Consider the following 72,089-nt stretch of genomic DNA (forward strand, 5'->3'; position numbering starts at 1 on the left):
AATATATTTTACAATACTAGAGGCAAAAATTTACTGCGGGTCCAAACAAATACGGTGACTAGCAATAGAATGACAGATGATCAATATACATCCTAAAAGTAGACGCAAAACTTTAAGGCCTGAATTTAAGTTGAAAAGTTTCAGGAAAGATTTAGGCAAAATAACAAAACAGATCCAAGTAACTTGGAAATTCTGAAGTTTGTACACGCTAAGTACATGCTTGAACAAGGAAATTTCATGGAAAAAGCAGACTTAGGCGAGAAAATTTGATGTAACTGACTATCTCATGATCATAAAAACCCTCTAATTCCAAAATCACAAGAATTTCCGAGAGAAATTCTTCTTTTATTTGGGAGGGTACCCGAATCTAGAAAATTTTAAAAAGAATGATATTTTCCAGCCTTATTCCACCAGATCGAAATATAATTCGTTGTTTCAAGATTACAAATAAGTAACTTCTCCGAGAGAAAAAAAAATACAATCAAGAAAATTGGAACAAAAGATTCATACATCGTTATCCCTAACAAATCCTCAATTTTCCGGAAGATAAACAACATAAAGCCAGAATCATCAAAATCCGCAAAGATTTTCAGAAAGAAACCACCAGATCTAACGAAATCCTCAAGAAATTTTCGAATCTTCACAAAACCGGGCGAAATATTTACCATCAAAAGCTCTTCATAGTCCTGCAAGAGGCTCTGATGCCTAAGCCTTGCCCTCTGATCCTCGTACGAAGCATATGGAGGCTCCAAACGAACAGCCCCTTTCATCTTCTTCATCGTCAGATCAGCGAGGTATCACAGCTAAACACAGAGAGAATAAAAGAGAAAAGGGATAAACGGGGAAAACGCGGGAGCACACAAGAAGGCGAGAGATACCCAAAAAGAAGGGAGGCCAAAGAAAGAAGCAATGAATAAGAGAGCGAGAAAGATAATGAAGAAAGAAAGAGGGTAGGGAGAAGGTTCTCGCTTTCCCTGTTTTCTCTGTGAAACTCTGACCAAGACAAAGGAACCCAAAAAGCCCACATAACTCGGTGAAAAAAAAATTGTTCTTTAGAAAGACAGTGATGAAGATGGGATTTTTTGGGGGCTTGCAGAAGGGTATTTCGGGGAAACATGGCTTGTGAAGCGAGAGAGAGATTGGTGGTGGTGTTGTTGTTGTTGTAGTAGTAGTAAGGTGGGTTTGGTTGGAGGACATTTGAAGACATCTATATCTATCCATCCATCTAACCTCCCTCCCTATTCTTTCTTGCTTTCCCATTCTTTCTTTTTTGTTTTTCCTTCTACATAAATTTTGGTCCAGCTGGGCCATTCATGAGAGAGAGAGAGAGATGCATATAGAAAGTTGGACTCTTTGGCGTTGATGTGGGACGATGCGTGGAGTTTCCAAGTTTCTTCTTTCATTCTATTTGTTGTTGGTATCTTCTGCGTAGAGAGAGAAAGCAATAGGAATGGGTCAGAGAGAGAAAGAGGAGGGCATTGAAGGTAATGGGATCGTGGGATGATGCTGTTCCTCTGAGAGATGCTGTGACCTGTTTTGCAGCAGTTGATGATGTTTGTTGTTGTTGTTGTTGGTAGCCCCTTGATTTTAGGCTTTGGCTTAGGGATTTCAATTCAGAAAGGTTCACTTTTTTTTATTAATTTAATTTTGGGCCTGTGATGGTGGCGTTGCCAGAGAGAGAGAGAGAGAGAAGAGTCAAATGCAGTGTTATGAGGCATGTGAATTTACCTCCATGCCCTTCCTTGTAGGGTTTCTTTTGAATCCAAGATTGCTTCCTTCAAGATGTTTTTCTTTTTCACCTTCATAGCTCATGGATGGAGAGAGAAGACCCAATGCGACTTTTCGCAAGCGAAGAGGGTAAAAGCGTAAAAAAAAAATGTAGCATGATAGCATCCCTTATTGGCGGCTTCAAGCCAGAGGAACCCATCAGTGGGAATGTAGAGGGAAAAGAAGGATAAAACGATGTCGTTGGGTCAGGCGCTTTGTCATTTTCTTTTTTAAAATTTTTTAGGTCTTGATTGTGATTTAATATTTATTTAACTTGACTAATGCTTTGGCAGTTTGGCTCGCCCTTTCATTAATTCATCTTCTGGAACGCAACTAGGAAAGATGCTGCCCAGCACCTTTTTTCCTGGACTCTGTGTGCGACACTACCATTCCTGAAGGGCCTACCTGGGAGTTAGTGACATGTCACTGCCCAAAAAAAAAAACACAAAAGTTGACTTTTAAAAAATAATAGAGATTTTTTATTTATAAAATTAACCAACATTTTTTTATTATTATTTGATTATATGAATTGTTCTAGCATTGCTAGCAATAAATAGAAATCTAGAGTAGACCAACCAGTTTAACTGATAACTTGGTGAATCGGTTGGTGGCTGATTTAGTTCATGATTAAACCTGGAGTAGTGTCAACTCAAACTAATTCGATAGTGACCCAATCAAAGCGGTCGATTTATTTGAAAAAAATTATTTAATTTTTTTTAATTTTTATTGAGATTTTACTGAGTTTGTTGATTTTTGTTAGGATTATGCTCACATGTACAAAATTATTCTCTTTTGATTGAATTTTTGTTGGGCTATTTGAACAAAACTAATAATTTTTATTTAAATATTCACTTTGTTATATTCAAACATAAATATTTTTTGAGAAAATTAGCTCAATGATCTCAAAAAAATACAACTCACATAAATTATAGATGAGGTTTTTGAATATTTTAAAATATGGCCCATTTAAAAAATTAATTAGATGTGTTTTTTCTTTTTTATTCTCTGAATAAATTTATTATCAAAACAGAATGTATCTAATTTTTTTAACTAACTGAATTTTTCATTTTTATCATCAAAAATTGTATTATGCACGCTCCTTCTCTGATTTATCATCTTTGAATATTTTTTCATCAAATTTTTTGATCTGATTTTCCTAAATCATTATATTTATCTCTCATACAATACTTTTTTTCCTCAGAATTTTTGATTTAATTTGCTTGAATTACCATCTTCATTATAGAGCTTTTCCTCTCTCTCCTTGTCTATTTTTCCCATATATTACAAAGAAGATATTAGACATTGAAGAGGAAACTTCATTATTGATCTGCAATACTACAGTTGTATATCAATGATAAATAAATTAGTAAGTTTTTGCTAATATGACTTATATATAGTGATATATAATAATATATCATTGATATACTATCATAAATTAACATAACCAGACAATCAGACATAAACTTATTTATGTTATATATCAATGATATAGTATTGCAGATCAGTAACACAAAAAATACATAATCATTTGCCTAAAATAGATCAAACATAGTCCAAAACTTTTTTGGACTCTTAGCTTATCATAGAGAATCAAATACCTAAATCAATAAAATAAAAAATTGTAAATCTATAGCTCCATTTTCTTGCTGCTATGCTCTGTTCCATCAAGTATTGTCATGCATCTCACTTCATGTTTGTCTTTCGCTGTCGTGACTATGGCTCATTCACACTACTCTGTTATTTACCATTCGTCTCTCTTGTGTCGAATTCCGTCTTCTCTCTTGCATTTGTCTCTCTTGTTCTAGAGATTTCTTACATTTTGAATCTCTTGGTATTTGAAAAAAGTATATATTGAAAAGGGCATTTTTATAAATTAATTATAATCTAAATATTAAAAAAGCCTTTTTTTTAAATTTAAGAAAATATAGACTATTTCTTTTACTTAATCTTATAATATGAGTTATTTGTGCAAAAGCCCTATATTTTTATGTATATAAATTAAATTATTTTATTTTAATTAAAAATGGTTTGACTTCAGGTTAACTCCTAGTTAAACCACTAACTCTTAATCCATTATCTTGACTGATTTAATTATTAGTCTGATTTTCAATACCTTAATACTAAATTTAATTGGAGTAATAACTCTTTTCATGAATTTGTTTTTTTATATTTGTATGAGTTCGAATCTAAAATTTTATATCTAAGCAGTTGTAGTTTAAAAACTCAAGTTGGGTAACCTATTTTTTTCTTGACAAATTACAAGTCAACAGGAGATTTTAGTTTCAACAATTGAATTATTTACTGTTCAAAATGTTTTCGATATTGTATATTATCTCGGTTAATAAACAGTTAAGTATATAGGACGAAGAAGTAAATTCAAAATAAATTCTTAAAAAAAAAACCCAAAACTAAATTTAAAACATTATATTAAAATTAAAAAATATTATTTTAACCAATAAAAATTGAGTCTAGCATAAATAGTTAGTATTTCATAACATCACTTAAATTCTTGTTGGAAGATGTATTTATATTTAATGATCAACAAGTGATCACACCTTAAACATAATTATTTTCAATAGAAGGACACTTCTATATGCAATGAAAAAATGGAGAATTACTTTAAGGACAAATTCAACGTAATCAATTACTTCCAGGTCTATTGACAATTAAATTTATGAAAATGATAACACATTAAAGTTGGATGATTCAAATGACCCAATAAAATTCGTTCTTGATTTGACTTTCTCATATTTCTTTAACAATATACATGGTTATTCATATTTTAGAGATAGGGCTATCTTGGCTCTTGTGTTGGTTGTAATTGAAGAAATAAACATGTACATATTATCTCATATAACATCTCAAAAATTATCCCCTTGATTAATTAAGCTAATGAAAGGTAAATTTATAAATTTAAATATAAATGAATTTGAAAATAGTTAGAGACGACTATTAGGTTTGAAAGTGAATTAAATCTCCCAGACTCAAATTGTAGAGAAAAATTGAATTTTGCCCACTGTACGTTATGTTGCAACCTAAAAATTTATGCTGCAGCATAATTTTTAAAACCAATTTTCTTTAAAAATGCAAAAACATCCAAAACTAAGAGAAATAAGCCAAAAACAAAGGGAGGGCAACAGAGAGAGTTTTTCTCTATTAGGGTATGAACTTTTGAATATTTTGGAGGTGATTGGAGCTTGATTTTACTTAAGTATGCCTTTTCTTATCCCTTCTTCTTCTCTCTATACGTTTTGGAAGTAAGATTTGAGGTTAGAAGATAATAATTTTCGAACCTAGGCCTATGAGTCCGAACCTATTGATCTAAATGAGATTAATGAGAGTTGTCTAGGTTATCTAAGCCTAGATATAATGGTTTTATGCATTCATGAGAGTGTGCTCTCATTATGGATGAATTTATGCATTTAAATGCCATTAGTGATGAAAGTTAGATTGTTGAAAGCCACTATGGGTAATAGTTGGGTTTAATAAAGTCAATTGGAGTTAATGAAAGTTAATAAACCTAATGTGATAATTAAACTCATGAGTTGATAGTTTTTGGTGATTAAAATGTTGAAATTTGAGAGTTAGAAGTGAGTAAGTTGTGACATTAGTGATGATTTTGGATTATTAGATGATATATTAGTAATTATTTAAGTTGTTACAAGCTAAATGAAATTAATGGGAGTTAAGGAACTCATTGGATGTGAAGTTAATCTTGTAGTTAAGAAATTTGATTATTAAAGTATGAAATAAATGATCGAAGTAGTGATTTTAATGATTATTAGTAATGGGTATTAATGTAATTGTAAACTAACCTCACAAAACACCAGTGAGCTTGAATTTAACTCAGAAAGCAAGTTGTGATAAAGGAATAACCTTTGATCTCTCAAAGGTTTGAGATAACTTAAAAAAAATCTTATTTACATAATTGTATGTTAATTATTTATTAGTTGAACTAATTCATTTGAAGGTTTATTTGGGTGGTCAATAACCCATGATGTAATATTAACAACGTGATGAATTACGTGTATGAGATTATATTGAATTGTTGAGAATGTTACACATGTATATTCATGTGATTATTGGTGAATGAAAGCATATAATTATGAAATCAATGAACATGTGATATTTGGCATGTAGAATATGATGAATATGATTGTGATATGTGGATTATAGTGGAGAAAGAGAATTATGTGAGCATGATATAGTGTGATTACTATTGTTTGAATGGCATAGATCTTATTATTTATGCATAGCATGATCATTATAGGGGGAGTTCGCCTATAGGGAGGAGTAGATTAGCAAATTCACATGATAATAATGGGTTATCGTTGAAATTAGAGGCTTGTCTTGACACCAACCGTTGAAATTGGGAGGTGGCCATTGTCTCATGGTTGATTAAAAAATATCCCACTTATTCTTTAAGAGACTCAAACTTAACTAATCTTCACTGGTTTATAAGAAGACTAGATTAGGGGTACAACACCCTATGGTTATTAGTGTTAGGAGAAATCAAGTAACATAAGTGAGTGCGTTAACTCTGACCTGATAGCTTTTCATGAGTGAAAGGCTTGATTAGCTTGAGTTTTGGACGTAGCCTTAAAATTGCCACTAGTTTCATGTTGAAGGTATCAAGAGGGTATAATGTTAGCATTGATAATGCATTCTGCTTCTGACTACATGGTTGTTATTACTGTGGTCCAACGTGTTTTCATTAGAGGTGCATGGTTGTTATTATTGTAACCTCAAAATATGCATTTTTGAAATAAATGTGACAATATGCATTAGTACCCGATCACATGGTTGTTAGTTTTGTAGCTGAGACTATAATTGTAAAATATATATGTGATGCTTGTGAAGTTATTTAATTCTTATTTACATCTATAATTAATTGATATGCAACTATATATGTTAGATTCATCTTAGTTATTGAATGGTTATACTCACCCCTCTATTTAACATTTTACAAGCAATAGCTTTGGTTGGAATAAGGAAAGGCATATGAGATTTAGGAATCAAATTTTCTATTGTAATGCCTCAATTACTTTTGATTAATGTATAATTGCCATGATATTGCCAACTAGAATGTTCATATTTTGTTAACTTGCACCATTAAATATTGAGTATTAAAACATATTTTGAGCCCTAATGCATTTGATATCTTTTTAGTTGAGATATTTGTGCAAAGCCAAAATACTTATTCAAGTAAGGAGTGAGTATATTTGTGAACGATGGTAATTTAGATGTGGAATTACCTGTTTTTGCTCCCCTTTATTTTTTTTTGTGATGAAGGGGTTGAGCGGTGAAAATATGATATAGGTGTTGTTTGAATATTGTGGTATATTGCACAAGTCTGTTATAATCCATTGAGTGTAGTCTAAGGATTGGTGTGAACTTTTAGTACTTAGATTGTGTTTTGGACATCTTAATTATGTTTTGAAAGCATAAAAGAGTGAGTTTGCTTTTTAGTGTTCAACTTTTGATTGAGAAATGATTTATATAAAACAGTACTATTAGCTAGAACTTGGAGAAAGCTTTCTGTGGACATTTATATCACCTTAATTGGATGTCGAATGGAGATTTTGTGCGCGTCGTAAGTTCAACTAAAAAAATCTGCGATGACAAGTTTTGCAGTTTATGCTGCAGCATAAAATTTTATGCTGCAACATAATTGTGCTAGAATTGGTTTTTGCTATTCTGACCTTAATTTGATGTTATTTTATTTGTATAATGTCTATGCTTTCGTATACATGTTTTGCCTTGATTTTGATTTTTTAATGATTTTATAGAATTTTAAGTTTTAAAAACTTGGGACCTCATTTATATAAATTTTACAAACTTGACAATTCATTTGGATTATTTTCATAATTACCTTAAATTTTAGAGTTAATTGTGAATTAGTAAGGGAGACCTTACATTCTACTTCCTAATAAAGTTGTATATTTGAGTTTCAATAGTGTTGTGAGAGATGATAGAAACATGAGTTCTATTCTCTTCTACCAATTTTCTAATTCAATTTAAATGTTTGGCCTCCAAATCATGAAATATAAGACTTCAAGTGAGTGCCCCAATTAGTTTAATGCAAAATATTAATAGTCTATGGGATGTACATAGCACAATAGCACGTTTCATGGTTTCACAATCTAGAAAAACATGTTCTTGAGGCTCAAAAATATCTGAATCAATTATAAAAATGAAAGTGTGTGTGTGTGGTGGTGTATATATCACATATTGCAATGCGCCTATCTAATTACATGTTGCCATTTACAATGAGAAGAAGACTTGTGTCATGCTGATTTTATACTTGTCCCATCCTATTTTCACCTACAGCTAAGTGCACATTATTGTTTTTCATGTTTGAAGCATGAATTGTTTAAAATATTGATTATTGATAAAGATGATCATTCCATCAGAACTTTTAACTTCATGTATAGAAAAATCTTTAATAATTTAAGCTAAATAATTATGAATTTTAATAATTTGCTTCACATTTGATCCATTTATACATTATATTTTTAGTTTTTACTATTTGTTATAATCTAATGTGAATATTTAATATTATTGACTACAAATACATATTCCCACTACACATTCCTACTTTTCTATAATTTTTTATTTTTCTTGTTATTTTTTATCAATTAATTGATAAAATTAATTTTTGTTAACAGTAAGAATCATATTGCATCATTTTTAATATAAAAAAATATTGAATTAAAAATGAGTTTAAGATTTTATATGTTATTAAACTTATAATTTATGGGTTAAAAATTAACCTTTTAAAATATAATATCATTTATGGGGAGAGACATGCATGGCTGCCGATTTTGACAAAATGGTCAAGTGGAAGTGCGGGACGTATAGGTTGATTTCCGGCAAAGGAATGGAAAACAAGAAAGGCCATTTTAGAGAAGAGGTAGGGGTAATCTGGTAAATGTGTCAACCCTAACATCACGTGAGTGAGGAAGCGCTGTGGGCTGTGGCACCACCTCACGAGTCACAACCCACCCACCCACCCCCCTTTGTGAATTCCTGAATTCCATGCTTATCCTGTGATTGTGATGTGAGCTTGGGTGCTTATTATTTAAATTGAAACTTGTTAAAAAAATTTATCCTTAATATAAAAAATTTAAAGAAATTTTTTTTTTCCAATCTGTTTATTATCATTTAAATTTTTATTTAAAATATATTATATAATTGTAAATAAATTTAAAATTGAAAAGTTTATTTTTTTTATCATTTTGAAAATAGACTACTATTTCTTAATATGTAGGGTTGATTAAATTTATCTTATATTAAGAGCTGATTTGCTTCAACTATTTTTATGCAAAAATTACTTATGTTTTGGAAAAAAAATATTTGTGAGCTTTTATAATGTTTTGTTTAAATTTTTTTAAAATAATCATAATCTAAAAATATAAATTTTTGATTTTTAATAAGTTACCTAAGTAGGTTCTAAAAATAATCAAATGCAGTGAATAAAAAAAATATTTTAAAAATGCAAGGCATGTGAAAATATCATAATTTTTTAAAATAATAAATAGTTAGGCATTTTTATAAACATAAATCAAGAAAGATATCACAAATTTAAAATAATTAACTAATAACCAGTTTTTTATTTTTGTAACCAAACATCAAATAATATCTGGTTTTTAATAAATTTTTTATTTTTAAAAAATATCTAAATATTTAAAAAAATTACTTACTCCTTTTGTTAAAAAATATAAGGCAGTTTTAATCAAATCTCACCCCTAATAAAGTAGTTACCTATTTTCAATAACTCTATTTTTCTATATTTACCCTTATTAAACACCCTATAATAAATATAAAATTATTATCAAAGGGGCATTTTTTTTTTAAAAAAGGCAATGATTATATCTTGAAAGACTAAAAATACCTTACATTTTTAACATTTAACTCCTCAAAAAATAATTTTTTTTAATGGAGGAAATTTTTTTTAACCCTGGAAATAAGAGAAAATAAACCTTTCTTCTTTTTTGATTTTTTTTTTATTTTTTTTTGTTTGGTTCTTGAACAAGAAGGGGGGTCTATCATCTCACACTGCCCCATTAGATAACTAAATTCCCTTCAAATGCTTTCTTTCTTTTTTTTTTTTTTTTGAGCAAACCCTTCAAATGCTTTCAAGAAGATAAAAAAACATCCTAATGGAGAATTGGACTCTGATATTTGAACATGTTCCAAGAAATTACAATGCATGGATTCTCCCTGTCGGTGACATACAGTTTCCTCCCCCCCCCCCCCCCCCCCCCGGTCTGTTGTATTTGAGAGAGAGAAGTAGAGGGAAAAAGTGAGGATGATCAGAAGAGGCCAAGTGGGGATTTTATTTTTGCAATTTTTCTAACATAAAGTTTAGATGAATTGAGCTGGACAAAGACCAAAATATATTCTAAGTTCAATAATGCTTATAAAAATATTTATAATTGCTTATCATAGAAATAGTGGGATTTGAAATTCTTATCCTTGTAAGATATGTGTCGTTTGGTCGCATGCAGACTAGATCACCCTTTGATGCTTTTGACTTTGTGCAACGTTGATTGTCCTTGTCCAACCCATTAGGTTTTTTTTTCCCCTTATACAAAGCACTCCATATATATATATTTTGGTATTAATGAGTCAGATTAAGCAATGATTAGATTTGATCCTCAATCTTACTTGAGAAAAAATCTGAGTTGCTTAAGCAACTGGTATTTTAAATAAGAATAAGAATAGTAAAAATAATAATTATTGAGGTTTTGAAGGGAGAGGTGGGGTGGTAGAGCTTGTGAACAAGGACGTGTGGGATTAGTTATTACTTAATCGATGATAGTGATGAGCTCTCTCATTTTCTGGCTCATGGTTGAGGGTCTTAAAGGCCGTTCTAGCTGCACAATTGCTCAAAAGTTTTTCTGTCATGCTCATGCTGAAGAGCACCCCAACAGTATTTAAGTTTGTAATTGAACGTGTCAAACGAAGGGTGGAATTTTAGCTGGGAGACGTGTTTATATTAAATAAATACATGTTTGATATATAAAAAGTATTTTTTTTAATAAAGGACAAGGAAAATATATTTAGAAAGAAAAAATAGAATAGATGCATTTTCATTTCTTTTCTAGAAAACATTTTTCTACATACCAAACATGCATTGTCTCTTATAAAAATATACCTATAAGACTAAATTAACCCTTAAATTATTTTTTTTTTTTGGGGTTTCCCAATAATATCCACAATCGGCAACGATGACACTAATCTCTTAAGAAATTTGAACATTATTTAAGGAGTTGTTAGTTTAATTTTTATAATATAATAATCTTTTACAATGTGTTTTGTTCTCTCGCTCTCTATTTATTTTTAATTTTAGAGTCAGTTTGTCTTCCTACTAAATAATTAATTTATTTTTATTTTATATGGCTATTATCAATGTTCTATTATCTATATCAATAAAATTTAATAGTGTTACCTTTTATTATAAATTTATTCTTATTTTTATTATAAATGGAAAGAATAAATCAATAAAAATTATTTTTAAAAACTAAATCGATAGCTGAGACAACTTTAAAAACAAAAAGTTGCATTAACTCTAAATATTTGATATTATCATTTTATGTTCGTATATAGTTTTATAATTTTCAATATAATTATAAAAAAAAAATGAAGTATTTGAAATTTTTAATGAAATGTTTTAGCAATGTTAACAATTAAACTAAAACGTAAGTTTTAAAAATAGAAGAGGGTTCTATATAATTTTAGCAAAATAGCAGGAGACATTACTACATTTTGCTCTTAATTTAAAATATCAACACACGCAAATATGTCTCTTTGGCGCAAATAAAACAAAAAAGCCTGACACACACAAATAAGTAAACATGGGCCTAAAGGGTGTGTGGAAGAGTCTAGAATATCAAGGACAAAGCTGGGCGCATTTGGGCCTCTGTTTTTATTTCATATTTTATTTATATTATTGCATAATTAAAGAAGTAGGTTTAACAGAAAAGATTAATGTCAAACATAGTAAATCAAGATTTGAAATCCTATTAAAAAAGATGTTCATATTTAATATCTAACACTATTTAAATAAAATTGACTTTAATAAAAGAATATCTATGATAACAAAAAAATTATATGTGCATGCACCCCCCTGTCTCTCTCAGGCTAACATCCCTCTTAATTTTTATTTCACATTTCAATAATCCTATGTCTTAATGTCTCAACTGGAATTATAATCCTTTCCATTTACAAATTAGGAAGCAAAGATGACTGACTTTGTGCATACAGAGCATGCTCTAAGCCTCAATTCAATTTTTGTTGATCCATTATATTGGCCCATAATTAATTCTTGGAAAAATATTATTTTTAATCCTTATAATTTTATTGAGTTTACTTTTAGTCCATATAGTTTTTTCCCAATGTTTTCAGTCTCTATAAATATTAAAACCATTGAAAAAAGGGAAACTATAGAAACTTAAAACAAAAAAATAAAAATCAGTCAATGTTTCTGAAATTACATAGATTGAAAACATTAAAAAAAATATAGGGACTAAAGAAAAAACCTAATAAAACTATAATAATTAAAGATTATGTTTTTATTTTTATTTTTATATAGCTATCTGATTAGGTCAAATTCAAGCATTATTAGGCTTAATTAAAGATAGCTCTTTCAAAATGTTTTACGCATTTACATAGATTTGAATTCCAAATCTTGCACTTAAACAATTGCAACGTCTTCCATTGAGACCAACGGCTATTATAGTGAAAGAAATGGCATTGTAATTATCCTCAACTTTGCTCTCCCTTTATTCTCTTTTTTCACATACTTGTAATCAATTTTCTTCTCAAGTGTATGCATTTTTAAAATTTCGGTGTTTCTTCTTGTTAGCTCACTCCGCTATATTATTGTCGCAGATTTATTTCACAAATCCTCACAGGATTGCTTGAAAATTAGCTGAAAGAAAATGTCAAATTGGAAGCATTGAATGAGTTCTCTTATTGCAGCACAGATATATCTCATATAATATATGTATATTGTGCTCGCGCGCACCCCGTAATTAGGTCTATGTCATTTCACTTGAAGGATTTACCAAGGCCCCGATTAATTTGGGTCAAGTTTGGATTTTAGGTACAGTTAGTGATTCAAATAGACTGAACTTATTTACATTGGGTTTAATTTAAGTTGAATTTATTTAAATTAATTTAAAATATTCTATCATATAAAAAAAGTTAAAATAGCCAAATCCAACCATAATTGCTTGGGTTCTGGAGCTAGTCCAAATACTTAGATTATTAAATAGTATTTTATTTTATTTTTTATTTTTATTTAATTTCAATTTTTATATTATTTTATTAATAATAAAAATTTGACTATTTGGGCTAAGTCTATTTTGATTTGAGCTTGGTTCAAAGTTTTTCAAGCTTATTTAGATAGTTCAAATAAGTTTGGAGTAAAAAAAAGTTTTTAAACTCTCAAACTTGGCCCTAAAATTTTTTAGTTTATTCGAGTTAATCCGTTAGGCTTCGTTCAAATTATCTTCAGGAGGCAAACTTTATCACCAAGTATTTGATTGGATTTTTAGGATTCAAACTCGAAACCTATAATAGAGTTGATACAATCTTTGTAGAGAGAATTTTGATAAAAGTCCCTTGACCATACTTATTTAAATTTAATGCTATTAAATTTTTGAAATTTCACTACAGTTTAGGGTACTAATTTAATATTAAATTTTTAATAAAAATAAAAAAATTCATTTAAATTAATATCAGAACTGTCCTACTTTGTTTATTTTTTTACTTATGAAATAATATTCATTGCCCTACTTCACTTGTTCATGTTTTTGGAATGAAATCAAGTAAAGGTCTAGCAATGAACAAGTAAAGTAAGACAATGAACAATAATTTATAAGTAAATGAATAACATACAATATAAAAATTAACAACTTATTTTAAGATTATTTAAACATCTAAAATGAAAATAAGTTAGGTAAGGCAGTTTAACAATATTCCAGAAGTTAATTAACAAATGAAATAGGAAAGTTCTAATATTAATGTAAATGAGAGGCAATTTTGTAATTTATTTTAAAAATTTAACATCAAATCAGTACCCTTAAACTGCAGTATAATTTCAAAAATTTAAGGGTTTTGAATTTAAATAAGTGTGGTCTGCAAGTTTTTATTGAAATTCTCCCTTTAGCTTTAACTAATCTGAATTCAAGCATTGTGAAACCTCGAGGATAGCTCTCCCAAACATATTTTCTTCACTCTCATCACCTCAAAGATCGAACCTAAGAACTGATAGTCAAGAGAACTCAAACTCCTCACCATTTGTGTCAACTTGGGTTGATCATCTTTATGCCATCTAAATCAATTGAGCGGTGCATAGTTAGGAAACTTTTAACGTGCTTGGACTAGTAGCAAGGAAGTTAACCAGAGGTTTGCTCACAAGCTAACAAATGGAAGTGCGTTCACGTAGTCATGGGCTGTCTAACAAGATCACTTATTTTAGGTACACTTTCAAATTTCAAATAGGAGCTACTATTTGGTGCTGATTTGTACCTTTTAATTTATCTCAAAATGATCTCTATATTTTAATTTAAATTAATTGTTAGGTATTTTTAATATTTTATTTATTAAAATAAAAATTTATAAAAATTATAAAAAAATAATATTAAATCTGTACTTTCAATAGTACATTTACAAAATAAAATTTTTGAAAATTATAAAAATTTTTATATTAAATTAGAACACTGACATGATATATGCACTACTCAAAGCATATCTAGTAGTCAATTTGTAAAATTTAAAAATTTTAATATTAAATTAATCAATCTAAACTAAATATGAATATGCTGGATTGATGATGAAAAGATTTATTAAAAATTTTAAATTTAATAAAAATATAAGTAAAAACTTTAAACTAAACAATCCATATCTCATCAAGGATGATGAGTAATGTGGTAATCATCCCCCATCGAAGGCAATCTAAATTAAATATTAAAATTTTTATTCTAATAAAAAAATTGAAACATTTTGATATTTTCTTTACAAAACATAATTTCAATTTAATTCTTGATTCTGCAGTATAATTTCAAAATTTTTTGGGATTGATTTGAAATAAAATCTCATCCCTAATCCTATAATGAAAGTCCCCCAATTAAAATCATCCAAAAAACAAATTATGCACAACTCCAGGGCTACTATGAAGTAACAATGAGTTCTGTCTAATTATATATATTGATTGTTTTGATCTTTCAAATTTTTTTTCTTCTTTTCATTCAACATGATGTTATTCATGATCAGATCCCGACCTACATTAAAGAGATTTCTTGAACTCTAATTTCCTTGCAGTTGCCATTGCCAACCACTATTTTAGCATCACAAATATCCTTTTGTTTACAAATTGACATCAATTTGAATCAATGACTGCTGTTTTCTACCAGGCAAAGCCATTTAATAAAAAAAAACCATTAATTTAATAATTTCATGAGCAACACGTCAAGATGTTGGAAGCTTCTTTCCTTCCAAGAAGGACTTGAACAGAGTGAAAGCTCTTCTCGGCTGAAACAATGGCACTTCATGCCCTGCTCCTCGTACTACTGCAAAAGTTAGGCCATCATAGACCTCTGTCCATCCACCTACCTATATAGACCAAAAGAAACTTGGAGAGATTGGTTCTACTTCTACAATTGAATTTAACTTTTATTGCATGTGTCTCAATAAACTTTGAAACAAGTTTGGGAAAAAATTACCCGTCCACCAGAGTACCATGGATACCAACGAGTATTAATCTTGAGGTTGAGACTATTGAGGGAAAATCTAGTGGCAGTCACTGGTACCACTGAATCTGTGTCCCCACTGCAGTATTGTAGCAAAGGTATTAATTATTGAGATATTATTGAAAAACAGGTTAACTTGCCAGTTGAACCGGTGAACTGTTAAACCAATGTCTTGACCGATTTAATGACCGGTCCAATTTTCAATACCTTAAATGTAACATTGAATTGTCTCAGAAGTTAACTAAGGAAGATTGCTTACAACATATCAGCATTTTGTATGTTACCATATTTTAAATATAGATTTCTTACATAGATTTGATATGAAAAGGACAAATGAGGTTTATTCATAGTGTTTTGCAGGAATCAATGAGTAATATTCATAGCTTCATATATAAATTTTGGTCTCATGGTAGTTGTTACTTTTCTTTAGTGGTTTTAAGTTAAAACTATACCTGAAAACCCAGACTCTCAAACCAGCCGCAATTAACTCTTTGTAAATGGGCAATACAGAAACTGCAGAGTCATTCCAGTATTTTAAGAGCACATCGCTGTTCAATCATCAAAAGGTAAGAAAACATTAAACTACTAATCTCAGAAAACTTCGAAACAAAGAATATCATTATGAATAGAGAACTGTAAAATAGCAGACCTGCATGAAGTCCATTTGTAAGGAATGCCTGTAACATTTGCATGCATTGCTTTTTGCACTTCAGGGAGATTATAGTATTTCTCTGCATAATTTTCAGTGCATGGATCATACCCTGAAATCCTATGTAAAATTGTACTCTTGAGCCTCAAGTGCCGCACAGTACTGCTACTGTTGGTCGGGCATGTAGGGGTATAAATACTGTACTGATCAATGCGTCCAAATTCATGGTTAATAGCATAACGCACAGTATCATCACATATTTTAGATGTTTTCTCTGCCGTGAAATTGCAGTGTGTGAGGATAGTTTTGTATGATTTATCAGATATCATACAATGGCTCCACCAATATGTCACAGTTCCAATCCCATCATAGTAGTTGTCTGTCACAGCATTTCCCACCTGCATTTTTCCAGTTACAAGTAAAAATGTTAAAAGAAAAGAACAAAATGTGATGGAAGCAAGGTAAAAGTATGTCTTTTGGTATTGTGGCTAAGGGTATCACTAAGACTTTTCTTGGACAATCCCCTCTTTGGAAAATTTTAACCCCTTTTTTGGAATGGAAGCAAATTGAGAGAGAAAACTAGGAGAGAAAATTAGAAGAAAAAGACATTTTCCCTTCATAACATAAAGTTCTTCCTTTAGTTCTCCCCTTCTGTAACAGAAAATCAGGGGAAAACAAGGGTAAAAAATGTCTTTTTCTTTTAATTTTCTCACAGTTTTCCTTTTCTCTCATCCCTATTTTTTTTCCCATTCCAAACAAAACCTAAAAGAGCAATTCTTCATATCAAAATGCTGTATTCAACATTTTTACTTCCTCAATACTCTCAAAAAGAATTGAACTTTAATTGATAAGACTGACACCTTTTTTATTAGCTACCAAGAGTATATTAGAGTAAGAAGAATTGACTTACAATGAAACCTTTGAGATTAATGATCTGAGGATTGGCTTTATTATAATGATAGATTTTTTGAGCCAACTGGGGAACATAGTGCCCTAAACAGAAGAAAATGGAATAAAATGTTAACTTCTGCTTTAATGATAACCAGCTAAAATTCTGCAGCACTTGTATGATAATTGATAGGCTGGCAGTATCACTTATCATTCACCTGCATAACTCTCCCCGGAAATGTAGAAGTCTCTGTACTGATACTGTGGGAATCTTGACATCCATCTGACTAGAAAATTTAGAGCATCCTGAGCTGTGTTTCAAAATTCAGAATTCTCATATTAATAACTGAAAGTAAATAAAAGGGTTCATAAATATTGACAAAAATGAATGATGTCAATTCAATAAATTCTAAACATCAAAATCTTACCTGTCCTTTCGTCCCCAGAAGTTTTGAGGTCGGAGCTTGTATTTGTGTAGGAGAAACCTACACCAGCAGGTGATTCAAGAAAGAGAATATTTGCTTCTGAAGACAACCAAAAAGAAACTTATTAACTCTTCAGAAAATTGTCATTCTTATAAGAATGGGCTAATAGGTTAGAAAGAGAAAAAAAATTATCTGAATGATGACCGTTACCTCTGTTCCATGAATACGTGTTAAGATACAATGAAGAACCGGTTTTATTTATCCGGAATGGCCCAATTTCCTCTGATGCCCCATATGCCACTGATGAGCAACCCGGCCCTGAACAAGCAAAAAGTTACAGGTCTGGTTAATTTAAGCATACAAAATGTTAATTCAATTCTTGGATCAGAGGAGTAATAAAATGCTTGCATGTGTTTTGTACGCTGTTATAAACCTATGAGAGTGGTAAGAACGTACAGACGATGAGAAGCACAGTTTAATCCATATGCTAGAGAAGAGATATCATTGTTTTGGTTGCAAAAAGTTATGTATCAATATATGATATGAAATCTCTAACAAGCAAGACTTCCCATTATTTCTTATGTAAAAATTATAAATTCCATCTCCACTGACAAAGCAGACCAACTTGTTTAACTGCTTGTTAGGCATACATAACAATAACAAGCTTATCTTATTAGGTGGGCTCAGCTATATAAATTACATAATATCATTATACTCTATCAAATTCAACAACCAAACCTTTGGATATGTTGTTAACCAAAAGTTATTGAGCATTGTCTTTGGTCTTCCTTTAGAGGGTAGAGGAAATAATCTAGAATCTACCACCACATATTAACTTATTTTATGCTTGCTAGGCATAATGATTTTAAATTATAAATAATCTACAATCACATATTAACATATTCCAGATAAAATACAAAAGAATGTATGTAGATCAGCTTATATCCTATTCATCTCTTTATAATTTCTTTTTTGACGTCTTTCAATATATATTATATAAATTTATTCTTATTATAGACATGCAAGATACAAATCTGTAATGATTCATCATTTCTCACCTATTTAAAAAGGGGCCAAGAATTGCCAGATAACAAGCAGCACTATTTTGTGAGGCATGAGCTGTTCGCTACATGTTATCTGATAAAAACCAACTAGGTGACAAAAGTTAAAAATTATTCACTAACCTAATTTGAGAAGGTCTACACATGACAGACCAAAGCAGAAATGTGAGCTAGCCTTGCTAAACTCTTGATATCTACTACCTTTTATTTGACTTGTCAATTTCACAGACAGGTAGAAGGCAACTTTCACTACCTTGAATTTCATCAAGCATGAATCATTACCGTGACAGAGACAACGACCAACAAGAAAACAAAGTTGTTTGGTTCACACATCACTGGCTCCAATTTATAAAATTCAAACACTACTAGGACTTAACAAATTGAAACCTAAAAACATCTGGGTCACAGAATTTCAAGTTGCCCTTGCCCCACACAAGCACGACGCAGAGAATCAAGCATGTCCACCACCACAAAGTCCACAAACCACCATCACCAATCCTTTCTGGGCTCTGGCTACGCGTGCTTCGAAGAGGGGAAGAGAACACAGTCACACAGTAGGGAAAAGGGTTGGGGGGGGGGAGAGCATCTTTGTGTAGGGACAGGAGGGAAAAGGTAGTTGGCTTTGTTCTTGTTTGTTTTTGGCGGAGATGTGAACAGAGAACAAAAAGAAAAGTGAGGAAGAAGAAGAGAAAAGGGGAAATTGGAGGCACTCGATGTGTTCTTATTGGTTTTTGGAGGGTAATGGAGATTGATCCAAAAGGAGGACCAGACGTCAGGAATAGAAGGGAATAAAAGCTCAAGAAAGATACAGACAGAGAGAGATCACGAGGATTCATGTGGGTAAAATTTCTTTTTTATTTTTTTGCTGATTGAAAAGAACTCATAGTCATGTATACACTGTGCTGTTTGTATATTCAACAGCCAGTTGTCCTCTATTTCCATCAGTTTCATTTTTCAAACGTCTTCTTCCTCAGAATCAGTGACAGCGATAAAGCGTATCTTAGCAGGAAACAACACGTATTTGCTTATGTGCGCAATAGGGGGACCGGGGAAGCCAATAATATATTCTTGGTCAAAAGAGAGGCCAGGCATCTATACATGGAATGGAACATGATATTTGCCATCCAGTCCCATTTTAAAAACATAAATAAATTGAGAGAATTAGTGAAGTATACAACTCTGTTTTCACAACTATTTTCCTGGCTTTTGTTTTTTTTCATTTTTAAAATAGTTCATATTAAAGTTTAAAAAATACAAAAGTAAGCCTCGATACTTTTTTTGCATTCCGCTTTTAATTTTTATAGTTTTATTTCATTATTTTAGTCCCTTTAATTTTATCTATCCATGATATTAATCTCTGTAATATTAAAAATGCACACCAGGAAGATGGCCGAGCACTAGCAGAATAAATTTAATTGAAGTACTTAATTCGGTGAATTCCTTTGATGCCACAACGCTGATACGAAAATAAATTGATGAGGTTTGATTAAAACTGAACGGTGAAGGGAAAAAATCTTCCGTTTGTATTTGGCTCAAATAGAATATAAAAAACGAGGGCAAGCACAACTAGGATAGAGAACATGTTAGCCCAGAAGTCTCAATCATCAGAAGATGAAAAATTAACAAAGTTAAGTACATATAAGTGAAATTAACTCCGTGAGTGTTAAGTCATGATCCTTATGTGTATTTTTAAAATTATAAAGACTAACAATGTAGACAGATCAAATCAAAGGAATTTAGAATAATGGAATAAAACTAAAAAAAAAAAAATCAAAGTACATTGGGCTTCTTGTTGTATTTTCTCTAAAATTAACAAGGCCAAACCTTTTTGACAAAAGAAATCACAATACATTCTGCATTCTATTTTAAAAATCAAGAATAAATTATATATATATATATATATATTATTTTTAAGAAAAAATTATAGAATTTACTCACAATCAAACATAAGATTTCCTTCATTTATAATTATCTCCATGTCATGATATATATATATCTATAAGAGAGGACACTACCAATTAAAATTAATATAAATAATAGAAGCTCTCGTTTCATAAATAGGTAGCTAAAGTTTCAAACTTTAATTATTGTGTATGTAACAATTTAATTGAAAGAACCTAACTCCTTAATCTTTTTTGGGTAAAAATAAAGGGCACATGAGTGAAGAAGCTAAAACCAAGAAGGTGGAGACAATTAGTGGCGATATAGGAGGGGGGAAGGTCAGGTGAGAGGTGTTTAATGGTGGGCTCAAGGACAAAACTACTCATACATACTAGTTTGGCAGATTTATAGCTTAGAGAGAGTCAACAATAGTTGGTCACTTGTAATCCTATTCTTTTCAACCGTCCTATTACCATAGTCTTGTTATTATTATACCACTACTGTACTGCCTAGCTACCCCTCATCAATATATCACTAATCTCTTTGTTTTTTTTACTCTTCAATAATCACTCATCACCACATCAAACTCATCTACTTCACTGCTCAATACTTCCCTTGATGTTATATATAAGTTACATTTTAAAAGAAGTTGATAGCCCTTTTTTTTTTGTAAGTTATTTTACAAAAAAAGAGAACTATTAATTACTTTCTTTCAATTTTACCATTTAGAGCCGTTTGGATTTCATTGAATATAATTAATTTTAATTATATTAATTATTTTATAACACAATTTATTTGAAAATTATTTTTTAAAAATTAATTTTAGCTGTGCAAATTATCATAAAAAATATTACTTTTTAAAATTAAATTATTGATAAAGTTATATTTAATATTATTAAATTTGTTAAACTTTATTTAAGAGATAAAATATATTATTTAACAGTAAAATTAAATTTATAAGCAACTTTTTAAAGATTATTAAAAACGTAATTCTAGTTCAATAATTAATTATCAACTTTGTTGACTGTTTGAGTAATTTTTTTCAAAAATCGATTATTTTGGCTCAAAAGTTGATTTTTATTTGAATCCAAAAAGGCTGTCAGTAATTTTCCTGAGTAGAGTAAAAAGTCCAGAGGGGAATGAGTTCTCTAAAGTTGAGAATTCGTGGATTTCAAAAGGTTTGTTTGTTTTTTCCTTAAAAAAAAAGGAAGATTCCATAAAAATTCAGGAATATTAACTTTAGATTATTTAAATTTATATATGAAAGATATAATTTAAAGATAATAAATTTAATACAAATAATTTTTGTGCAAAAAAATAAAAAATAATTTAATTTTTTAGATAATAACAATGATATAATTACCTTAACTAGGTTAGTCTTTTGTACAGTAAAAAAAAAAAAAAACTCAACCGTGTTCAGCATCCGTTACCTCAATGCATAATAATCAGTTATGGTCAGAAAAAATTTGAAATATCAGTTATGGTCATAATAATAATAAGCTCTGTAATCATTTTCGTTAACTGCATGTATGTATGATGGTTGAGAGCTACAGTGAGAAAGCATCACTGTAAAAGGCAAAACAAAATAATAATAATAATAATAAAAAGCTTTCGTATCACTTTCTGGCATGAGTAATAACCAAATATATACAAATGATCTTTGAAAATGAATAACAATGGGTTCTTACTTACCTCCATTGAGCCAGAGAACAAGAGGCTTTGTGTGAGGGGAAGTGTAAGCCTCGGTGAGCCAGTAGAACAGTGCTCTGCCGTGGTGGTCGTCGACGGTGACGTAGCCGGAGAACTGAGAAAACGGGACTGCCGGCTGTCCAGGGAGGGCCCAGATTCGATCATCCTCTTGCGAAGCCAAAACTGTGGACAGGCACGACAGCAAGAAGAAGAAGAAGAGAAGCAGAAATTTGGTGTTGATGATCAGTGCCATTAATATGAATGGTCAAAGGCTAAAGTAATAATAAAAATATTGAATATTAGATTAAACAACACAGAGACAGAGAGGGTGAAGAGAATAGTTTTTGGATCTGGGTTCTCTCTCTGATGTGATATTGTACTCAGAGAGAGAGAGAGAGAGAGAGAGAGGGGCTAGAGGGTGAGATTATTAGAGGAAAAGAGAGGGTATATATATTGAGGAGGTGAAGATGGTGATGCCACAATTATAAGTTGCTGCCATAATAATACAAAGAAGGGTACGACTTGTATTTCTTCATTATTCTGTACAACTGCCTCCAAGTTGGCTTTTTCCCTGTGGAGAGAGAGAGAGTGCGAGAGAGAGAGATGCATGGTCCTACATGTGTTTATTCAAACTCTAGATCACAATCCCATGAGTAAGTTCGTCAAACTCATACATACATATAATATATATGATTTTTTTTTCCTAAAAAAATGGGGCTTTACAATTATTTAATTAAAATAGAGTGAGGGATGTGCATATATGGCAATTGTTAGGTTCTGAATCCTCTCATCATCCTATTTCTCATTTTCTTCTCCTCATCTTATCTCCATCCATAAATAATAAAAATGAATTATTCATATTTAATTGTTTGTTATCAATAAATTTAATTGTTTTATAAAATAATTATCATATAAAAATAAATAAATTTAAATTGTTAAAATTTGACTTGCACAATTCACAGTTGTGTACTGTTATTAATACAAAATTAAAATTAACTTTAATTGTTGGTCGATCAAAAAATGATAAAAATTTTAAAAATTATAGAAATTAATCAAAATATTACAAAAAAAGACAAAAAATTGTTTAATAGGACCCAAAATTAGAGATAAGGACAAAAATATAGAATTAAATGAGGATATTTGTTAACAATAAGGGTCATCTTACACCACTTTCAAAAATTGAAGAACAATACACCAAATATAAATTTAGGGTCTTAAATGCTCTTAAACGTTAATTTGACATTTAACCCAATCTAAATTAGTCTTTAGTAATATCGAATGCCAGAAAGTCATAAGAAAAGGCTAAGATCTTAGGTGGCATTTGCTTCAAATTGTAGGATTTCTAGAAATAACTTCTCTTATATAGTAATCACCATTTTAATGTAAGCATGCTTCTTTAAGCTGTTACTATAGTATAATCATGTTTAGTTGACAATAATCATGGGAATAATCTCTCCCATAATAATCATCATTACTTAAATATTGAGAATTTAAATTAATGATATTACCCATGTTAATCCTCATTCTCCCCTCTCTATTAGTACTCCATTGTTTTCCTTTAAAAGAAAAATCTATATTTAGTCATTATAATTTCAATTCATTTTATTCTATCATGTGATGTGTCAAAACAAAATCATCACTAACAATAGTGGGGCAAAAGTATTTGTTTTCTCATCGCTATATTATTATGTGTGTGTCATGTATTCATACATATTATATATCTATCTCTCTCTCTATATATATATATATAAACAAAAATTAATTTAATGTACATATGTAAATATGTCAATATTAATAATTTTTACTTTTCATGCACAAGAAGTAGTTTTGAATGGACTCTATAGATAAAAATAATGACAATAATACTTGAATATTGGATTTCTTAAAAAATATTTTATTGTAATTATAGGCATAGGGAGTTGGCGGTGATGAACATAATTTTGTTGGTTTGTTTGACGGATAAAGGTTGTTATAATAAGGCAATGCAGGCATTAAATTTGGAAGCATGCATGTGTGCATGGTGGCTTTATTATTATATCAATTGATTTGATAAACGGCCGGTCTCGCATATGAGAGTTGACTGGCTTGATCTTGATCTTTTAAATAACATAATATAATAATAATAATAATTATTATTATTTATTTATACATAATTTGAAGCATTTTCACTTTGTCAAACTAAATGGTTGGCTCCTACACTCGTGCATTAAGTTTCATGTTGACTTACTTTTCAAAACCAATTTTTGCTTATACACTTTAATCAGTTTTCAAAAAGCTATTGTTATAATTAATTTGCTCCTGCTACAGTTCACATGATTGAAGAGACATGCTACTTTCCATCCTTAATAAAGCAAATTTTATTTTATTTTTCTATTACTCCCTCTATTAAAGTGAATCCTATTTAAAATATAGTTAAATATTAAATGTGAATATTTTTTTTAATAAAATTTTAAACTTTGGTTTAGGAATTGACCCTTTTCTCAATCTATCCCCCCTTAATAGTTTTTTTCTTTTTAATATAAAGAAAAGTTAACTAATTAATTATTTGTTAATTTTACTGGTTGTTTATTCATTATAATTTGAATTCCTGAATTTAATATTGTTATTAATTGTAAAGAAGATTAAAATTAAAAAGTTACATTGTACAAACATGTTAAGAACTGTAGTCAAAATTTGTTAATGTTAGCAAAGATCTTAAATTAATTTTTTTCTCTAAATTACTCTCATTTAATCAAGGTCATTAAATTAACGTACTTTTATGAGCTTATCTCCATTGAAAGAAGTTAGGAGAGAATTAAAAAGAGTTGTGCACAATGAGTACTAAATAATAACTAATGAATATTTTAATAATAGGCCTGTTTGTTTCATCTTATTTTATAAAAAACATTTATTTTTTGAAAAAAATAATATTATGAGTTTTCATGATATATTTGTTTAAACTTTTGAACATAATCAAAAGTTGAAAAAAATGTTATATTTTGCAATGCCAAATCACCCTTGAAAGTATTTTATAATTTGAAACGATCCTAATACTCCCCACAAACTCAAGATACTCTTGAATTGGTAAGATCATGTATTTGCTTAATTTGAAGTCTCAATATATCATACTACTCTCCCTCAAACTTATCTTGAGTTTGTAACAACTTGTATCGCTTGATTTGAAAAATGTATGGCAGTGAAAGGCTTGAAAAAGGCCAAATACAAACTTGGGTGATTCTCTTGTGCATGAATAATAGATTATCACTAAACAAAATCTTGGAGTGATACTTAGAGGATGAATCACTAGATAGAAAACTAGTGAGTACACTACTAGAAAATAAGGAGCTGTTTGAAATTATTTTTATTTTATTATTTTGAGAACTGGTGTTCTATAGAACATATTATGAGAATAAAAAATAATAAAAATAAGTATTTTTTTATTTTTTCTTATTTTTCAGAACAATAATCACAGAATACCTAAAAGTTATTTTCATTTTTCTATTCTCCAGAATAATATTTTATTTTTTTGTTCTCCAAAACACTTTTTGAAAACACGTTACTAAACAAATTTTTTTATTCTCTTATTTTGGAGAATAGAAAATTATTTTTAGAACAGGTTTTTAAACAGGCCCTAAGCTTTTTGCGTTGCTAAATAACATCGGTTTTATAAAAAACCGTAGTAAAAAAAAAGACAGTGGCATAAATGTAATTATCTGCAAGAGTTTTAACATCGATTATATAAAAAAATGATGTAAAAAAGTTTTTTCAATGTCAGTTATACAGAAAACTGACATAGAAAACTTTTAAAAACAAAAATTAAACTTTTCATGTCGGTTTTTCTGAAAACCAATGTGGAAAACTTCACAAAAAAAATTTGAACTTTTCATGTCGGTTCTTTGGATAACCGACGTGAAAATTTTTTTTTAAAATAAAAATAAAAAAATTATAACTTTTTACATTGGTTTTTTATAAAAACCAAACTGACATAAAAGGTTCAAACAATATCGGTTTGTTTCAATAACCGACATTGTTTCTCTTTTTAACTGATTCAACACCCTATTTCGTGTTTCAGCGTCTTTACTCTTCTGTTTTCTTAGAAAACAACTCTCTTACACCTATAAATTGTCAAAAAGATCCAACCTTTCACCATTGTTGCCGTTGACTCATGCCATTCTTTGTCAGTTTGCTGCCATCTGCCATCTACCATTCTCTGTTCACCATTGTTTGTTGTTTTGAGTATTTTAGAGGTTAGTGGGTTTCTTATGGAGGTCCTTTTCTACATTTTCTTTCCTTCCTTCTTTCATTGTTGATGATCTTCTTCTAATATTTTTTCTTTTTAGGTTCTTCCATCTTCCTTCTCCTCCATTATTTGGTTGGATGACTCTTCAGATACTTTTTTCCTTAACCTTTTTAGATCTAAAAGTGAACTCTTCTCTTTTCTTTTTTTCTCACTTAAAGCTTTCACTTTTATTCTCACCTTGCCATTTCAACTTATAGATGTGGGTGATTCTCATCTTCTTTTGTCTTCCTTTTTCATTAGATAGTCCTTGCAAACTCCACTATAAGTCTTTCTTTTTGTCAATTTTTATTGAATATTGGTACTATAGATGGTTGATTTAATTAAATATTTGTATAGTTAGGTATTTTCATAGATGAATTCGTGCCTTCAAATATTTATTTTAATTTTTAAATTTATATTTTATGATAGTTGGGTATTTGTATAAATAAATTTGGGTATTTAAATTATTTGAATGCTTAGTTAACATTGCCATTAATATTGATTAATTATATATATATATATATATATATAAAGGTTTTAAATTCTAGATGTATAGAAAAACAAACAATTTTTTTTTAAAAATACACTTTTAACAATGATTATTTGCAAATAATCATTGTGAAAAGTTTTCACAACGATTTTCTAAATAACTGCTGTTAAAAGTTTATTTTTTTAAAAAAATTATTTTTATTTAGAGACTTTTCACATCGGTTATTGCAAATAACTGATGTAAACCACATCAGTTATTTTACATCAGTTATTTGCAATAACCAATGTGAAAAGGTAATTTTTTGCTTTCCTTTCTTTTACTTTGCTCTCTAATAACTGATGTAAAAAGTTTAAAATAACCGTTATTAAAAGTCATTCCAATAGTAGTGGTAATTCTCATGGAATAAATTACTGAGCTAGAAAACTTGGGAGTGATTCTCAAATAAATGAACAACTAGGTGGGGAAACTTACGAGTAATTTTTTGGGAGGATGAATCATTAGGTAGGAAAATTTGGGAGTCATTTTCAAAAGGATGAATCACTTGGCAGGGAAACTAGAATTGAATCATCAAAATTCTAAAAGCAAAATAAAGAAAAAGGGCTAAAACAAACTATCAAAATGGTTAAGCTGGCTTCGGAGATGGATTGAGGGAAAGTGCCCCCCATATATCATATTGCCTATAGTAAAAATTTTATTTTATTTTCCTTCGTAGGATGGTCTAAAATAGATTTTGGTCCCCCAACCATGAGACTTTGGATCCATCCTTGCTTGGCTCTGGTATCATGAACGAAGTAAGGAGAGGAGAAAATAGAGATAGGAAAAAAGTCATGCCCTATTGATATGATGAGCTTGCAATATATAAATTGTCCTAATAATAACTAATAAATATTCTAATAATATTTAATGAATACAAAATAATCTCTAAATCTAAACGGAATAAATCTTAATAGATAAAAAATCTAAATGAAATAAATCTTGATAAATAATATATCTTAACATCCATTAAACAAAGGATATTTTGAGTCAAAAAACTGATTTTTAGAGAAATTTTTCATAAGCCCATGGCATCATGTCATCAATGCTCAGTTTTCTAAAAACATGTCATTTTGCACTAGTTCAATTGAATAAAATATAATGCATCATTATTTTTTATGACTTTATTTTTAAAATAAAATACCTTTATAATTTCTTGTACTTGATTTTTTTTTATCATCAGCAATGTCAAGATGTTTTTAATTTATTGAATAGAATATAGATAACCTGGTGTACCAAATTTATATAAGAATTTCTCCGATTTTTAAGGGACTTTATATATATTAGGGGACGAGCAAACACTCTAAAAAGATTTTTATAAAACGGATTGAAAAGATCATATAAATCTGGGAATTCCTGGCCTTTATCTTTCTTCAGTTGTGTAAACTGGGAAATTATGAAAGATGCAAGTTGATTACATTTCTAGAGAAGTATTTTATGCATGGCGATAGTGGCTTTTCACTTAAAAACATTTAGAATTTTTTCCGTTTTAATTCAAGGGAATTGTAATTTATTTTAACTCTCTGAAATTGCAAATTTTGAATTTATTAAAATTTTTATTTTTAAATAATATAAAGAGGTTAATATTTTATAAAAATAATAAAATGAAAAAAATATAAAAAAGAATTGCACAAAAATTCATAGATCTCAGCAAAATTTTCCTACTTTTGTTTTGTATCAAGTTATTAACACTGAGACATACTTACAAATTGGCCCTTCCATGAATTATCTTTTATATATATATATATATATATATATCTCTCTCTCTCTCTCCCCCCCCCCCAAAATCATAATTAATACTTCTCATTCCAATTTTTAAAATAATATATAATTATTTCTCAGAAGACAATGCCAAAATGTACGTGACATTAAAGTCAAAAATGCCAAATCGATTTAAATTAGTTCCTGGGATATGATGTCATGCCAACGAGGCATAAGTTAAGCGCGATGATAATCACTAATTAACTTGTCCTTTACTAGTTTAATAAGAATTTAAGCGATTAAACTAAATAAATAATGATACTCGATCAGAGAGAAAAGCACACAGGAAAAGACAAGAGGAGGCGAAACTAAGTGTGAATTGTTCTCTGATATCACTCAACATTCATAGACAGTAAGAAGAGTATATATGCACAAGGGAAGGAACAATACGAGGATTATTCTACAATAATTACAATGAATGAAATAATAAATACGGAGATTTGGTAAAATGTTATCATGGGAAAATTAATTACCCAGATAAAACAAATCATATAAATTATAATTAATTAAATTATAATTAACAATTACTACAAAATAAATTAGTTTAGTGTCTATGTGGAAAAAAATGTTAAAACCATAGTTTTTGGGTCAAAACATGTTTTGCTGAGAATGATTATCAAAAAGCATTTTGAAGCTGTTGAGAATTTAGATGAGATAATTAGATATTTGATCTCAATAATATTGGTTTTATCATGGTTGTTAAATTTCTTGAGTTTAATTATTCCTTATTACTGTTTTGATGGGTTAATTTAAATGTGCAAGTATTTGATAATCTAGAGAAGTATACTAATTAAGAAATTGATATACGTACTTAGGATTCTCTAGCACAATACATTCTTCAGGAGATGTGGTTAAAATCTGAATTTTGAGTTCCAGTATAATTTTAGTTAATAGTTTAGTTTGAATAATGGATTATAAATTGTGATTAGTTTTTTTTGCCAAAAAATTGTGATTAGTTTAATAGTTTAATTAGTTTAATTTGGATGTTTAATAAATGAACAAATAGCTCACAATGTAATTGGATTTGTTTGTGTCTATAGTTTTTGTTGGTTCTGCTATTTCTGAAAAATAGCTCCAGTAATGAATGTTGCTGGTGATATTGTACTAACATAACAGACTGTATTTTATTTTATATAAAAAAGTAATATAGTATGTCAATTACTTCTGGACTAAAATGGAGTAACCTCCCTTTTATTTTGTTAAAATTACATAGACTCCCCCTCTATTTTCAAAATCTATGCTTAAATTCAATTTTTAACACTACTAGAAATATTCTGTTAAAGATTTTAAAATATTTAATTTTTTAATTGTAATTATATTAAAAATTTTAAAATTATTAATTTACCCCTATGATCTAATGATCTAATTGTTTGGTATCTCCCAATTTATTTTTTAAATAATTAAGTATGTCAATATTTAAATAAATAATTTAAAGTTTTTGTGTTAAAATTAACAAAATTTAAATAAACATAAACATAGATTATATTGAATAATTTATTATAATAGATTCTTATTGCATAATCTTTTAACCATGTTTGAATATTATTTTAGCCAAATTTTTTATTTTAAAAATTAATAAATAAAAACATACATAATTAAAAAAATTAAAATATAAATAAAAAATAAGAAAATATATGCATTAATTTTTGTGGGTAATTTGAATGATTTTTAAACAATGTCCCAATATATTTGACTTATTTATCAACTAATGGATGGGTGGATAAAAATAAAATATTAAAAAAAGAGAAGATGTTTGTAGTTTGTAACTCTTCATATTAGGAGATATTCATATAAGTCTAAAAAATATAAACAATATATATTTAATTAAGGTGAAATAGAGGGGATGTTAAAAAATTTTACTCTTACTTATGTAACAGATGTAAATTCACTAATCTATATATCTTTAGTAATTTCTTGTAATTGATGTAGATTAAGAGACACATCAACTGACATAGACATGCACTTATGCCTCTGGTCTTAATTATAGGATAGATGGAAGATTAATTTTGATCCTATTTATCAAGAAAATTTAGTGAGAAATTATTTATTCCTCTCTAGAATGCCAAATTAGCGAAAAAATTGGTAAAAAATGTTGATTTCATAGCTCAATTTAAAATTAGTGAGGAAAAATAGTGAGGGATTATGAATTCCTTTGTAAAATAAGATAATTAGCTAATAATTCTATCCCTAGCTAATTATTGTAAAAAAATTAACTTTTGAAAATGAATTTGAATTAGGTATTTAGTTATTTTCATTTTAAAAATAAAAATTAAATTTAAGAATTAATTAAAATATTCATAATAAAATTATTTAATATTTTTTATTTCAGGTTCATTTTCCTAACAAAAATTAATATTTTATTAAAAATTATAATACAGAGAGTCATTTAAAGATAAATATAAATCTAGATATTTTTATTATTTTAATAATTGAAAATAAAATATAATATACATGTGTATTTTTATAAAATATTGTTTGATATATCTGTGTAGTCAAATGATATATATTTAATTTTTTATATAATAACTGCAAATACATTTTAGTTCAATTGATAAAAAAAAGAATATAAAGATTTGAAGGTAGGTTTAGAGAGCCTATTTTTTTTTTGCAACAATCCCTCATTGATTTTCCATTTAGTGAGGGATATATGTCATTTAACGATGGATTCGTCCCTTGCTAAATTGATTTTTTTGCTAGTTGGGTATTTCATTATTTTCTATGTTCATCTTTACTTTTTTTTCTTATTAAATGCTAGAAAAAATTATTAAAAATAATTTTTTATCCTTATTTTAGGGTAAAGGTGAAAGCTTATTAAATTTTAAGATATAATTAATAAGGTTTAAAGGTTTTTTATTTCAATAAAACATATTAGAAGTGAGTTATAAATAGGGCTGGAGTGAGTATCTACATAAATTTATTAAATAATAACCAATGCAGATTACTATAATTTACCTAAGTTTCATATTTGATGTAAAGACATATGCTCCCTCTGGTCCCTATTATAACAAGACAAGTTTAACTATATCACCAAAATCAAAAAAATGTGGTTAAGTTATAATTTTGTTTAAAAATAAAATGAACTCTCAATTTTACTACTATTTAAATGAAAATTTTTAAATTTTCCTTACATTTTTTCCATAGTTAATGAATTTAAATATGGGTAATATTAAAACAATATAATTAATATTCCATTAAGTGTCTTATATTAAATGCCAAAAAATCATTTTAGGAGATGCTCCATAACGGACATAGGAGGGAGCATCTACTGCCATATTATTATATAAATACACGTCCCTTCAAGGCTTCAACAAACAATATAATGTTAAAAGTCCTCTACAAACCAAGTAGAAAATTAGTGGAACATGTAATTAAGTGGAAAAGTTTGATGATGGAAAAATGGTAATATTGATCACGCTGAAGCCATTGAAAAATTGTCACATTATTTAGAGGGATTGACATTGATTGTCAAGTCAAATTAAAAGAGGCAATTAATTAGTATAAAAAAAAGAGGTAATGAATTAATAAATATTAATGTACACATTGGCGTGACTAAGCAGAATGAGAGATTTAATATAAATCTATATAATCAAGGGCCCCAATGAGAATAGCTAAGGGTGAGCTTCATTGGTTCGGTTCGGTTCAATGTCAAAATGCATAAAACCGACCAATTGAGCAATGCTTAAATTTTGGTTTAAGTCAGATTAAACTAGTTGATCGAATAGGCCAAGATTGAACCAAATTTTAACAACTCAATTTCGTTATTTAATTGAAATTTGGGTTTTCATGAAGGGCTACTTGGTTCTATGTTGCTATTTTTTAATCCACTATATTTTTTTAATAAAAAAACTAATAAAGGCATATACATACTTACATACATATATATATATATATATATATATGAAACTTGGATCGCATGGACCTTGGACCAAACCCACTTCCTCATAGGAGAGGGGACTATCCTTTGGACCTTGGACCAAACCCACTTCCTCATAGGAGAGGGGACTATCCTTTTTTTTCCCCCCTCTTATTTTCTCACCACTTCCCCCATCTTCATCCTTCATTAAAAAAATATTTAATAAAATAATATGAAGGGTGAAGATTGGGAAAGTGGAGAGAAAAGGAGAGAGAAGAAAAGGAGAGTCTCCCCTCCCCTTCCTCACTGTGAACTTAAAAAAATGAATTTGAGGTGGTTTTTAGTATAAGCTGTTGTTCTTATTATGTCATTAATTTGAGCCTCATTTATAATCGTTCATCAAAGACCATTATGTCTGAAGAATCCAAAGCTCGTGTGCAAAATATCTGTGATCACTCAACATGACCCTGCAAGATTCATGGCATATCAGATAATGATCTCATATTTACTCAACGATCTTCCATACCCAATCAGTTCAAGTATTGAAGATCAAGTTGAGTATGCAAGTGGCTTGACTCCTTTTACGAAAGAGCCGGGCCTTGTCTTAATTTGGGCATATTGTTTCAATTTTTGTTTTCTTTCAATGGTTTTGGATTGACGTTTTGTTTTAGGTCTAAACACAACGCAAATGGTTTAAAAGATACTATTCATATCTTATTTTTTATATATATACAACAAGAGAAAAATTAAACAGCAATATTAATATCATGCTACAAAATTAAATTAAAGCTAAACCAGGAGGGAAGTGGAAGCCACATGAAACCCAATAACACATGAAAGCGGTTGCTTTTGCCAGCACGTCAACAGTTGCATTAGCTACAAAACTACTCATGTCTCGCTTATAAGAAATTTCACAAATATAAAAAGTGATCCTGATTACAAGATGTCAAATAAAAAAAGTGAAACAATCTTCCATTTTTGGAAATAATAACGCGACATTGTTTTTCTTTAATTAATAAGAACATAATTGAAAATTTTGGATATTTTTAATAAATAAAAAAACACAATAAATTTTCTTAAAATACATAAAAAAATGTCTCAAATATTTTGTAAATAAAAATAAGTTTTTGGAGAGCGCAGGGGGCGAAGGAAAGCCCGTGAAGAAGTGGGGCGGCGATGATGGTGGGGAGGGGCGTGAGAGAGTGCTCACGAGATTGCAAAGGGCAATCTGAATTATGAAAAACAGGCCTCTCTTCTCAAATTGATAAAGCCAAATTGCAGAGGAATACAATATGAAAATACTTGGTAGACATAAGTTTGAGAATACCATCTCAATTATGCATCTTTTTAGGGTTTCAAACATAAGCTGTTTATATATATATATATATATATTTATTTTTTAAAAGTATACACAAAATAGAATAAAATAAAATAAAGTAATAAGCTATATATATAATTTATAAGTCACAATATATATACACAGGATAATTTGATTGGCGTGATCTATTTGATTTTAAAATTTATAAGTTGAATCGAACCAATCAACATGAACTTTTTAAAAAAACTAATTAAATTAAATCGAATAACCGAATGGATCAAACTAAATAGATCAAACTCGATTTGATTTGATTCGGTTTTATTTTCAGTTTCAATTTAGTTTTGTTCAACCCTAAGAATAATAGATTGGTCATTGACTCATTGGTTTTGTTACTATAATTAATTTTAAAAGAAAAGAAGGAGTTGCATGAAAAGTTTGAAACTTTGAATCAAAGACGAAATTGCTATAGCCTATATAGCTCTCATTTTCTCAGTGTCCCTTCAATTATTATAAATGAATCTCTTTCATTAATAAAGTGATGGCTCTTCCGATCCACTTAATTCCAGAAACACAAAACATTAACGATTACTGTTCTTTGGTGACAACATAATTCTACACGTGCTTATATATATATATATACACATACATATATATACATAGTACAAAGTCAGACAGAATATGATGATATTGTGGTGATGCATGTCGTAGAAGAGGGACTATATATATCTGTACCGCACATGATGTGCCCACTTTCTGCCGTTTCTTTTACTGTTTCCATGTGCCTGCATGCCTCCCTACAAACTACAAATTAATAATCTTAAGTTCAACCAAAAACAGATGAGACTTTTATTGTTTCCTAACTTTTTGTCTCCAAATATAAGCTGCACTGGCCCTCTCTATATTAGTATTTCCACACGTTTTTATTACAAAGCACCTCCAATTGTTTAATTGGAATCAAGGAAAGGTAGTTAATTTATTAACTTTGTCTGAAGATAAAATCAACTTTCAGGACTGTGTCAAAGAATTTCTGAGGTTTAAATGGAACGAATAAAAGGGCTTAACATATAATAAATTATCAATATTTATATTTTTTTTTAACTTTTTGTCCCTTGAATTTGTCATAGCCAGATTCATACTTTCTATTTGACATTTTTTACTACTAGAAATAATAAAACACACTACACACAATATTTTGTATTTTAAAAAATAAAGCTAGGAACAAACAAATATAATTTGCAGCAAAAAAGGTCTTGTGAATGAAGTTGCACGAGATCTTTGAAAGCCGACGTATTTTGTTCTCCATACTTCAATTTAGCAATTTCATATGGTTTCATGCAAGTGATTTGGGACAAGAATGTTAGTTAGGCCAAGAGTTTTTCTGAATAGGAAGACTAGAAGATTTTCTTTAGGGTTTATCATAGAAACAAGAAAAGAGGCAAAAAAGATGGAAGAGTCAAGACGAAATTTGAGAGAAAGTTAAAGATAATGATGTCAAAATTGTAAAAAAAAAATAATAATTAATAGTTACGCAAAAGCCAACCCAATAATTAAATATCATTTTAGGAATATGGAAAGGTTTCCAATGGAGGAAGAGGCTTTATTTTTTTTTTTTAACTTAGCATTTATTATATAACTGAACAAAATATACGTCTTCATCTCCTCACATTACTACAACTACTATTAGAAGTACTCATGACTTTTTTCAAGGACCCCAGGCAAGTGTCTTACTTGCGCCTATGGGCTCTCGCGGCCTAGTTAACTTCTAATTTTATCTATATTTAAATAAAAAATTTTAAATTCATATTACATTTTCTTGTAGTTAATATGTTTAAATAGGAGTAATATTAAAAAAATGTAATTAATGACTCATAGTGTGTCTTATATTAAAGATTAAAAAATATTTTTAGAATGTGCCTTATAATATAATGACTAGATGGAGTGTATGATCTACATTTCTTTTTCATTAGGTGTAGCAGTAATCGTAAGTGTATTTTTGTTGCTGGTCGGGTTAAATTTTGAAAGAATATCAATGAAGGACCCTAGAATAATTTCATATCTTAAAAACCCTGAACAAATCATATACTTGTTATAACAATAATTTTATTTGTTAATTTGTTAATGCTTACTTGTTAGAAATTCATTTAAGAAATTAAATTTATTATAGGATTCATTATTGATATTCTCCCTAAAATTTTTTATATGGTCTTTGACATATGAAAATAGCAAAAAAATTGTTTAGTATTAGTATGACATTTTCATTTTGTCATGCTAATACTAAACAATTTTTAGGAGTAATTTTATTTTGTCATAAAACTAGCAAACTTATTAAAATGTCTAAAACTATCTACAACACTCACAAACTATTATGAAAATAAAAATTAGTCCTAATACTAACAATTATCCGTCACCATTATCAACAAAAGTATCCAAAACTTGTATAAAACTAACAAATTTATTAAATTGTCTCAAACTATCTACAAAACTAACAAACTATCTACAAAATGAATTGCCTAACATTCACAGATATCTTCAGTTTCATATAATGCAACACCTAGTCTTATCTCATTCAAACAATTTACAAAAGGACAATAAACCTCTAACTATTGTCAACAACATTTTTCTTAATAAATTTCAAAAACTCTTTCACCCTATTATCATACCCATCACTTGTTTATCTATAATTTATCTAATTATTATTCATATGTCACTATCTAAAAAAGAATAGAACTAATGAGTTATCGGTGTAATATCCTGATTTTTCTAACTCTGTAACTAGTTTCTAATCAAAAGTGGATTAGTAATTAGTGAGTAATTAAAACTTTGGAGGACAACTTGATTATTTAAGTCTTTGGGATCTTGAATGAATAGATATGGGTGAAGTGATTGCATCTCGAAAGGAAGCATGTGTGTGTGGTGAGGATTTTCCTCACTATGCTATGCTCCATGACTAATGCTACTTGTGCCATGATGCATGACATATAAAATGACTTGATAAGTCATGAATTAGCTCGTGGGTTCAAAGAGGAAAGAAGGAAAACACAAAAGGAAGAGGAAAAAGAGACATGTCTCAACTAAGGCATCAGTTTTTGAAGCACTGAAAGGAATTTCCGACAGGTACCTTATAGGGTAAGTCTCGTATTGCCCTTAACTTCAATTCTACTATAATTTTTTTTAGTATGAGTTATAGATAAATTGAATTGAAGAATTTAAAGGGTTGGTTTCTTATCCAATAGTAATGAAAATGTTCTTAGAAGTTAAATTAAGGCTTTGTGATGTGTTTGAGGTTAAATGATAAAGTTTTAAAGATATAAGCTTAATTTAGCCTTAAATAAATGGTAAAAAGGGGGGTTCCGTAGATGTCAAATGGGATCACTAAAAGTGATAGAAAGTGATAAATAAGTGGTGATGAATATAACTTGGCTAAGTAGAAATCAATGGATGGCTAAGGATGACTTAAAGTAGTAATTAAGTGTTTTGATCAATGGGATTAATTGATAAATAATGATGATTATGTGTAGATTGACATATTAGTGTCTAAGTTGAGAAAGTGTTAGTGGTTGTAAAATCCACGTGTAACAATTCTTATGACAGAAAGGTTGAGATAACTGAATAACTTTCTCTATTTGATTATCTATTATAACTATTTAGAAGTATGAATATTATTGCATGAATATGTTTTAGAATATGCATATTTGATAAATGAATGTTTGATGCATGAAATGGATTTCTAAGGATGTGAGTTTGTGAAAATTCATGGTTATATGATTATATATATATATATATATATTTATATGAAAATCTATGACTTAAGCAAACGCATGATCATATAGGGTGGGAGTTCACCTGTAGGGAGTGATAGTGAGAAGATCATATGACATTATCCTCCTTAACGCCCATGCAAGGTACGGTGTTAAGAGATTTAGGTCCCTTAACATATGTGATGTGGTGTTGAAGCCAACGATATTCCATTATTTGTGATGGGAGAAACCATAATCTAGAAGTGAGATAGAACGTCTTTGGCCAGGTGATTCTACCATTGAAGGTGTGCTTAAGGCTAATAAATGTGTGTATTAGTCTAAGGTGAGCCTATGTTAGGGTATTTTAAAGGTTCGGATAATAGTGATCATACTTATGAAAGTGGTGAATAGTGGTGAAATATGATATTGATGAAGTGATTGAAAGTGAGATTCATGTTATATGCTATGTTTGAATGTATACTATGTTATACTTACTTATAGTTACATATAATAATTAGTAGTAGTGAGTTATTCTATTACTGAAATATTTATCTCACCTCATGGTTATAATTTTTTACAAGTTAGTGTGGTGACCTAGGCATAGGGAAAGATTCATGACTAGCATAATTGTGCTATTGCCATAAAATTCTCAATTTTTTGTGTAATGAACATCACTCTTTTGTGTATTTGTATATGAAAAGTTGTCATAAGATGACATATGCATGTTTAAAGTTGTGATTTGTAGTGATTTTATAAATCTTAACCTATATTTGTGAGTATGTGGTGAAATGAGTAATATAAGTTAAGATTTAGTTGTGAGTATGTTGTCAATATGGAAACGTGTGTGTTGTGAACTTGTGAATTTGGCCAAACAAGTGTTTTTGTATTAAGTCGTGAAAAGTTGTTTAGTATGTAAATGGGCTGTTAAATAGTCAAATCTTGATTTAAGTGTATGTATGATACAAAATGTTGTCAATCAAATATGTTGAGTCCTTTTGGACTTAGTTCTAGGCCCGGAACAATCTAATGAGATAAAGTGTGTGATTTAAGCACTTGGGTGTGTGAAAATTTTGTTAGAAGTGATTTTTTGCACTTGAGCATTCAAATTTTGATCGGACCATTGAATTGTGTCCAAACCTATGTCCTTAGTTAACTTATGAAATAAATTTCGTATGGGCACATGAACCACTCAGATTGGACATCGTATGTGAAAACGATGTATCCTAAAAATTCACCCTGTGGACTATCATATGATAGCAAAAACTGCTATCATGTGTGCCATGGCTCATTAAGCGTCATATCGTAATGTATGTCACAGAGAAAGGGGGCCCGTGGCTCTGTGCCACATACTGCGTGTGTATGATGCATGCTGTGGTGCATGGCCCAATTGTTGGCCTTATCTCCTTGATTTTAAACCAAGACTTGGTTAGGATGAATGCATGTGATTATTTTTTACTATGCATTGCTTTGAAACATTAAGAGTTTTGATGTTTTGCAAAACTAGTCTTAGGTACCAAGCTTTTTAAACAAATTTAATTAATTTCAATTTAGTATTAAAATCTGGTAATTAAATTAACCCCTCCTAATGTTAGGTGAATATTAAGAGAGGTTACAATGACTTGCAAACTATATCAAAAATCTAAATTCCTAATTCACCTAAGATTTGAAGTAATTTATGGAAAAGAATAGAGTTGAAAAAATTTCAACAAAATTTTTCATAGAAATTGGATCTCCTAAGGTCTTGTAAAAAATTTTATAGGAGAAAATTCACAATTTCATACCAAATGAATGATCAAATGCAACAACTAAAGATCATATGAAGCCACTAACAACAATCCCAGCAACAATCAACATTAGTAACAATTAAATTTGAAGTAATTTAGGTGAAAGAATGAAACTGAATTTCTTTTGGCAAGGTCTTTCCTAAAAATTGGACCTCCAAATAGTTTTACAAGAAAAAAAATAATTTTATACCTAAATAATGTCAACAACAACAATAATGTGATTATATGCAACAACCAAAGGAATTAGGCAGATACTAACAACACTCCCCGACAAGCAATTATATAATAACTAATTAAAAGTAATTAACTAAATTATTCTACAATAACTAAGTAAAAGAATAAATTAAAAAAAACTACCATTAGATCAAACTAAAATTAAATCAAACTTAAAAATTAAACATAAATTAAACTAGCATATATATATATATATATATAATTTTTTTAAAAGAAAGGAATCCAAGAGACATACCTAGACCCTTGAAGAACCTAGACAAGGGAGGGGGGAAGGGGAGGAAAAGGGAGGACTCAAGGGAGGAGGAGGGAGGGGAAAATGAGGTTTTGGGGGAGGAGGATGATGATGATGAGGGAGGACCGGTGAAAAGGGAGGACAATGGTGATGGTAAGGAGGCGAAAGGGAGACACAACAACGCAAGGAAGAGTGAACGAGGAGGAAGAAGGCAATAAAGAATTAGGCTCAAAGAAGATGTACACTATATAATTAAAAAGCATTTTTTATATGAGGTAGTGCCATCATTATTTTTAAATATAAAAGGCATCCAATGTAAAAAAATGATTGTACATTTTTATAAAAAAATTAAATAACTTTCTACTTCAAGTGCGAAGATACTTGATTGAACTTTTTTATAAATAAAAAAATCAAATAACTTTCTACATCAAGTGCCAAGATACTTGATGTAGAAAGTGACTCTATTTTTATTTTTATTTTTTAAAAAATTTAAATTCCTTTTTACATTAGGTGTTTTCCACCTTATGCATCATTTGCAAAGGTCCTTGATGTAAAAAATTCAATAGTCAATGACAAATATTATAAAAGTATCACCATTTTAACTTTTTATATTATTTACCTTTTAACTGATGTAAAAAGTTTTTTATAATAGATTTATTTTGTATTAGTGACAATATTATTAGAGGAAGAGAGTTGATGATGGAAATATGGTAAAGTTTCTTATTTTTATTATCTGAATAATGCTGACATTATATTAAATAAACATAAGAAAACGCAAACCCGAGTCCAAGAGAAAGCAACAAACAACCATAAAAAGAAAGAATAATAAAGGGAAATATGTGTATGACCAAATTCTATATGTACAAAGCAAAATGCTAGTGTAAAAAAAAAAAAAATTCCACACACACATATGAGTACCACGAGCCATAGGCAATTTTGACTTTCTCTAATTAACTTTCTTGCAGATCAACTTCAACAAATCATTTACAAAAATCAAACTAAAAGACTCGCATTCTTTCTCCTTTTTAGTCATAGAGATGGACATATAGGCACATATTTACAAATGATTTATTTTGCAAAAAAATCAAAGTTATTTTGACTAGTTTCTTAGACTAACATATAAGAGGATTAGTATATGTTCAAAAAAAAAAATACAGCTGTTGAATAAATAAAAAACATGGACAAACTCTTCGAACTCAAACTGGACAAAATCCAATGAGAAAGAAGACCCACCAATATATATATATATATATATATATATTCATTGTCTAAGGCATTCTCCTACCCTAATTATAACACACTTCAGTCACCAAAGGCCTAATTAACCCTCAATCCACATTTTTTATCAAAATAATGTATATTGCCAAAGATATAGAAAAAGGGATCCTATGTTGTTTCACTCAACCACTTGGTTTTCGCTTAACCACTTGGGCTCTTATTTTAGGAGAAGAAGCCTAAAAGAAGCATGATGAGTGGTTGAGTTCTTGAGCAGTTGAAATATTTTAAATATTTAAGTTTTTTCCTTTTAATCTTTGCCTTAATTTTAGCAAATTAGTTAAATTTAGTGGCAGAGAGAGGAGAAATCAGTAGGAGCCGTGGCCCCTCCAATGTTTTAAAATTTTCTTTATATTACCTAAGTGTTATATACTTTCAGCTTTTTAAAATTTATGAAAACTTTGTAGTATATATATTTTTTAATCTTGGCCTCCTTATTCTTAAATTCTGACTCCTCCTCTAGTTAAATCAAAACTGTAGTACATTTTTTTTAATAAAGAGTTTAATTTAATGTTTTTCGTAAAACGATTGTCACATTCAAATTCTATCCTTTCAACCAAAAAAAAAAAGTTGAACTCATAATTTGACCAGTATGATTAGCATTTTGAATTGTTAATGTAAGATTGTCGCTTTATGTATTTTAATAATGATTGTCTTCAATAGAATACGTGCTTTCCCACGTTAATTTTCAAAATTAAAATACTAATTTGCCTCTCACTATTTTTTCCCAAGTGCATTAGGCATCTTAAATATGAGATAAAGTTATCCCTCGTTAAATGTCTATTAATTTGATCGTTAGATGATCAAAAAAAAAAAAATTCAACAATCATAAAAAATATATAAAAAATTACAAATAAGTACCGCGTCAGCCAATTAATGTGGAAAAGTACACTTATAAATTATATATCAAGGTTTTTAAATAATATTTAAATTATTAAATATTAAAGTATTAATAAATATTAATTTGCATATTAATTTTTTGTGTAATTTTATAAATTATTTTCTATAATTTTTTAGGTTAACTAACAATTAAATTAATAAATATTTAATAAAAATGTAACATTGCTCCATTTTTTAATATATGAGGGGTGACATTGCACCATCCTTAATTTCCTGGTGCCTTGTAGACAAAAAAATTGAGTGATATATTAAAGCTTTAGCATTAATTTTCAAAGTTGATGCCACCAATTTGAAAAATCAGTAAGAATATAGGAGGCCACAATGAGAAGAAAAATTGTGTTGTACACAAAGAGATAGCCATCCTAATTAATAAATACAATATAATGTATGTTTTTTTTTTTTGGGCCAAGAAGATATTCTATGATACTTACGATGAATGAAAATGAAATAATCAATATGAAAATTAGTTTAGCCCTCAAAATAGGAAAATTATGTCCCCAAAACATGCCACCAAGATGATGAATCACATCATTATCAAATTTTAATTATATATTAAAATATAATAAATAATTTAGGCGAGTCAAACTTATTTGATATTAATATTTTGAACTTTTAAATTTATTTAGGTCGGCTTGAATATTTAAATTACAACAAAATTTTACTTTTTTTTGGTTTTGTAAAGAAATTTTTGCCAAGCCTTGTTCTAAATTTTTTTTTAAAATACTTATCCGAGTTCGCTCAAATTATCAACTTTTCAACTTCACATTAACATAAGCCGACAATCTCAAACACCAATTAATATAAAAAATAATCAAATGTGTGCTATCGCACTTTATTAATTCTTATGGTGTCAAATTACATTATCCGTCTCTTGCTTGAATTTTGTATATTACAAGGAAAAATAATATGAACATCTCTTAATATGCAAATGATAATGAAGTTCTATGAAATGACATCTTTTCATGTCCCTTGAAACCTTTTTAATATTAATATCTTAGATAAAATGATCAAAATACCCTATATTAAAAAAAAGTAGTAGCTTTTTTCTAAAAAAGTATATGTCAGTGATTACTTGAGTTTAAATAATGATTATTTTAGTTTAATCACATATATTTATAATATTTAAACTTTAGAGAATAAAAAATTTGCACAAAAAAACTATAATTGCCTGTTTCGTTTTAGTCATTATTAAAAAAAATTAATAATCATAATTTAAATTAAAATAGTTACTACTATTTACTTTTAGGGGAGCTAAAACTGTTACTTTTTTATTTTATACTAGAGTATTTCAGTCAATTTTACTAAAAATTATTAATATCAAAAACATCTCTAAATTATGGCGCTTGCAAAACCTTGCTATCATCTCCATCCTTAAAGGGGTATCACTTTCCCTATATTTATTCACCAAATCAATTTTACACATCTTCTCAACAGTTAATAATTTGGTAGAAAAGGCAAACAGGAAAAACAAATCAAGATGAGTTAAAAAAATGAACAGAAATCAAATCGATAACGTAACTTCAAATTATTATTTCTCGACTAGAACTTGCAATAATATAATAATATTGTGTCACGATCATCTTTGAACATGACGAACAACGTTTGATTACTGGATCATTTGGTTTGACTGGTCAAATGTAAGTTTGTTACATGTAACTATAGTGACAATAACACAATTAATTAGGACGTCTGATCAATTAACAGGCCCCCACGGAACAATAAATAAAATTAAGAAAATGTGTAGTTTATTTGTGGATAGGATCAATAAGAACAAAATGTATGATACATTAGGCTTTATATAGTCACCAATTATTAATTGATATGATAAAGATATTGATGTGACCTACTACTGAATCCATTGATTGTAAATGGAGCTCCAGAATCATCTAGCTAGTTTAATTTAATAGTCAACATAATCATCTGAAGTGGCTCCCTCTTATCATTGGTTGTCCTTAGGATTTGGATTGAGTCTAGATCTATCTCTAGTTAATTTGATGCTCTCTAGCACACACTAATTTTTTTTTTAAGTTTTAACGATTCATTAATTTTAAGATAAAATTTGATATCATATCATATCATATCACATTTACCGTTAAGTTAAAAAATAATTAATTTGTTTGCATATAAATAATTAATTTTTAAATATTTTAAAGAATTTATAAAAAATGTTTTTTACCAGAAAAAGATTTTTTTTATAAAAATATTTATATTATTTTATAAAAAAATTTATTTTGCATATATTTTATAAAAATTAGATATTATTTTATGTTAGATTATGATAATAAAAAATGATTATTATTTAGTTATTTTTAAATTTTATGATATTCATATACCTCTGTTTATAAAAATTAATTATTTATTTATTTTAAAATTTTATAATATCTTAACGCATTTTTCCATGTATTTTTATAACATTCTTTTTCTATTGACTGCATTAAATTATTTTCTAAAACTATTTAAGTACTTTTTTCAAAATAATCAAAGACATGTTTTTTTTTGTATGTTCTAATTATTTTCAAAGTTTAAACAAATATAATATAATTTTACAAAATAAATTTTTTTAAAAATTTATCTTTTTATAAGAAAAGCTTAAATAAAAGAGTCTGAATTCCATGCTAATGTTCAACCCTTTTTTTCCACTGTTCAAATTAAAGTTGCACACTTCGGATTTAAATTTTATTTCAATAAATGAAAAATATAAAATAAATACCATATTTTGATTTTTAATCTTTTAAAAAACAAAGTTATCACTTAAAAAATCATGAACTTTTAAATTTGAATTATTTAAATTAAATTTAAATAATTTAGATCTCATCTCAGTGACGAGCATAGTGTGAGTCTAGATTATGTATACATTTAATCAAAATACATAATTCCCATTTTATTTAAATTAGGTTGGACTTGACATTTCTACACTTTCATTCGGTTAAAAATAATCTATCTTTTTTTAGCAAAATCATATTACTTTTCTACCGGCAAAAAGTAAGACCAGATTTAAAAAAAAGGAAAATAAAATTTAAAGTTTAATTAACTTCTTTTTGGCCAGATAAAGATTAATTAATGACTTCTAATCATATGTGGCATAAAACGATTCTTCTTCCACTTCAATAGAGTCGAATATATTTCAACCTATTGACATATAAATTCATAGTTTATTATTATATTTTATTTTCCTTTCATTTTTTTTAAAAATAAAACACAATGACCTTCCCTTTGTTTTGCTAAAATTGTAAAGATTTTTTTTATTTACAAAACCTACACTTTAGTTCAATTTTTAATATAAAAAAGAACATTTCACTAACAATTCTTAGATACTTTAATTTTTATTTGTAATTATGTTAAAAATTTAAAATTATTATTTTGATCTTATAATTTAATTATATATTCTCTCCCACGTCAATTTAAGAAACTTTAAATAATTATGAAAATACTTAAATAAAACATTTATAAATATTTTTTTAAAAAATAAATATAAATTATATTGATTAATTTATTTCTTATTATATGTTACATTCCTATTTCATTAAGTTTTTTAACATATATGTTTGAAATATTATTTTAAAAAATTTATGTATTTATATTTTTAAAAGATTACTAAAATATTTTGTAAAATTAAGTAAAAAATTTAAAATATGGATAACATTTTTAAAAACATATGCGTTAATTTTTTTGGATATTTTACATGATTTTTAGACAATACTTTAAAAGGTTATTTTAGTCTACTATATAATTTAATGGTCAACTAATCATTACGTTCATGACATTAAATTTTTTAAAATAGAAGGGAGATCGATATATTTTACTCTTTATTTTACTTAAAAATTTTTTATTCCAGCTAAAGATATGGAAAAAAAATAGTTACATCATGGGGGTAGATGAAAGTTGTATATACAATTATGAATTATACATTAATTTTTATAGCAAAAGGAGGAAAAATGTACTGGTTCAGGAATTTTTTGACCAAAAAGAAAAAGTTCAAGCATTTAACATTCATTTTTTAATGTCAATAATTTATTTTTATTCAGATAATATGCAAAACGGAAATCGAAAATCATCTTCAAATTTTTAAATTTTTTTAAAATTAGAACTATTTATTAATTTTGTAGAATTTATTTAAAATAAAAATTTTAATTCTTTATTATTTATTTATTTTTGGTTACCCAATATATTTCCACAATCTTATTGATCCCTCAAAAATTTTGAGAGCTTTTTAAGGAGTTATCTTTATCAAAGAATGTATTTCATATATATTTCAAAAAAGCAAACTTTAAAATAATGCTTAAGCGGGCGAAGTGCTACCATATGGGCCACATGCGTTCCCACTTCATTTTATTGTTTGTTAAGTCAAAGGACTTCTCTTGGACAACAAAAACGCCCAATTGTAAAGCATGAGGTTAGCTTCGTTTAACCATCACTCCCTCCATTTATCCAAAAAAAAAAAATGTATCGATAGATATTTATATTTTTACTCAATTTTAAATTAGATTTCTACACTTTATTTTTTAATTAAATTTTTATAGTTTGATTAATTAAATTTTTTAATTCTTGGAGGTTTAATTAAAGATGAATTATTAGATTTCACAAAGTAAAGTACTATTAGAGTTTACAGAAAATTTAATTTAATACTTTTAGCCAAAATTAAAAAACTTTGATTTAATTATTTTTTACATTATTGTTATTATTATGAGTAAATTTCTATATTCGTAAAAATATTTAGGAAACAACTTAATTATATAAATTTTGAGTTATAAAAATTATGTACTTGATTCTAAAGTCATATAATAACTTAATAAAAATATAAAATTATTAATTTTTTTAAAGGAAAAATTTAATGATTTTAATTTTTAGGGATTAAAAAATTTAATTGATGAAACTGTAAGGGTTCAATTAAAACAAAATAAACTATAAAAACTTCATTCAAAATTCAATGAAAGTGTAAGGACCTACATATATATTTTTTTCAAGGAAAAAAAAATAGCAACCTCTCCATTTTTCAATATAAGAGAAATTGTTGCATGATTTTTTTTATAAGTATAATTGCACCTTTCAATAAGTATTTATCATAACTCTCCTAAATTACTCCTCATAAAATCAAAGTTTTTATTTACGAGACAAAACATTAATGTAAACTTATTTAATTAATATAAAGTATTTTAGTTGAGGTTTTTTATTTTTAAACATGGTTGTTATGTTTAACTAACCTTTTTTATAAATTAATTATTTTTCTCTTATATTAAAAAATGAAACAAGTATCAGAATTGTACCAATTTAACTAAAAGTCTCGAGTGCAAATGTAAGGTGGTAAAACTTTTACTGAAAGAGTCTTGTTTTGCATGATCTGGATTATTTTGGGTTCTTCTTAAATTTAGTAAGCTTTTTTTTTTTTTACCAACAATTTACTGAACTTAATATAGAGCTGAGAATTCAGGCAGGTCAGGCCTATTCAAGCTCAGTCGGAATAAGCCCAACTCCTTGAAAAGCCCAAATAACTATGATAGGCTTGAATTCTTTTGGACTTCGAGTAACTCAAATACCCGAATTTTATTTTTAAAATTATTTTTAATTAATTTTTTACTTTAAAATTAATTATTTTATTTTATAAAAAATATAAAATATATTTTTTATACTTAAATGATGTCTAGGACTTAAGTATATGGTATTTTAGTATAAAATGACCTAAAATTAAAAATTTAATTAATATTTATTATATTTTATATCTTTTTAAAAAACAAAATTTTGTTATTTAGGTATTCAAGCCTATTTGGGCCGGCCTAAATAGGCCCCGAACATAAAAAAAATATTTTTTTAAGCTTGACTGTACATTTTTTCAAATAGATTCAAGTTAACCCTCAAGTTTGGCTTGAATTACCATCTCTAGCCTAATGTGAGACAGGTTTAGAATATCAAATGTCCCAAAAAAAAAAACATAAACTAAAAAGTCTAAATACGCATGTGGAAGCGAGACTTTTATGTCCAGCTGGCCCAATCCTTACATGAAAGTAGAAGGTTATAAAATGGTGGGCCTTGCAAATTAGGCTTGATCATATTCAACCATCAAGCTTGTTCTGTACCAAAAATGAAAAAAGCTCATTTACCACTATTAATTAACCATCAAATGATGGGCCGATGTCATGTATTCATTGTAGTATATTGTATTTTTAATCATTAATATCACAAAATAATTTATATTTTTAGGAAAATAAACCAAAAATGAAGAAAATATTAAATATAAATAATTATATTATGAATATTTTAGTTAATTTTTAAATTTTATTTTTATTTTTTAAATGATAATTATTAAATATATAATTTATTCATACATCTATGTTATATTATTTTCCGTTATGTTATATATCCTTTACATTTATCTTTTCCATATATTTCTCCAAATTAATACATAAATGATTAAAGTATATAAATTAATTTTAAATTTTTTAACAATTTTTTATAAAATAGCTAAAATTTATTTTTAGTGACAATTGTTTAATACCACACTTAAAAGTCTTCTTTTAGTGGCAAAAATTAAAACCCATTTTTTCCTGTAATGATTAGCAAGGAATAGAATTTCTAAAAATTCTATTAATATTAATATTTTAATAATTATTTTATTTTAGAGAAGCATCAAAATGCCCCACTATTTTTTTCATTAATTAATTATTTATACATAGATATAAAAATGTGTCACCAATTTTCTTGTTAATAATCTTACTTTAGAGATACATTAAAGGGAGAATGATAATTAAAGACCTGCTAAGACCATTAATCTCAATTATGAACCGTAAAATTTTAAAATCTCAGTCCTTAATTGTGATTAAAAAAATGTAATTTGTGAGGTGGGATTCATTATTGTCAATTGAGTATTCACTAACCCAACTTGAGAAAATTTATAACGTATATTGTGAAAACATAAAACCCCACTTGAAAATTAAATGTTTAACAAAAAGTGCCACTTGAGAATTTATTAACTCGACTTGGAAAATTTTTTAACATATATTGTGAAAACATGAAACTTCACTTGGGAATCGATTGTTTAATAAAAAACACCAATTTGGATAAGTCATTTTTTATTAATGATTCTCAAGTGGGGTTTCATTTTTTCACAATATACGTTAGAAATTTTTTCAAGTCTAGTTAGTAAATTTTTAAGTAGCGCTTTTTGTTAAACATTGCATTTCAAGTGGGATTTCATATTTTCACAATATATGTTAATAATTTTCTCAAGTTGGGTTAGTAAATTCTCAATTCACATTAGTGAATCCCACCTCACAAATTATATTTTTTTTATCACAATTAAGGACCATGGTCCTTAACTCTGATTTCAAAATTTCACGTCCGTAATTGAGATTAATGTTCTTAGCAGGTCCTTAATTGTTATTCTCCCTACATTAAAAATGCCTCGCCATATTTAGTACTTGTTCATGTCTCGAATAGGATTGTTTCAATAGAAGGATGCCTATTAACAATTAAAAAAACCTCACTTATTTTCTTACTAATTATCTTATTTTAGAGAGATATAAAAATACCATGCTAATTATTTCTTTTTAGAGAGATATAAATATGAATTGCTAATTTCTTTGCTAAACATCTTATTTTAGAGAAGCGTACAAGATGCCTCATTAATTTCTTACTAATTGTCTCATTTTAGATAAATATAAAAATATATCGCTATTTTTTTAGTTAATTTTTTTATTTTTTAAAAAATTGACAATCTCTCTCTATTTCCTCTCATTGATAATAAAATAAGTCATGAAATTAATATTTTTCACTACATTGACATTTTAAGAAGGAATAAATAACCTTTCGCTGGTTTATATTTTTTAATAGTATGTGAATGAGAGGTGGGGATGGTGGATTATTGGAGGTGATTGGTCTATCCTGTGGGCTAGTGGGAGGGGGCATAGTTTTCTGATGGGTTCAATGTCTGTGAGTGAGACAACGTTAACAAGTTAGCTTGAGGACTCCAAAAATGGAGTTTCATTCGATATGATTGATGTATACAGGAACTTCTAGGCAAGATACTGAATACTGCACATCCAAGATGCGTGAGATTCTCGTATCTTTTGCATTCATATAAATATTACAAGGACTAAAATTTTAAAATAATTTTTTTATAATTTTATTTTTTAAAATATAAAGACTAATATTTTAAATGATTAAAATTATAGAGATTGAGTTGAACTAATTTACAATTAAATTAAAGCTATAGAGATTAAATAATTATATATATATATATATATATATGCATATATACACGAGGTAATTTATTGTTGGGAATAAAGTTACAATTGTGAACTGGGACTTGTGCAACATTGGGGTCTATGTCCTATTCAAAAAATACCAATCCATGATATCATCTCTCCTAAATCACATTGACATAAGATAATTATAAAATAATCAACGTTGTGGCAGGAAAAACTTTCTTTCTTTATTTATTACAATAGGCAAGCAGTAGTTTGAGAGTACATCACATTATGATACACATATTAAACAGCATGATGTCACGGGGCCATTACTCTTTTTTCAAAAAATTAACTTATTAAGGCGTGCAGCGCACTTGCTTATATAACCAGGACTCTCCTCAAATCTCTCCGATGTGGGACCTAACAATTAGCTAAGACTATTACAATAGCTAGGCATAGTTTGAAGAAGAGTCTCTTCTCCCACACCATGTGCATTCTTGACTAGTTTATCTGCCAATTTCAAACTTTCTCTATATGTATGAGAGGTTTGAATATCCCAATTTGAAAAGATGATTTCTCTAGTTTGCTCCAATTTATCTATGAAAGTATTTTCAGAACCTGTGTCTCTCATCAAACTATTAATGGCTTCAAGAGAATTATTATAGAGTTTGATTCTTGAGAAACCAAATATCTTGCACACTTCCAATCCTGTCCTAATTGCTATAATTTTAACAGTGCTAATACTCATTGACCTAGGTCTTTTTGGAAGCCACAAACTCACTTACCATTGGAGTCATTAATGGCACCTCCACACGCTGCTTGTTGACCCCTGGTTATGGATGCATTTACATTTACATGAACATAATTTTGAGACAGCAGACTCTATTCAGTTTGAAAATCCATCAAAGGATGAAAAATCTTGTGCATAAATTTACCATTTACTGACTCCTCCATAAATTGGGCTATTAATGCTTGGATAATTTCATTTATTGAAGTAGGTCTCTCCCTAAAAATCTTTTTACATCTGGTTGTCAAAAGATTCCAACAAATTATATTAGAAGTTTTAACCCAAGGCCATTGCTGCCAATAGTTGTTTCCAGGAGGAAAAGCTTTCTTTTGATAAACACCACTGTAGCCTTCACTTTTCAGCAAACAAAACCTCAGATGATGAATTGACTGAGTTGCACAAATACACACATGCGCGCTCCCAATTTTTGATCCTGCAAATAAACAAACACAATAATCAATAAATGAGCTAAAAATGAATAAGTTGCAACAAAGTATAAACTATACTACCTAGTTCAACTAGTAAGTGGTTATACTAACTTAATCAGCATAGTCTTGAGTTCAAATTTTAAGTATGCAAAAATAACGATGCCAAAATGTATATTAACAACAAAGTTTGTCCGATGAATATTTAAATTGTAGTTGTAGTGGAATGTGAAACAATTACAAAATGAATTATATAAATTTGACAACATACAAATTAACCTAGGGAATGGCATAAATTGATCCATTTAATGATATTGAAAATCCAAAAATGAAAAAAAAATCTGATTAAATATTTTAGTATAAAAAAGAAGATAGAAGTTAATTCACGTGATTTGCATGGATAAGGTTAGCATGATTTAACTTTCCATTTTCCCTTTTATTGCAACGAGATGGATCTTATATTTTTCCATTCATATAACTAATTAATTTTTATCTGTCAAGACAATTTTTAAAAATTCATCAACTAACTATTAATAAATATAAAAAATATATATTCCTCCATCTAAGTATCTTATTCTGTCAAGAAAACTCAATTTGGCATGTAATAAAAGTGGTTATTAAAATTAGATTTTAAAAGTTATGGCATTTAATTTTATAATCATTATATAAGAAGATTATATTTTTAAATATATATATATATATATATATAGAATTTTAAGGCGATAAAAATAAAATTTTTTCCTAGGAGGAAAAGGGGAAAGTATATTTTAAAATCACAGTTACTAATATTAAATTATTTATGAGAAAAGATAAAAACTAAAACTATTTGAGAATGATAAAATTTGATTCGCTAATTAATTCAATAGCTGATTAATTATTTCTCTGTAAATACGAATTTTAAAATTTCATCAACTAACCCTTAATAAATTTAAAAAGATACGTTCCTTAATCTAAATATCATATTCTCCCAATCTTGCATTATATTTCTCATTGATTTGTTAATTTACACATATTATTAGCAAAAATATTTATTATTAAAAATAATATTTGAATACAATATTAATCATTTTTTGACACCCGTGCAAAGCACGAGATCACAGCAAGTTGTGTTAGGGGACAAATGACTTTGTCAACTTACAAGAATCCAAATTAAAATGAGGTAAAGACAAAAACTCCATTAGCTTTAACCTTTTTAATTGAGATTTGGACTTGCAAAAGGCCAACCCAAACAGAGCCTTTGTATTTCTTAAGAATTTTTAATCTTTTAATTAAGTTTTTAACTTTTTCTATTTAAAAAAAGAGGGGAAAGAAGTAAGTTAATCTGAGTGAGCGCGTTTTAGAATAACAATTGAATAAATTTAATATCATTATTCAACAATAAATGACATTGGTCAAAGTAGTAACAAAAAGTTTTGACTTTGTTACTTGTAACAGGTGACATATTGTTCCTTACTTGGGATATATAAAAAATGCCCTTTCATGTCTAAGCCTATGTGCAATTGTTTTTTTTTTTTTTCAATGAACAATATTTGAAAAAAAATATCATCATCATCATTGTAATATCCATGGACAATTTACCCACCAATTCATTCATTCTAAGTTTAAATAGAAACTCAAGTGCAACATCATTGAAATATAGTTTTCAATTTACCATCAATAATATTAGGAGGTAAAAAAAAATATTATGAATTAAAACTATTCAATCCATTTTTTGAAACCACTTATATTTTGTTATTCATTCGTGCTTAGTCAAAAATGGGAGGAATTTGTAGAGATGTCATTAGCTGAAATTAGTTGTCAATGGAAGAATGTGCACATTTGTGTTACTGTTATAAGTGTTTGAAAACGCAAAGGGCAGAACTACATAAATAGGGATCAATCCAATGAAGGAGAAGGAAATCCAAAGCATTGAGTACCCCAAAATCGATAGCAATAACCATAATTAATGTCAAAATATAAAGGAAAAACAGGTCATTAGACAACTAAAAAAAAAAGGAGAATAAATTAGCATTGAAAATAAGGGAATATAAGTTGTTGTAGTTGGAACAGAATCAATCACAATGGCATTTGATCTTTTCTTGCTATTCATCTTTGAGATTTGAAATATTCAAGATCACCAGAAATCTTAGTGTATTTTAAGCTGCTCTTCGAACCAGAAGAGTCACTTGGGGTGAAGAGGAGTGGATCATTGTCAGAGAAGGCAGAAGCAGATGACTGCATTACATGTGCACTGTAAAATATAATTAGCATTGTTGATTAATAAGAAATTATCAATCAAAAGCACGCTCTAACACTATGAGACTTTAGTTATAAATGTTCTATCGAAATAATAATCATACCTCAGATTTAACAAGTCCAGTGGCAGAAGGAGACTATGTAACATAAAAGGACAACAATGTAGTAAGAAAAAGAATTTAAAATTACAGTTTTGAAATTATAAATTAAATTGATATGTACTTGTCCATGGGAGTATGAAAATTTAAATGACATACAAACTGACCCAGTGAATGACATAAAAATTGATCCAATGAAATGACATTGAAAATCCAACAGTGAAAAAAAAAATTCCATTGGAAGAATAGGACTATGAAAGAGAACATAGGAGTTAATTCACGTGCATTGTATGGATGATAAGTTTTTCAAATGAAAGTTTTGAATTTATAAGTGGTCGATTGTAACATATAACAATGAGTAAACAATTCAATTATAACAATCCATACGATTTAAATTCCTCTTTGATAAGGCTAAACAGATCAATCTGCCAGCCAACTCTTTCAACATTAGCAAATTCCTTTTATGAATTGGTGCTTAAGAGTTGTTTGATCAATTAGAACAATATAATGCAGTGTGGCTTCATCATGCATACACTACCCCTTCTATCCGACGTCAATTCAGTATAATGTAAGCATGTTTCTATTCTAGATCAAGCAGGAAGAGACAATGGAACTCATCTTTGATGTCCAACATAATCAGTAGCTACACATAAATAAAATAAAGCATTCTATGATTACATGAATTCCAGTTGACCCAGTGATGCGAAGCTCTTTCACCATCACCAAGCAAGCTACATAAATCAAGCACAACAAAAGAACATACACGTTACAATTTTTGTAGCTAGGGGCTACATTCAGAGTTAAAACCTTTTGTTTCTTAGCAGCAGCTCTAACCTAACTTGAACAGCAAATAAATGAAAGGTAAAAACCATTTTTGCCCTTAAAATATTTCAATAGGAACATCCAGTGCCCTGAATTCTTTGTCATAGCTTTTTTGTCTTTTAAATTATTAAAACATAGCAACTCTGCCCCACCTGTTAAATATCTAGACGTTAACCGTTAAGTTGGGTGAGAGAGGAAGAAGTTCGACTTGTAGTGACAAGTGTCATCCAACGTGGAGCTGAGTGGAAGAGTAAGTGGAAGAGTTGACTGAAATCAGAAGGACAAAATGGGCATCACCCTTCATGCTAGTGGGAAAATCAACAAACCTTCCCTTATCTGAACCTTAAACCTGAATTAAATATGAAAAGCTACTACACTCTTCGCAAGTACATGGGTTGTGACAAGTAATATAATGTGAGTAGAATATCATTCTCATGGAGATTTGAATTGAAAATAGGCCAAGTAAAAGACTTTATAGTTTCAATCAAGTTGAGCAAAACACAATTGGTTGGATAAAATTGATTTTGAAACTTATATTATAATTAGAAAATAAAGAAAAAAATGATTCTCAAACTTCAAGCATAAATTGGGATTGAGTATTATTTATCCTCCTTGCATCTCATAACACTAAAATGACTTCCTCTCATAAATGTTTTTAATAAAAATAAGTGCTAACTTAGGATTTAAAAAAAAACTAGAACAAGCTCTTTCAAGCCAAAAACAAGCATTTAGTTAAATTAATTACCTAACATTTTGTTACAATTAATAATTTTAAACTCTAACCCTAATATGACTATGTAAAGTTAGTAAGTATATATTTATCTTATTAATAAAACCATCTATTCATTATGCAAACTTAAAGTTCTTGCACTATTTTACCCTAGTTTTGCGCCTAAATTAGCCTTCTCAACCATCACCTAAGAGAACAAATCAACTAAATAGTGGCCAATCACTTAAAAGCATTAAGAAAAGAGTAAACCAAACACTTACATATCATTAACAACAAAAAGAGAGGATAAAACTAGTATTAATCCATACAATGGTTGCAAATAATCCTAGAGTAAATGTTTACCTACTCATAATCATCCACAAGATACAAATATACACAATATTTGTGCCTATATTAGAATATAAGAGAGGAAAGGAGAAGAAACAGGAAAACCAAGAGAGTGGAACTTTAAATATCTTCAAATCTTCATTCCTTTGCTCCAAGCTCTTCCAACTCTAAAACCCTAGCAACAAAGCTCTCAATAAAGGCTCAAAGTTTAAAGAATGCCTTCACAAGTCAAAGAAATTTATATATGTAACACTAACTTTAAGTTTGATGTCAAAACACATAGCTTTAGTAAAAGTCTTTTAGCTATAGCCAATTTATCCTTGGCTGTAGCTTAAATGCCTTTGTGAGCATTTTGGTTATGGCTTATGATTTCTTAGCTATGATCAAAGTGCTTTTATCATATTCTGGTTTTTGGTTGAAGTTGAAGGTTTGTTAGTTAAGGTCAAAAGTACTTCAACTAAGGCTTAATTCTTTACTCTTTATCTTGTCTTTTTCTTAGTGTAATAACTTCATAACTTCTTATTTGCTTCTCAAATGGTGCTCCAACAACTAAGACGACAAATATTTTTGTAAGGTCTAAGTTTAATCTTAACCAAAATAAAAATTATGCATAATTTATACAAAAGATTTTGTCATTGAAGGCCAAGTATGAGAAATGCACATTTTTCTATTATATATACCAAAACTTTGCATGACTTCATCTAAAAGCATATGAAATTGTAGGAAGATACATTAAGATGGCATAAATTTCTATATGTTGTCAAAATCCTTGATTGATTTTCTTTGAGATAAATTGAAAGGAAAGGGATAAAAAAGTATGAAGGACCCATTAGAAGAAGAGTGAGAACATGTGATTTTTGAGCATTGTGTGATAGACGACAAGATTAAATGGTGTGAAATCATGTTTAGATAGAGGTAAGGACTCTTTAAGCTGAACCGTGGTGTTTTGTTCTCACTCGAAAGTGAAAGATCGCACATAAGCCCTTAGTTTTTTTTATTTCCCCCCTTAAAAATGGCTAATGGTGATGAAAATTGTGATGGAGACCACAATGAGATAGAAAATGTGGATAATGATAGTGCATTTGATGGCATCAAAGATGAAAACAATAACAACAATAGTAGCGGGGGACCTTACCTAGGTAATCCCATCACTTGGCTTTTCAATGCATATAACATTATGGAAAATGCTAGAAAAGACTAACATTATCATGAGAATCAATTAGGTTCTTGTAATACAAAGCATGATCAATTAGGGCAATAGGTGTGATAGAGATTTAGCCAAGGCTAAAGAAATTGTTGACAATGACCTAATAAATTTAGAAGAAGCTTGGCTCCGCTCTTTTAATGGCAATAAAAGTGATAAAATTGAGGACTTGTTAATAGATGTAGGTGGAACAGATGAAGATGAAGTGATAGATGAGAATGATGGAACTGAAGAAGATAATGATGAAGAAGGTAGTAGATGAAGTAGTTCAAGTGATGAAGGTTCTAATTACAGTGGGTGAAAAGTGAAGAAAGGAATGATGATAGTAAGGAGTATGAAGAGAAATGTGATTGTGGGCAAGAAGTTGATAATAGGCCTGCGGATAAGGTTAGAGTGCTTATTGATGCAAGTAGGCCTATGTTTATATTGGGTGTGACATATAATGAAATAGAGGAGTTAAAGAAGGCCATTAATAATTATGCATTATAGGTGGGTATGAATTTGTATCTCATTAAAAGTGATCTAAAGAGGATAAGGGCAGTATGTAAAAAGGGCTGCCTATTTTGATTATATGTAAGTGCATATGGACACACTCTAAGGCTTAAAATAAGGACACTATGTATGAAGCATGGATGCCTTGGGGTTTATAAGAATCCTAGGGCATTTATAAAGTGGATTACTTAGCATTTCAAGGATAAAGTGCAAGAGAGGCCATAGTTTAAGGCATTAGGTATGAAGAAGGACCTTGAACATGATTTAAAGTTAAATGTTAGCATATTTAAGTGTAAAAAGGCAAAAAGGATGATAATGAGTAAGATGGAGGGGATTACAAAGATGAATATGCCAAGATGAAAGCATATTATGTAGAACTTAGAAGGTTAGACCCTAGATTTGATGTGAGTATAGAGTTAAGCAAGAAAGGTATCGAGAATGGTAAAAGAGTTTTTAGTCGCTTGTATGTTTGTTTCAGTGCATCAAAAGTTTGTTTTTTTCCTTCTACTCTTGTGCTTTAACTTTTAAATGTGACTTTCTTACATTATTGACTTTTGTTTAATGTACGTAAGGTAGGTTGGAAGGATGGCTGTAGGCCATTAATTGGGGTTGATGGAATTTTTTTAAAACGGAATGTTGAAGGCATTCTTGTAACTATATGTGGCCTTAATACAAATGATTCTTTCTTCTTAATTGCATTTTTTTTGACACAGAAGGAGAATACATGAAACTAGAAATCATTTTTAGAGTGGCTACAGAAGTTATTTGAGATGGGAAATAGTGAAAGAGTTACTCTTATGTTAGACATGCAACAGGTGAGCATTCTAAGTTTTGCATTTTTTGCAAGTGTCATTTTATTAAAAGTGGTGCTAATAGACTAACTATTGATTGTAAGGACTACACTTGGCTACTAAAGAAGTATTACTTAAGGCTATATACTAGGCACATGCATGCAAATTAGAGTAAAAAGTGGTGAGGCACAGAGTTTCAAAAGATATTCTTTAGTTATTCTTGGAGTACTTTTAAAGAAGAGTTTAAAGACAACTTGATCGCCTTATGTAACTTAAGTAAGCAAGCTGTTGAGATACTAGTCTCATACCCTTTATAAATATAGGTAAGGGCTTATTTTACTTTTAGATGCAAGAGCTAGGTGTTAGATAATAATGCTAGTGAAAGTCAAAATGTATGGATATATGAGATAAGATATTTACCTATAATTAGAATGATTGATAGGATTAGATTAAAGATGATGAACAAATGGGCTAAGAGTGCTACTGTAGTTCAAAAGTGGGTTTGTGATTACAGTCTGAAGGTAACTAAGTTCTTTGAGGATAATATATTTTTAGCTATGAATTGTAGAGTGTATTTTAATGGGGATCAAGGTTATGAGGTATGTGAGGGACAGAATAGGCATACTGCCTATTTAAACACACAATTCTATACTTGTCGAGTATGAGATTTAACATGAATACTATGCCAACATGCCATTTATGCCATGTATCACACTAAGATTGATCCAAACACTCAAATTTCATCACACTTTCATAAAGACACTCATAATATAATATCCGAAAAATTTTAACTCTGATTTATTAACCTAATGAGGGCAGTTAGTTAGTTAATGAGATGTGTGGCCAAAGAGACTTAACTTGGCATAATTGTTATGATTTCAGCCCTAGGAGTGGGTTTGAATCCATGGCGGGCCATCCAGGCAAGGAAAGGGGATGAAAAATTGAAGAATTATTTTCTGTGCTACACGCCACGGCACGTGGTTGGTCTGCCGCGGTGCACGAAGACAATTTAAACGTAACGGGTTCCTTTGTGCCATGCACCATGGCAGAGGGCATTGTGTGCAGTGACACACGACTAAAAATTAGATACATTTGATTCGTGAACTGCGTGAAAACAGAAGAGAAAAAGAGAAAGAAAATGAAGAGCTTGGTTTTGGCTCTGTTAAGGCATGACTTTTGGTCCCATTATTAATAGATTGAAGCTACCAAACACCCAAGGTAAGATTATGGTGCCTTTTTCTTCCTTTCTCTCCTTTATTCATGATTGTTTATGGTAGGGTTTGAGTTGGGAGATGAATTTTTGGTCCATAGGAGTATAGGTCCGATCCTATTGGTTAAAATAAGTTAAACAGGAGTTGTTTAATGTATTGGAACACCATACTAATGATTTTGGAAGTAGTTAGTCAATGGGAGCATTTAATATCCAAAAATTGGTATTTATAAGGTAGTTAGGAGAGGTTAATGTGCATTAATGATGATTTGAGGTGTTATTAATGATAATGTGCATTTGTGGAATCTAATAAACCCATTGGGTAAGAGTGGGTATTGATTATGAGTTGATAAAAATAGTGTATGTGGAGTTTATGTTGATAAAGTTTCAAGAGCTAGATAATGATGATATCCTTGTGATATGATTGTAGCGAGGTTTGTTTTGGCACTATTTGAGCTCGTTGAAGCTTAGAAAAGTTGATATAGTGAGGGGTAAACCTTTGACCTCTCAAAGGTTTGAGGTAACTAAGGGAAACTTAATTTTTATAGTTGAATGCTAATTGTATTGTAAAATGTGATTTGTGAGTTAAATTGATAATGCATATTGGCAAATACTTGATTTTGAAATCGTTTTGGAAAACCTTGATTCTACACCCTTGATTTTTTATGAAATTACTCGTGATCTATTACTATAGGTGGAGAATTGTGATGAATTATGTGTTAAATTGTGGAGTATTTGTGTTATGTGAGTTTATGTGTTGAGAAATGATTGTTAAAATGCATATTATATATGAAATGTGCATAGCATGATCATTGAGTGGAGTTTACCTAAGGAGAAGAGTAAATTGGTTGAAATTTATATGGTATTGACAATGACCGTTAGAATCGAGAACTAGCCTTGGCACCGATTATTGGAATCGAGAGGTAGCCCTTATCCCATGGTTATTCGGGACTGTCCCACTTGTTTTACGAGGGACTCAAACCTAACTAATCTCCACTGGTTCAGGAAGAGGCTAAATTAGGGGTACAATACCCCATGGTTGTTAGTATTGGGGGAAATTAGATTGCATAAGTAAGTGAGTTAAGCTTGGCCCGGTAGCTCCTCATAAGTGGAAGGCTGGGTTAGTCCATGAAGGTGTAGCCGTGTGATAGCCACTGGTTTTATATCGGAGGTAATAGGAGGATATAAGGTTGGCATATGATCATGCATATAAGTCTAGCTATATGGTTGTTAGTTTTGTGGTCCGGCACGTGTTAAGGGCTCATGGTTGTTATTTTTGCGACCTTGAGTTATGTTTTTGAAAATATCATGATATGGTGTTTTGTGACAAGCTTGATCACATGGTTGTTAGTTTTGTGAACCGTAGCCTAGTGCTATGTGATATATGTGTTTATTTGCCTAATTGTATCTATTTACAATTAATATGTAATTGTAAAGGTTAAGTGAAACTTGGTTACTGAGTGGTTGTACTCACCCCTCAATTCTTAATATTTTCAAGACTTAACTCATCGGATTTGAGTTGGGAAAAACATACAGAGGCTTAGGATTGGTGGAGTAATCCTCTATATGCCTTTCTTTTTCTATTTACATGTGTATTTGTTAATGTCTTTGCCAACTAGGATTAATTATCATGATTGGTGCACTACTTGCATGATTTTGTGTTTAACTAGTGTATTTTGTGCCATAGGTTAGTGAGTTTTTGTTGTGAACCTGTGGATAGGGCCAAAATACTTGTACAAGTAGGAACATTTGTATTTTTGAGAAATATGAATGCAATGGTTGATTTTGGGCAACTTTTTCTCCCCTTCTATATTTTGTGAAAACTGGGGTTGAGTGGTAATTTTATGAAATAAACATTATTGGTTAAGTGTGGTGTGTTTCATGAGTCCATAAGAGTCCATTGAGTATGGTCGAATGGTTTGTGTAAGCTATTAGCATGTGTGGTTGAGTTGGGACACCCTATTTAGGAGATTTTGTAAAAATGTGTCAAAATGGGTTTTAGTGTCCAACATTTTATAGAAAATGAATTTGAGTATGAAACCGGTGCCATTAGCTAGAGTTAGGAGAAAACTCTGTGTAGACATCGAAACCACCTCAATCAAATGTTGGACAGAGATTTGGGACACGTCGGAAGTCTGCTTCCTATGCTGTCAAATGACAGCACTGATCTATCAAATTTTGTGCAATGCATCGTGGTGCATGGCGTTTCACGCCATGGAGCATGGCACAGAGGAGACACGCTGCGACACATGAGCTGTAAGCCGGGTGTACATATCATTTCTGCACAAAATTTGTTTTTGAGTTTTAAAACTCATTATTTGGGTCCCAACTGATTTTCAAGTTTCTACTTTATTTTTAAAACTCTGATTTGGAATCCTTAAATTATGTTTGGGATTTGAATTGGCAAATTGGGATTTCTATAAAATAATTTTGAGAAATTCTTCTTTTAAAACCTCGGATTACTATGATTTGGAGTTAATTGTGGATAATCTCAAGGAGGTTACACATAAGGCAAGTTATATAACCAAGTTGCAACCAGTGAGGGGGAAGAAGTTTTGGAAAGTTGAAAGTTTTAAGCCATTCAAGCCACCACCTATCTCAAAATTGACTAGAATACCTAAGAAAAAGAGGATTAGAATTGATAAAAGTATGAGGAGAAGAAATACTAGTGCAAAATACCTATTTTTGCTACTAGTAAAAATATACTTTTGCTACTGTGAGTAGAGATTAATAGAAATAAGTATAGTTGTAATGAATAATTTTTACTACTAGTAAAGTCACAACAGGAGTGATAATTGAATTCATTTTGGCATTTGGTCTATCAACTAACAAAAGCCGTAATTGAATCGAGACTATATTATGGAGTTTATTCTTTTAAAGGATTAGACTCTATAATATGAATTATAAAGTTTGGTATAGACTATAACAGACTTCGTAATTCACAATTTTTTTAAAAAGGTTCAAATATTTATCTAACCGGCCCTTATTTACAACCCTGTAATTTTACGATATCCAATTCTAATTATCCACAGACCACCACTATAGAGTTTGTACATAAAAGGCTATAAACCTATATAAATCTAGCAAATTCTAAAAAAGCTTGTAACCAAACATTATGAACATGTCTTAACTTTTGTTTAGAATATTTCACTAAAGTGTTGAAGTGCTACGAATTAAGTAAAATTCTACATTTCTAACAAAAATATGATTGATAAAGTATTATTACCTTATGAAAGGATTTTACAATATCACTTATGATAATTTCTACCATGTATATCATTATATAGTAGCCACACTCTTTGCTTTCAGATTGTCTTGAACATTGAATATTCACAAAATGAGAATAATTAAATTCATATAACCAATAATATAATTATTATAATGCGTGAATAAATTTGAAATACTTACTATTAAATGCACCTAAACCCACTCAAAATCTTTTTTGCCTTTCTTTCCCCCTCCTAACCTAAAATACATCTTCAAGGCTCTATTTATCAAATATTTGTGAGAAAATATAACATATGCTAATAGCATTACAAAATAGAGTTATCCAAAAATTTAAACCAACTATTCAATTACTTCTTTCGTATCTTTGTTGAATTCCTTTCCTAAAGAACAAAACTATATATAGTCTTTTCTTACGGACAGATAATAGAAAGCATCCAATGATTTCTATAATATATGAGTTCATATTAATATCACATCATTAAGTAATTTTTTTTATAAAATGATGGGTGAATGAAAAATTAAATACCTTTAATAAAAGGTGCGAACCAGTATGACTTATTTTCTTGTATAATCCTCATTCTAATATAAGATATTCTCTCATCCATTGTGCACATATTGGTCTAAATAAAATATGAGCTCAAGCTCCCATAATGCTTACTGCTATCATAAGTTTTGCATAAGTTATGTAGGTGCCTTTGATAAAAACAAATATGTTAGTAGCAAAATAAAAATAATTAAAAAAACATTAAACACTTATACCATAAAAATTGAATTATTAATAAGTCTAGCTATTCAAAAGAAAATGAGATCCAAAACATCCTTCTTGCTTATTCTTAATTTAAAATCTTGCCCAACATTTCTGGGCTCAAATCCTATTCGTACATCTCTTCCATGTCAATTGGAACATAACTTAATCATTTTAAGGCTTCCTTTCTTTTGGCTGGATAATTAGACTATTAACCTATAGAGGTTTTGAACCTAAAGATTCCTTTGATAGTATAATGTTCTAATAAATTATAATAAATAATTAGAAATATATGCCATGTTAATTAAGAAATATAGAAAACTATAAGACTTTTCATACCTTAATATTAACCTATTGGATTAGACTTCTCATTCAAAGAATAAAATAATACTGGGCTTCTCTGATTATACTGACTTCATCATTAGAGAACGGCACCAAGGCATTATTGTCAATAACATCTTCAACCACTACTTTTACCTAGTTATCTTGTATCTTTTGATAGTGGATTGTTGTTGCATTATGATATACCTTCTCATATGCAACTATACATCCCTTAGGACCCTTTAGATAGAGTATACACGACATCTCTTTCTTTGAGGAATTACTAGATTTAAAGTTGCTGGTATAGGAGGTTGTTGTACAAGAGACTGCATTTGTATTAAATTAAAAGTCTTCATTATCAATTGCATCTCCGTCATCTTCTCTTGAAAAAACTATTGTAATTGCATCACTTATGACTTGTTTTCTTATCTACAATTATTCATAGCTTCTTTGTCATCATCTGCACTTATTCTTTTGGAATACCTTTGGATCCTTAGCTAGATGATGGTGGTGGTCCAAAATGTGCTCTAATACCAATGCCTCTCCGCACCCCCTATTATAGCCTAGGTGTTCTTCCTTTCCCAATGTTGTAGCCAATATATCATTTCTATCTACAAGAATTAAGGTTCCCATGGAAGCTTCTTCTATTAGAGAATCTTGCAAGATGTAAGCCATAAATTTTTTTTAATTGGCTTTTTTCATTAGTAAAAACACATAATCAAGATGTATATAAAAACACTTATATTTTTTTTCTACTACTTCTCTAGCCTGCTCATAAACAAACCCTCATTTTTCTTCACACGTGCTCTTTTTCATATGTAAGTACAAGTAATTGGAGGTGGAGGAGAAACATCTCTTATTCTTGCTACTTGTCTTTTTTCTTCCAGCTTCTCTTTATACATTCTTTCATAGAGTAATTTATACACTCCACGAGATAAGGTATGATAGTATTTATTCTTCTTTTGCCACTCTTGATTCTTTCAACTTTTTTCATATTAAAAAAGCAAAGAAAAGTACTTGTTAGAAATAAAACTTAAAAAAGTAATAAATAATATCACATTTTTCTTTCATTTACCTAAAAAGCATCTTGATGCTTATTTTCTACAAACTACATCTATATCTTTTCATCAAGAAATGGATAATTCTCTAAAGTTTTATTAAGATTATCTTGACTGTCATCATAATCATCATCGCCATTGCCATAATCTTTTTGGTTTTTCTTTTACGGAAAGATATATTTTCTTATAAGTTTTGATTTAAAGTCCTTTCATCACCATGAAGCATATAAGAGCCACTTTTCCATTAGAAAATTAGTCTCTTGTATGTCATAAGTAATCTATAAAATAACACGTGACAACAATCAAATTATTAATAACTTATATTTCAATATAATAGGTATATAAAAAATAGATATGGCACTTATAATGTGAGGTACCAATATTGTTTTCCAAACTTCATTTTTATCACTTTCTTTGACATTAGCCCACTTCTCCTTAAGGATGCTGATTTTTTGTTGTGAAACAAGCCCAACAAAACTTCTAAGCAGGTAGCCTTATTTCCTATTAATCAGATCCCCTGTTTCATCAAACTCAATATTAATTTTTTGGCCTATACTCATGTGGGCTAACTTGGTAAGTCTTGTAGCACCTTTTCTACCTGTTCTAGATTTTGTATTTATGGTGTCATGGCTAAATGAATTCATATATTTCTTGTAAAAAACAAGATAAGATTAGTAACAAAATTAGGGTAAAAACAAAATAAAAATTAAAGCAACTTGAAAAAAGATAAAAATAAAAAAGTTATATAAAATGTTCACCATTAAAGCATTTTAATTCTCCCATAAATCTTCATTATGATCGATTCTTGTAGCATACACATCATCTTCTTCAACTAATAGAGGTTGTATTGGTATAAGTAGAAGAGTCTCATCAATATCAAAATTGGATTCATCGTTCTCATCATGAGTAATGAGATATTTTCTTTATAGAACCACAGACAACCTCTTATCACTTGGATCAAGGACATAAAAAACTTATTTTACATGGACTACCATGATAAAGGGCTTTTCTTTATAACTTGTCTTATGAAGATCCACTAAAGTAAATCCTAACTTATCAATTTAAACACCATTCTTAATATCAACCCACTTACATTTGAAAATGGAAACTTTAAATTTAGAGTAGTTAACTTCTCATATCTCTTCAATGATACCAAAATATAACTTGGATGCTCATGTTAGACTTTTTTCCTTTGAAAAATGTATTGGTTCAGTTACAACCGTAACTCCACTATTTTGTATAGTGCTATTATGATCTTAATCTTTTGTATAGAATAAATATCCATTAATATCATGTCCACTCTAAGTGTAAACATCAAAATTAAGTTCATTAGTTGACCATCTTATTGTATTAGAAACATTATCGAACTTTCATTAATCCCCTTTAACCTTTTCCTTGAACTAAAGTAGGAAACATTTGCTATGCTCACTTACAAATCATTTTTTAGACTTTTTAGAATATTGATCCCTTAATTTCATTTTATACACAAAAATGTAATTCTAAACTTCATTGATGTTATTCAAGATATACATATATGCTTGTTGCACTTCCTCATGCCTTATGTGCTTAGCTTTGAGCCCACTATCCCTTTCCCTGCAACTCTCATTCGTTCATGGCAAGACTTGAAAACCCTGATAGCTGTTACTCATAAAAGGTATTTAGTACAAAACTCAAAAATTTCCTCAGCAATGTGTTTTTCAACAATAGATGCTTTAAGACAATAAGGATTATTCACATACCCTTTAAAAATTTTCATTTATCACTCAAATGGATACATCTATCTTAGATAGATAGGACCACAAAACTATCTCTCTTATTAAATATACTATTAAGTGTATCATAATGTCAAAAAATGATGGCACAAAGTACATTTCAAGTTTGCTAAAGGTAATGACAACTTTATTTTGCAATTTATCTAATTTCTTTGGATTGATTACTTTACTACATATAGCATTAAAGAAGACACATAATCTAATAATAAAATTTCTCATCTATTTCTCCAATACTTCTCGAGGTAAAATTTGTTGCATTACTATATGGCAGTCATGAGATTTCATGTTGATTAATTTTAAATCTTTCATTGATAGAAGATTTTTAACATTTGAAGAATAACTATGTGGCATCTTAATACCATATAGACACTCACAAACTTTTTCTCTCTCTTATAGATAAAGTATGAGGGGTCAAGTTCATGTAAGTCTTGTTTCCTTTAGTTCTTGGATGTAAGTTTGTTTATATTCCTATTTCAAGTAAATCCAATCATGCTTTAATTCCATCCTTTGTCTTTCCCCTTATGTCTAACAATGTTCTAACTAGGCTATCACACATGTTTTTTCCATATACATCACATTAATATTATGTCATACCTCTAGAATTTTCTAATAAGGGAGGTTAAAGAAGATATACCTTTTTTCCATTAATTCATTTAAGCATATGCTTTCTTCTGGTTTTTACCTAATAACACATTGATATCTTTCATTCATTGATATATTAGTCTACATGTAAAGGTTCTGGAGGATTGTCATACCATTAAAAGCATGAAATGCCTTCTTTTATCTATGATAAGGGTGGTCTCATCTTAAGAATCTTCAATGACCAAGATAAAATGTCTTTTTTCCATGTTTTAATTGATGGTGGGACGTGCCTTCTTCAAAGAAAAGGCATGCATTATTTCCCTTAACACTGTATCTAGATAAGTTTTTATAAGCAGGGAAGTCATTTATCATGTAAAAAATCATGGCCCATAACTTAAAGAACTGCCTCTGGTATGAATAAAAAACATCCACACATGTATCACACATCATCTTTAAATCTTCAATCAATGGATCTTAGTAAACATCTATATCATTTTCTAGTTATTTTGGGCTTGACATCATCAAATATAGCATGATATACTTGCATTTCATGCATAAGGAGGAAAATTATAAATTACTAGCAGAATTGTTAGATCATGTCTTTTAGTGATTACAAAATCAAGAGAAGATGTATTTGTTATGCGTGTAGATACAAAGAATCATAAATGAAGATAAATCCTCTAATGAAGAAGTTTTAAGATTGGTTATTTTTAAATTCTCTTAAATTTAATATGAAAACTTAGAAAGCTTAATCACTTTTCATAATCATTAAATGAATGCACCGTATGTCTCATTCATATGTATTAAGATTCATTTAAATGTATTAAAGCTTATAAATAATATCTTTCTTACATGTTGAATTTCATAGAAGTTGTTTGCAGTGTGAGGAGTAGAATGACACATGGTTCTGTAGGTTACTCATAAGTTTTTACATGTTAGGCACGTTGACTACTAGATCATACAAGTGTGAAAAAGTGATTCATGCCTAATTAAGCACTTGTGTTATGTGATTCCTTAAGCCTTATTTCTTCATGTAAAAGTAAGCATGAAAGCCTTTGTTGTCCACGCAAGTTTTAGCATCTATATTTCATTACATTGTGTTAAAGTGAAAAACCATATGTGAGATGATGGTAGCCATATGTGATTTGTCATTTATTGCACAATCATATTTTGCTTTGTTAAGTCTTAAGTCATCTCAAGAAAAGATAAAATTGTTTGCATGTATGATCATTGATTTACAAATCTATATCTCTTGATCATGTAAAATCTTGCTTGAATTATGTGCAGTTTTAAGAGTAAAAATGCACCAGATAAGTGTGTGTGCATTATTGCTTGTAATTTCATGCGTGATAGCATTCTGTTCCACATGAGTTTCGACCACATAAATTAACTTTGGCATTCTGTCAGCCATTTCATGCAAGAGAGAGAAGAGGTTCCATGTATGATTTGTCACACAAAGTTGATGATAGTTTCTTATGTGCAAAACCATGTGTGAGAGCTAATAGTGTACTCACAAGTTTTAACACTCTGATATGTGAGTATATTCATAAGTGCAAAATCACGTGAGAGAGAAATAAGGTACCACGCGAGTTTTAGTACACATAATTAAATATGCTTTTTCAAAAGTATAAAACCATGTGTGAGAGGTCAAGGTCTTCATGTGTGATTTATCATATATACATTTCTAGAACACTTCATGTACAAATTCACACATGATTTTACTAGTCACTCACAAGAAAATGCACCAACAGATAGAATTACTGTTCCAATAATTTGGCAACTTCCAAAACTATATGTGATTTATTTTGAGCTAGAATAAGAATTAAAAGAGTTTATAAGCTCTCATAAGAATTACTATTCCAATATTGCATTCATTCATTATTCTTGAAAAGAATCTTGAAAAGCTCTCATAAGTTTATAAGCTTTCAATTGTAATTTTCTCTACTCCTTAAAAGAGTTTTCTATTAAAGCTTATTTCTTTTATCATAATTATCAACAAAGTATTTTTTAAGTGTTTATAACAACTTTCTGGATTATAGTAAGGTTTTTTGAGTAAATCAAGACAAGTTTAGTCTTGAGAGTTGTTCTATGGTAGCAAGCACCCACTAAAGCTTGTGAACTTAGTTAAAAATATCAAGTGTGATCTTGAGAACTGGACATAGGCCAAGTTTGTGGCTAAATCAGTATAAATCTTGTGTTTCATCTTCTTCATTCACACTTCAGTTCTTTACTCTTTTTAAGTTTTTCAAAAGTTTTTAAATATCAATCAATTCATCTCCCTCTTTGGTGCTAGCCTATCCTAACAAGAATAGGCCATGAGCTGTGTTGACTATTAAGGTTGCTAAAAGGATTCATCCCATCTGTACAAAGTCCAAGCTTATGATTTCTAAGCTTATTGCCAAATTTAAAAAATAATTAAAGACTAAATATTAAAGCATTCCATTAGTTTTTCTGTTGCCAGCATGCCATCTCAAGTTCTTTGCCTCATTTTTATTAACAAATAAATATTTAAACCTTAGTATTATTGAAAGATATCACAATACCTTAAAGGAGGCCCTTTAGTTTTCAAATCACCACTCTCCTTGTCTGTTGATTTATAGCAAGATGTCTCATATATCGAACATGCATCTAACTCTTTATAATCATTTATGTATAATACACTATCATTAGGAAAATCATGTATATTTTTATACTTCATTTGGCACAATATCTTCTTTGCCTTGTAATAACTACTTAGAAGTTCGTTACCTTTTGAAAGAACCTCTTTTAAAAATTTAAGTAACTTTGTGAAACTCTTGTTACTCAACCCATATCTTGTTTTCAAATTGAACAACTTTAACAATCCTATCAACAGTGTACATTTTGCATACTCGGGATACAAGGGCTTTTTGAATTGTTGCACAAGCTATCACATTTGTCTACTTGCTCAATGGCTTTTTTATCAAGATCACATAGCATATCCTCTATTCAATCACCTAAATCAGCATCAACACTGTCGTTCTGTGGCACACTATATTTTCTAGATTTACCATGTAACACATACCGTGTGTATGCTTTATAGAACCCGTGAAAAATCAAGTAATCTTTTATCTCCACAACACTTAATCACAACCCCCTTAAACATTTAAAATAAGGACAATAGAACAATCTATTATTGTTAGAAATATTATTCTTTACCCATTCTCATACTATTGCTGGATAAGGCTAGCACTTAAAAGGGGGTGAATTCAGTGACACTTAATTTTTCTAGAAAAGTATGAAAAGTGAAAGAGAGATGCAAGAAGTAAAAGATTTGACACCAAGGATTGATCCTAGTTCAGCCCAAAACTTGACCTATGTCTAGTCTTTAAGATCACCTTGAGATTTTCAAATATAATTACAAGCTTGAGTAGGTGTTTGTAACCTCAGTACAACTCACAAGACTTAACTAGTTTTGTTTTAATTAACTAGCTTTGCTACAACTAGTAAGTTGTTACAATTTACTTGAAAAATCTCTTTTCAATATTTTAACTTTATTTTAAAGAAAAATTCTCTCAAATATAAACTCTCTGGAAAGAGTAGATTAAGTATAATGGAAACTTAAAAACTAATGAGAGATTTTTCATAAAGTTTATCAAGAATGATAAATAAATGAATGCAAGATCTTTTGATGCACAAATTGAATGCTTTTAAGAATGTTCAAATAAGGAATAGTTTACTTAATTGACCAAAATTCTCATTCTAGACTTGAATTGTGTCATATATATTTTTACAGTGTATAGACCGTTGGAACAGTGAATGGAGCCATTAGTGACATTTCTTGTATGCAACCAAGAGATTCATGCTTAAAATGGAGCTAGCTAAGTTCTAGTTAAGCATATATTATGTAACGTCATCCTCAAAATTACCAAACACGTAGAACACTAAATGCAAAACACTATTATGATAACCAAGATATTTAAATCCCTAACTAAAGTTATTGTAACATCTTGATTTTCGTAATCCAGTTATTAGCTATTAATTAGGGGTAAAGTGGTAATTAATAAATAATTGGAAATTTGGATGGTTATTTGATAATTTGACTCCTTAGGATATTGAATGAATATATACGAGTGAAAGAACCATATTTTAGAGCAAAGCGTGTGCATGTGGTAAGGATTCTCCTCAATGTGCCACACGCTGCGACTAATACTTCTTGCACTATGGCGCATGGATTAGAAAGTAATTTATCAAGTCGTGAATTATGGTGAGTTTTAGAAGGGAAAAATAAAGAAACATGAAAAATAAAAGAGAATAAAGGCTTGTTAGCTAAGGCAAGCATTTTTTGGGCATTGGAAGACACCTCCGATGAGTAACTTATCGGGTAATGTAACATCTAGAAAAATTCAATCCTGGTTTATTAACCTAATGAGAGTAATTAGTAAGTTAATAAGGTGTGTGGCTAAAGGGGCTTAACTTGATGTATTTTTGGTGATTTTAACCCTAGAAGTGATTTCGGATCAATGGCGGGCTACACGGGCAAGGAAAAAGGAAGAAAAAGTAAAGAATTGTCCTTTGTGCTACATGCCGCAGCACGTGGTTAGCTCACCACGGTGCACAGAGATGAATTTGAATGTAATGAGCTCATTTGTGCCATGCATCACGGTGGAGGGCAACGTGCGTCATGGCGTACAGCCAAAAATCAAATATATCCGGTTCGTATTTGCGTGAGGAAATAGAAGAGAGGAAAGGAAGAAAATGAAAAGCCCTACTTTTGCTCTACTAGGGCACATTGTGAGATCACATTAAGGCTAGATTGAAGCTCCCAAACACTTAAGGTAAGTTTATCATACCTTCTTCTTCCTTTCTCTCCCTTATTTATAATGAGTTATGGTAGGGTTTGAGTTGGAAGATGGATTTTCAATTCATAGGATTATGGGTCCAATTTTATTGGTTAGAATGAGTATAATGGGAGTTGTTTAAGATATTAAAACATCACATTAATGATTTTGGAAGTGTTTAGTCTATAGGAACATTTAATATCCGAAAATTGATATAAATATGCATTAATGATGATTTGAGATGTTATTAGTGATAATGTGCGTAAATGGAACCTAATGAGCCCATTG

The 72,089-nt window shown here is 29.2% G+C and overlaps 2 protein-coding genes across 3 annotated transcripts in view; both read right to left on the reverse strand.

Moving 5' to 3' along the window:
* LOC129308530 (uncharacterized) overlaps nucleotides 1–1,558 on the reverse strand; it is a 2,700-nt gene extending 1,142 nt beyond the window's left edge. Inside the window, exon 1 of the mRNA XM_054949691.1 lies at nucleotides 666–1,558. Coding sequence (XP_054805666.1) covers nucleotides 666–779 — 114 coding nt within the window. The 5' untranslated portion in view covers nucleotides 780–1,558. The remainder of the gene's footprint in view (nucleotides 1–665) is intronic.
* A 13,515-nt stretch (nucleotides 1,559–15,073) lies between these two features.
* Nucleotides 15,074–22,540, reverse strand: LOC129309950 (serine carboxypeptidase 24-like). Of its 2 annotated transcripts, none has more exons than XM_054951737.1 (9): nucleotides 22,124–22,540; nucleotides 17,700–17,807; nucleotides 17,493–17,588; nucleotides 17,283–17,375; nucleotides 17,087–17,169; nucleotides 16,177–16,574; nucleotides 15,980–16,075; nucleotides 15,501–15,606; nucleotides 15,074–15,390 (listed from the first exon to the last, which is right to left on the reverse strand). In XM_054951737.1, the coding sequence occupies exons 1-9, from the start codon at nucleotides 22,371–22,373 to the stop codon at nucleotides 15,247–15,249; spliced, it is 1,374 nt and encodes a 457-aa protein (XP_054807712.1). In that variant the 5' UTR covers nucleotides 22,374–22,540; the 3' UTR covers nucleotides 15,074–15,246. The 2 variants fall into 2 exon arrangements, with proteins under 2 accessions (XP_054807712.1, XP_054807713.1); XM_054951738.1 differs by lacking the exon at nucleotides 22,124–22,540 and adding an exon at nucleotides 18,938–19,751.
* Nucleotides 22,541–72,089: the final 49,549 nt, after the last annotated feature.

Source organism: Prosopis cineraria, unplaced genomic scaffold (genome assembly GCF_029017545.1).
Source record: "Prosopis cineraria cultivar Desert tree isolate PC_DT_omini unplaced genomic scaffold, ASM2901754v1 PC4, whole genome shotgun sequence".
Taxonomy (NCBI): Eukaryota; Viridiplantae; Streptophyta; class Magnoliopsida; order Fabales; family Fabaceae; genus Prosopis; species Prosopis cineraria.

Coding starts and splice junctions, on each gene's coding strand:
- LOC129309950 (XM_054951737.1), bottom strand. CDS start 22,373: ATGGCACTGATCATCAACACCAAATTTCTGCTTCTCTTCTTCTTCTTC. Junction 16,076..16,176: donor TACAAATGGACTTCATGCAG/GTCTGCTATTTT, acceptor ATGATTGAACAG/CGATGTGCTCTTAAAATACT. Junction 15,607..15,979: donor TTGAGAGTCTGGGTTTTCAG/GTATAGTTTTAA, acceptor ACAATACTGCAG/TGGGGACACAGATTCAGTGG.